This window comes from Mercurialis annua, linkage group LG1-X (genome assembly GCF_937616625.2).
Source record: "Mercurialis annua linkage group LG1-X, ddMerAnnu1.2, whole genome shotgun sequence".
Taxonomy (NCBI): Eukaryota; Viridiplantae; Streptophyta; class Magnoliopsida; order Malpighiales; family Euphorbiaceae; genus Mercurialis; species Mercurialis annua.
The window spans coordinates 46,238,083-46,310,171 of record NC_065570.1 but is presented as its reverse complement, the minus strand read 5'-3'; the positions used below and the strand labels follow the sequence as shown (position 1 = coordinate 46,310,171).

The following is a 72,089-nucleotide window of genomic DNA, read 5'->3' as shown; positions in this document are numbered from 1 at the left end:
TTTGTCAATGTTAAAATTAAAAAAATCAGTTGATATCAACATAATGTCAACATAAAATAAAAAACACTGTAACATTTCAATAATTCAGCAACCAATCATCGTTCTACAGAATAAAAAAAAGGCAGAAACACAAGAAAAATGCAGAAATAACAGAATTTTATTTCATAAAATCACAAAATATTCTACATAACATGAAATGCGTATTAGATTCTTTAAAGATACTCTTTATGCATGTTTAGTGTTTGACTTGGCTGGAGGTAAAGTTGGAACATCAGAGGCCGTTTGGCTATTTGCAACCACTACCTACTCCATAGTGGAAGTGGGAGCGGATTGCCATGGATTTTGTGGTTGGTTTACCACGTACTCGGCAGGGGTATGATTCGATTTTGGTAATTGTTGACCGTTTGACCAAGTCAGCTCACTTCTTACCGATCAAGGTGTTGGTAAAAATATGCAAGCATACGTAGCCATACTTGTAATATAGACATCGAAGTCCAGATATTGTACCCACAGAGAAAGCTTCTAAAGACAACCAGTTAAGAGACTCGATTTGGATAGTCGAAAAGATAATTTTGTTTGTTTGATTAAATTAAAAGACAGAATTAAACTAATGTAAATTAACACTACTAGAAATCTGTCATTTAGCGACATATTTTTCCGTCGCTAAATGGCTTTAGCGATGAATTAGCGACAGATTTAATCCGTCGCTATATTTCTGGTGGCTAAATCATTTAGCTACGGGAAGAAAAAATTAGCGACGGATTTAGCGACGGATTTTAATCCGTCACTAATTTTTTTTTTAAAAAATAAAATTAATTTTTTTAATTAAAGCTAAAAATAAAATATTATTTAATCTACAGCCCACGGTCACCCACCCACCTGCGATAGGTAACCTATCATCATCCTCCGGTAATTTTCGCAAACTTCCCAGTAGGTAACCCATCCTTCAATTGCTCTCAGTCAAACCTCTTTAACCTTCTAGTTCCCCTGCGCGTAACTCCATCTTATCCAACTCAAATTCCTGATACATATCTATGTATCTTGTATTTAAATATAACTAAAAGGAACGAATATTTACTCCCGCAATTAACAACCACATTATAAAATAATTATTTTTTAAATAAATAATTAATAAATTATTTTTCTAATAATTATTTTAAATAAAAATAACAAATTATTACTTTTACACTTTATTATCGCATTCTAATATAATAAATTTTTAATAAATAGTAATTTTTTAATAAATTATTATTTTATATAAATTATTATTTTTTTACAAATATTTATTTTTTTAATAAATAATTATTTTTTATACATAATTGATTTTTTAATAAATAAATATTTTCTAATAAATAAATATTTTATTAATAAACAAATATTTTATTAATAAATATTTTATTAATAAATAAATATTTTTTAACAAATAAATATATTTTAAATAAATAATTGTTTTTTTTAATAGAATTAATACTTTTAGCGACGGATTCTGAAATCCGTCGCTAAAAGTAAGCATTTAGCGGCGGATTCTGGAATCCGTCGCTAAAAGTAAGCATTTAGCGACGGATTCTGAAAACCGTCTCTAAATGTAACACTTTTAGCGACAGATTTTGAAATCTTTCGCTAAAAGCGAAAAAAAATTGGCGGGGTTTGTCCCGCCATTTTAGCGACGGAATTTCCGTCGCTAAAGTTGGCGGGAGGAATCCCGCCAATTTTTTTGAGGATTTGATTTTAGCGACGGATTTCAAATCCGTCGCTAAAATTCGTCACTAATTGACAGTTTTCTAGTAGTGTAAGTAAACTAAGCTGTAATTAAAATGATGTTTAATAATAATGAGAAAAGTAGGGATTAATAATCTTCGTTATGCTGTTTGCTTGATTTGAGTTATGAATTATATTGTTCTGATATGGTTCAGACTAATCGAAGGCACCTAAAATTCTCTCTCGAGCAACTACAAGCAAAAACATAAAACTAACTGATAATAGCTTAATCATTCACTCTCGCTCAATGATTAACCTAAGTATTAATTAATTAAATGATTATGAAGAGAATCCAAAGAACACGCACTCGTTAATTCACTCTCGCACAATTAACTCATGTGTTCTTAATTATATTGTTCTATTTCAATTTTACTCTCTCGAGTTAAAACTAAAACATATGGCATAGGCTAAGTGATCAGTTTAGGCTAAGCATTAAGCACAATAATTAAAATGTATCAAGAAAAAAAATCCATAAATCCAATTCAATTAAACAATCATAATTCCAATTAATAATCCCCAACGAAGAGTTTAGCTAGACATAATAAGTAAAAGACTTAAAGCAATAATTAAAGAATTTATTCTGAGATTAAATTGAATATTGAATATGAAACTGATATAAACTGGGTTCGAAAGTTAACTAATCGTAATCGACGAGACAATACTGAAAATAATCCAAGAACGAATAGATGAAAGCTAAAATCTATCAATCTAGGGTTTATATCTAGAAAACAATAAAATTAATTGAACCTTTTACAAGTTGTGGCGACGGTGGCATTGTTCCCGGCCCAGAGACCCAGCACAGATATGTGGAGACGGTGGCTTAGTTCCCGGTCTAGATGTTGTTATAAGTAAACTCATTAGACTCTGTAGTTGGTTTCTTAGGAATCTTTGGATTAAGGTTTCAATCAGATCGTATGTTTGTGTGTTGTTTGATATTTGATCTATGAATTTATTATTCAAGTATTTTATAGTATGTTAGATGTTTATATGAATTTGATGATAATACCATCTGTAAACGTAAATTCACTCGGTATTTTCCCCAAATACTGACCCCTCACCATTGAAGTTTTTAGGTAATCAGAGTCGGATCAGACAGACCATCCTCTTTGTGTCGGAAGTCTTATGGACTTGCACAAAGTACGAATTTCTATAGAGCAGCAGTAATCAGTAGGTGTCATTATAAGACTTATAATTTGATTTTAAACGGTATTTCATGTTATAAACTCTGATACGACTTATAAATGATATTAAAGATGGTGTTTTATCCGTTTGATTCCTACGCCAATTGCCATAAGTGGGCGTGATTATGACTAGAAACAGGGCAGTGCTAGATATGGGATATCGCTTTGTAAGACCATGGTTTCTACGAATCGTTTTGCATTAGTTTCAGAAAACTAATATGAGATTTTGATATTTATAAACACAACGTTTAAATGAGTTTTCTGGAAACGTTTTAAATATAATAATATATTTTATTTGCGAAAAATTTATAGTGATATTAGGCTTGCTACGGGTTTTGGAGCTACCACTCCCATTCCCGAGCACCGGTCGCGGCTTAATAATTTGGATCGTGACATCGATCTTCATGGCCTCATTACTGAATCTTTCGATGTACGCCCGAAGCGTCTCTCCCTCGCCTTGCATGCAAATGTAGAGTTTTTCTGAGCTTTTCTTGGGTGGAATGTTCGTGAAGAATCTTATCACAAATTCTTGGTTCAGCTGCCTCCAAGTGGCGATTGATCCGGATTTCAACCCATTGTACCATCGTTGCGCTGTGTCGCTCAACGTAGTTGGGAAAGTTTTGCAAAGTATCACGTCCGTGATATCCAAGAGGATCATCTTGTTGTAGAACTTCATGACATAGCTTTTCAGACAGCCAGTTCCGTCAAAGTTGTCGAAATTAGGTATCCTGAGTCTCTCCGACCACTTCTCGGATAACACACTCGCCACCAAAGGTGACTTTCCTTCTGTCATACTGCTAGTCTAGACGTTTTCTCTTGACTTTTCATTCACGGTCTTCTACATTGCTTCCGATATGAGCCTTTGTACCTCCTTCAAGTCTACATTTTCCGTTCCTATTTCCGATCTTCTTGGGGTCGGTGTGCCTGCTTCCTCCTTCTCGTCGTCTCCTACTTCGAGCACTTCCGGTTCCTTTCCTTCCGGGCCATCAATACCGCGAGGTGTCTTCTCTCCTTCGCTCACTCGTCCTCCGTCACCGTCTCGGTTCTTTTCGTTGGGTGTTTGTGATATGATTGATTCGGTTGCCTCCTTGACCATGATGGTCACTTCCTCCCGAAAACGTCTCATTGCCCCGTCCATCGTGCGGTACATAGCTTCCTAAAAGTCTTGGTTCAATCCCACTTCGGTGTGGATGTCGGACTACCAGAGCCTTGGAAGAAGATTTTAGATCTCCCGGTTGCCCCCGGAGCTATGGGGGTTCGGGGACTGTCTCCGGCTAACCTTCCCGGTCCACCTGGCAGAGTGCCTTTCTCTTTTGCCATCTGCCGTGTAGTGTCTTTGCCGACGTCTGCCATCCCTAAATCCGACGTTCCCATATACGACGGCAAATGATATATCCGGATGTCAGATGCGAGCACAGGATCTGGGTGAACCGTAGGATAAGAGTAATTTTTGGGTTTCGGCTCCGGGATCCATTCCGGAGTTCCAGATCCGCAAGTACTTTTTGGTAAGGTGAGCAGTTGTCGTTTCAGATTGCGTATCCCTTGGGTGTATGGGCTTGTGTCCCTCTTATAGTGCTTCGATCGTGTTTGTCTATTCCTTCTTTTCCAGCTGATGTGAGATTTTACGGTTTAAACGCTTTCTCTTTGACTATTTGCTTATTCCATCATGGCCAAAATTGTTGTAATTATATTTCAAAAATAGAGTATCGTATAAACAATTTCTAATTTTTTTAGAAAAATTCAAAATTATAATTATTTAAATTAAGTTTTTTTTTGAATCTGTTATTTAAATTAAATAATAATTTAATTTCACGCATTTGACTAGATGAAAAATAAGCAACCAATCGCATTAGCCAAATGATAAAAGAAGGATTAATTTTATATAAAATCATTATATTTATATGTTCTTTCATTTTAAGCACGTTTTTTAAGAGGTGCCATATAATTGACTATTTTTCATTTTTTGCAAATCTATCACCAATAAGAAAATTCAGTGTCATCTTTCTCTCAAATAAATATTCTAAGGAGGGGACGTCGTTCGTCCCCTCTTCAGGAGGGGACGTGGGACTTCACTGTCCCCTCCTGAGGAGGGGACGGTCAAGTCCGGCGTCCTCTCCTCCGGAGGGGACGCCGGACGTCCCCTTTTCAGGCGGAAAATGGAAAAATAGAAAAAAAAAATTTAAAAATTATTTTTTATCTCGGAAAAGCTGGAACAAATTGTTTCCGAACGTCGATGCTCGTTACCCGACGAATTGTACTCGTTATCCGTCATTTTAATCGACTTTTTACGTACTTGTTCGAATGTATTCGAATAAGTTGAGAGAATTTTTTTTTTTAAAATTTTGCTAGAAGGGCAGAAATGTGTTTTGCAAGGACGGTGTTAAGTAAAACGGGGCGGCGAATAGTAAAACCCTTTTTTTTTTATGGCGATGATATGAAATGTGTGAATTTTTGGGCATATGAAAGCTGTAAATATAAAGGAATTGAGGAGAATTGGTCTTTAAGGGACACCTGATTGTGTCTGGAATTATGGTCATTGAGTGATTTATATTGTTTGAGTTTCTCCATTGTTAATTTTATCATGCAATGATTTCGGTAGCATTCGCTAGGGTATTTATCAGCGGATAGGCGGATTTCGTTGAGTGAAGAATTAAGAACAAGAGGTTTCAGTATAAGCATTTCATAGTTGAACTTTTATTGTTTGAATTAGGGGTTGAGATAGGAAAGGAAGGGAAGGGAATGGTTGTAAAATTTCAACCTCTGTTTGGCAAATTTTTTTTAAAAGTTTTGAGGGGTTGAAAAATATTTTCCAACCCCCCTCAACACTCATATGCCAACCCCCCATATTGGGGTGTTGAATTATTTTTAACTGTTTTTTTTATAAACCCTTCATTTACTTTATTATTTTCCCAAACATGGAAGGGTTATGCACAACCCTTACCTTCCTTTACCGTCCCTTACGGTACTTTACTTTACTTTAAAAACCCGTACTTTACTTTAATGCCTTCTCTCCCAAACAAAGCCTTAATGAAACCTGTTGGTTACATATTAGCAGCTTTTCACTTCATCTAATAACAAAAACAAAATGAAATCTTGGCATGCTCTTGCCAAACCAACCACCCTATTATGCACTGCAAGAAAATATAGTTCCTTGAACAATGCACCTTCACAAAACCAAATAGAATCCTACTTCATATCGCTTGTCCATTCCTCCAAAACCATTCTCCACCTCCACCAAATCCACGCCCAAATCCTCCTCCACAATCTCTCTTCTAGTAGCCGCGTCTCCACCCAATTAATCTCTTCCTCTTCTTTACGCAAATCCATTGCCTACTCCCTCTCACTCTTCAACAATTTCCACCCCAAAAACTTGTATTTATTCAACGTATTGATTCGTGGGCTAACGGCCAATTCCCTGTTTGAATCCGCCATTTCCCATTTTGTTCTCATGCTCAGGTCTGACATTAAACCTGACCGCCTCACGTTTCCATTCGTGTTGAAATCTATTGCGAGTTTGTGCTTAGGAGGGATATGTAGAGCTGTTCATGGGATGATTTTGAAATGTGGGTGCGAGTTAGATATGTTTGTAAGGGTATCTATGGTTGATGTTTATGTGAAAATTGAGGAACTGGGGTTTGCTCATAAGGTGTTTGATGAATGTCCTCAGAGATTTGATAGAGGGAGTACGTTGTTGTGGAATGTGTTGATTAACGGGTGTTGTAAGGTTGGGGATATGAGGAAGGCTTTGGGGTTATTTCAGGCTATGCCGGAGAGGAATACTGCTTCTTGGAATAGTTTGCTTGATGGGTTTATGAGGACTGGGGATTCGAAGCGGGCGAGTGAGGTTTTTGATGGGATGTCTGAGAAGAATGTGGTTTCTTGGACTACCATGATTAAAGGGTTTTCGCATAATGGTGATCATGAGAAGGCGTTGTCTATGTTTTCGAGGATGTTGGATGAGGGTGTGAAGCCAAATGAATTTACTCTTGTTTCTGCTCTCTCCGCCTGTGCGAATCTTGGTGCGCTTGAGGGCGGTTTACGAATATACGAGTATCTCAAAACTAATAATTTCAAGATAAACAGAGAAGTTGGGAATGCTTTGGTTGATATGTTTGCAAAATGTGGGAGTATAGAGTCTGCAAGTCAGATGTTCGAAGAGACAAAAGACAGAGATATTCGTACATGGAGTGTTATGATATGGGGTTGGGCAATTCATGGGCGTTCTGATGAAGCACTTCAGTGCTTCAGAAAAATGATGTATTCAGGTCTGGCTTTTTACTGTCTTACTACTTAAGATAATTCCATTCAACTTAGAAACTGTTCCAATGAGTTAAACAACTCTTTATATGCAGGTATTCGGCCAGATGAGGTTGTCTTTCTTGCTGTACTAATGGCTTGCATACATTCTGGCAAAGTGAATCTTGGGCTTAACTTCTTCAACAGCATGAAGCTTGACTACTCTATTGAGCCCACCATGAAACATTATGCTTTGATTGTGGATCTGTTAGGCAAGGCTGGTCGACTTAACCAAGCTCTAAAGTTCATTGAAGGCATGCCAATAACTCCAGATTTTGTTATATGGGGAGCACTTTTTTGCGCTTGTAGAGCTCATAAAAATATCAAATTGGCAGAGTTAGCCTCTCATAAGCTCTTAGAGCTTGAACCTAAGCATCCTGGAAGCTATGTCTTCTTATCAAATGCTTATGCTGCAGTAGGCCGATGGGAGGATGTCGAGAGAGTAAGAGTTCAGATGCGTAATAGAGGCGTTGAGAAAGATCCTGGGTGGAGCTATATAGAGGTAGAGGGCCAAGTGCATAGTTTTGTAGCTGGTGATCATGCCCATACGAATGCCAAATACATATACATGAAATTAGAAGAATTGGTGGCCGGTGCGAAAGAACAAGGATATATGCCAGGGACTGAGTGGGTTCTTCATAATATCGAGGAAGAAGAGAAGGAAGATGCATTAGGAAGTCATAGTGAGAAATTGGCACTTGCATATGGACTGATTCATATTTCACCTAACATGACTATAAGGATTGTGAAGAATCTTAGAGTTTGCGGGGATTGTCATTCTTTGATGAAATATGCTAGCAAGACGGAGGGAAGGGAGATTGTGCTGAGAGATATAAAGCGATTCCACCATTTCAAGGATGGTGTATGCTCATGCAAAGATTACTGGTAACATGTATGTTACACTGACCTTTAGACAGAAACATTTTCCATTCTCCTTTACTCTCACAATTACATGAAGCATTATTTTCCAGGTTTTTGCTAAAATACCATCTTTGCATATATACCATTTGCTATATTTATCTTCTATAGTTACTGACAGACTATAATTGATAATTTGACTCATTTCTTATATAAATCAAAATTTAAAAAAATGTCCTCTTCGTTACCTCTTAATTTTCTTTCTCAAACTAGCCCATACACATCATTTTACAAACTAAAGAAAGATTGATTTTAGTTTTTTCCTTTATTATTATTGTTAACTTTCCTCTGTTTACAATCATGACAGGGCCCTCTCTATGTATCCCTCTTGACATCCCTCTCTACAACTTTTGACAGCAATGGTACTGTTTTTTTGGTATTATTGGAAGCCAAAGTTTGCAGCCAAAATGGTTTTTCCAAACGACAACAACTTACTGCAGGAGATTGATTTCTTGGTAATTTTAACGTATGAGTAATGAGAGCTGTATTATTGATTTTTGTTTGAGATTTAGCTTTTGCTTTTCATGTGAAATTCTGTAGAGAAAAGTTTCATATCTTAATCACCATTTTTGGCTTGTTATCTGAAAAGAAAATTACAATTATTAATTTTAGCACTCCCTCTAATGAAAGCAGTTAAGGTTTCGACGTGCACATCTCCTCTCGTTGTTGGCTATGAAGAAACCAGAAAAGATTGTCAATTTGTTGTCTGAAAAGCAGCCAACGCACTTGGGAATTGGGGGTGCTCGGCCACCTAAGCACTTTATTAGGTTTCTCAGGTATGGCTTCGTGTTGTTTTTATATTGTCATTACAAGTTTCTTTTACGTGTATTTATTATTTTGGGGTGATCTTGTAGGCAATGATACTTCTTGTTTTGAAGAAGGAAGTTCGATTAAGAAGTGTTATGTTGCTTTTATTGATGATGCCTTTGCTAAGCTTAAACCTTTTTAAATCAAGCATAAAGGTGGGCTGAAGCTCATCAACTGTTTTCAAGTGCGCATTAATGTTTAGCATGTGGTCACTATGTGATTAAATATCACTTTTATTTGGTTGTTTTTTATTGTGTTTAAGGCCAAATTAGCCAAAGAGAATCAGAAGAGCTTGAGGATGCAACAAAGGGGGAAGGGATGTGTTCATTGAGAAGCCTCCAGCAAATGAACGTTTGTCTGCATTAGATATCGAAAAATCAGTTGAAACATGTCTTCCTAACAATATGGTAAGCTTTGTTTCTTACTTTTCTCATGTGATCTGTTTAATAGTGGACTCAAATCAAAATGATTTAAAGGACTATAATATGCTAATTGGATATACATATTTTGCTATTTAATGTCTGTTATATTTTTGTGTCATGTACATATTTGGTCGCACAATATTATCTTTTCATGTATGTATGTGCTTTTAGTTTACAATAGAATGTTTTTTTTTTAAAGAATAATCTATTCCAGGTCCCTAAACTATACCTGTTTTGTTCATACGGTCCTTAAACTATCTTTTGTCCTTATCTGGTTCTTCAACTTAACAAAAAATCATTTTCAAGTCCCTGAACGATTAAAACGACGTTGTTTCGTTATTTTTGAAAATGCAATTTGTTACCCTAAACGACGTCGTTTTTGTCAATCAAGGATTCGAAAATAATTTTTCGCTAAGTTGAAGGACTAGATAAGGATAAAAGATAGTTTAAGGACCGTATGAACAAAACAGATATAGTTTAAGGACCTGAAAATAGTTTATTCCATTTTTTTATTCTTGCTAATTCAGTTCTTCTGCTTGCCAGATTCTGCATACCATGGGTGGCATTCCATTTGCAGGTATTTTATTTGGTTTCACATGAGTTTCATATATGTTAGGTTAGTTTGTTATGCTGTACTGTATGCATATTTTTAGCATTATACTGGTCAGTTTTTTTTTTCTTCCCCCCAAGTACTGGTCAGTTGATTAGCAAACATTATTATTGAGAAGCTTAGGGCCTGTGATTGATACATATTCCAATTAGGCTAATGTGCCAATGTGTTCTGAGTTTGATGTAATTAATTAATTAATGTAATATTATTACTAATATATGATATGATACTAAATACAATTAGGATTACATAATTTTGAAGATGTCACGACATTATAAAAAAGTAAAAAAAAACTAAATATTAAATATCTAAAATATAATACGTGCTGAAAAATATGAGCAAAAATAAAATAAAAATTAATTGAGAAAAATGTTGAAAAATAAACTTAGTATAAAAGAAAAACATTTGGAAAATTTAGCCTAAAAGAAGAAAAAATAGTATAGAAGGTAAAGAATGCTGAAGATGGTAATATTTTTTTAAAAAAAGTATATTATAAACCATATAAAAAGCACATTATTTAAGGCTTAATGGCGTAAATTTTTTTACAAATTTTAGCTTTTTTTCAAATTTAACATAAACTTTTAATTTTGGTAAATTAATACACCAACTTTTGATTTTCTGCAATTTTAGCACCGAACGATTTTTCATTAGAAAAATGTTAATATGAATGCCGGAACAGTAATTATCCCGGTGTACACATCATCATTTTTCTCTATTTTTTTGAAGGAAAATTGATCGGTGTTAAAATTGCAAAAAGTCAGAAGTTGGTGTATTAATTTGTCAAAATTAAAAGTTCGTGTTAAATTTGCAAAACATGCTAAAGTTCGTGTTAAATTTGCAAAACATGTTAAAATTCGTGATTTTTTACGCTATTTTGCCATTTTTTTAATTGATTGTGCTAAAATTTTGAATACATACATGCCATATTTATTTAACGGGTTAATATAAAATGTTTAAGGCGTAATGTATTATTTAATCTCTGTTTTATACCATTTGATTTATTTTATACAACCTCTTAATCTAAATTTATAATTCGTTTAACCCCTTAAAGAGGGACATACGCCGATTTAAGAGACTACGTCATTTCAGATTAACTTCTAAAATGTTCCATACTACGTTCCATACTACGCAGTGCTACCCATGCTACTTCATATTGGGCCATGCTATTTAAAATTGGGCCTTCGAACTAGGTCTTTTTCGGGGTTTTTTTTAGGAGAAAATGACAAAACTATGCATAAAAAGGAAGCAAATAACAACATTATGCAATCAGCAAAATAATTACATCAGCACATACAAAATCTGGCAAATTACATTAAATACATACTCCACAAGAAGCTGACACGTTGCAAGGAAAGAAGGGTAGAAAAAGGTAAAAAAACGCGTCAGAATAGGTCAGTCGCGCGTCAGTTCGTCAAACTATTTAAACATGTATCGTTTATGTATCTGTTATGTATCTGATATGTACCAAGTACATATCTGATTATTATTTTTTCATATTTCTAAAACAAAAATAAATAAATAAATAAATAAGTATATTATTAATATGTATTATTTATGTGTTTTTAAGGTGTATGTATAATATATTTTAAATTAAAAGATATATGTATCACGTGCTTCAATTAAAATTCACACATCAAATAATATTTATAACATTTTGATATGTTACTATTCACTATAAATTGAAGCATAAAAGTAATAAGTTATGAGGTGTGTATATAATACCAAAATGTTATTAATATTATTTATATATTATTGTCTTTGAGATGTATATATAATATATTTTAGATTAAAGATACATGTATCACATACTTTAATTGAAATTCACGCATCAATAACATCTTTATATATTACTCGATATAAATATCTTTAGTATACATGATATATACACAGAAAAAAAGAACTAATAACAATATTATCCACTTCATTAGCATTAAAATATATTTTTCTCTTTATTATTTGCAACAATTTATCATTATGCGTATAAACTATTTCTGATATGTATAAGAGATGTATCGTATATGTATAGTATTTGTATTTGAATTGTATAATTAATACATTGAATATATAATTTACGGGTAGTTGAAATGTATCTATAATATATATTAAAATAAAAATATGCCACATGCTCTGTAAATTGTATACAATATTTATCAATGATACATATTAAAAATATATTTATCATGTTTTAATTGTATATGAAAGATGTATCAATCAAATACATCTAAAAGACATATATTAAGGATGTATATATCATGTATAAATTATATATCAACGATGTATCTGTTTAATACATTTTAAAAATATATCTATCATATATATAAATTATTTATCAGAGATATATCAAATATGTATACAAAATATATATGTAACATATGTAATAAAATTTTCGATAAGTCTTTAAGATGTATAAAAATATTAGTAATAAACTTAAAAAAAGACAATAAGAAAAAGGTTGCGAACAACGAATATATATTAAATATGTATTGCAAATGTATCGGATATGTATTCTAGGTGTATCGTATATATATCGTAGATGTATCAAATATTTTTTTCAAATATCTTTTATATGTATCAAATATTCATCGGTGATCTAATTAAATGGATAAAATTAACAAACAACAAATTAAAAGTTTAATTAATTCAATTAATTAAACTTCAATTTACTACATCTAGTTCACTTTTCGATCCAAGATTAAAAAAACAAAATTAACTCATCTATGCGTCGATTAACTATTTTTCTTAAATAATAAATTTACAATTATAATATATCTGAGATATGTCGAAAATGTATTAGAGATGTATTGGAAATATATCAACGATGTATTCGTTATATAAAATTTATCTTTCAAGTGGCTTTTTGTAGGTTTGATTATTTTTTATTTGTTTACATAAATTAAATTCACCACATTATAATTATTTTAATTTTTTTTAATATATTCAATCTATTTTATTTTAACTAAAATAAATGTATTATACATGTATCATACGTGTATCCACTATTAAATTACAACAATTGTACTAAATTAATTATTACAATTATGTAAATATTATCCTTAATTTGATCAATATAAATGAAAATGAGTTATTTAATTTTGGGTCATAAATTCAGGGACCAGATTGGTCCATTATGCATAGAATATCTCAAAGCAGAAAAACTGATAAGTGAAAAGTTCATCTGTTGAGAGTTTGTACCCTTTAAATTGGTGTCCTGATGAATCATTGTCATCTCTTTTCCAAAAAAAATTTGCAACAGTTAATTGGACACACCCTATTTTTTTTAACAGAAAATTGGTGCATGCCAACCCATTTTTAGTCTCATGTACTTATTTCATATTCCTTTGCTTCACTTATAGTTTATTAATTTGATTTTCATTTGTTTTAAATCTGTTGGGTAATTGTTGAAGCTAATGAGAATGCATTAGAAGTGGATAAAGTCAGTGTTTTGAAGCACAAAATTGAGCATCTTGAAATTAACTACGACTTCTCTTGTGTACCTGGAAAATTCAGTTTCTTTTCTAATAATCCAAAAGTAGAAAAGAAATAAATAAACCTAATAATTAAATTAACCTCAGCAGATCCACCATTACATTACAGTCTCTATTTCTCCTCTTATTAGCCTTCTTGGATCCCTCTCCCTTTTCACAAAACTCTCTCTTTTTTGTTCATGTAACTCGAGAGAAAAGTTTCTAGCTAATTTCTCTGTGTTTCTTTTTAAGCCTTCATGGCTCTTCTAACTTTCTTAGCAGACCACACACACCATGAAAAACAACAATAGGAGCTGACGGCGGTGATGATTTGTTGTCAGCAAAAGAAAAAATGAAGAAGGTATAGGAGTAGAGATGTGATATACAGAGAAAATAAAAAAGACAATATAATTTTAAATGGGTAAGAGGAAGAAGAGAGAAGAAAAGGTTAACCATGGCCATTAATGGAGAAAAAAAGAAAATAGAAAGAAGAAAAAGAAAGAAGAAAAGCAATGTGTTAGATCTATAAAAATTAAAAAAATATGACAAATGGAAGGCTGAGATCATTTATGTATAGCATGTAATAATTTTCCGTTATTAGCTCAAAATTGTAAAGAAAAAATTAACACATGTGTAAGATTTGAGAAACCTTAGTATTTTTGTAAAAAAAAGCCCTTATTTAGCCCATTCCTATAATTTTTTCTTTTTTGAGAGATTTAGAAATTTACCTAAAATAACAAAATAATAGGACTTTATATTTAAAAGCGGAAAAGTCAATGAAAATACATCACGGTTTTAGTTGTTTTGTGTTTGTATTCCCGTGTCTAAAAGAAATTAGACTTATACTCTAACTATAAAATGTTCAATCTGACAAGTGATCTCTCTCTTTTTCTCTCTCTCCACGCATCATGCATGTGGCCACTATAAACTGTTAACAAATTTGAACTTTCTTTTATTTATTCAAATGTTCATTTTTTTATTTCTTTTTATTTTTTTATTTTTTAAATTAACAAATATGCATATTATAAATTACCGATAAATAAAATATTTTCTTTTCATTTATTTTAATATTATCAAATTGTCACGACCCATTTTAATGAATCGTGACTGGCGCTAGGGTATGAGTATGGTTGTACCAACACCCGTAGCTAGCCTTGCGGATAACCAACTTATAACGTTAAAAACAATGTACCTGCATAAAACCACATGCTCGGGGGTAACCGAGACTCCAACCTAGTCTAGCGGTACATTTAAGCAACTTATATTCAAAGTATACTTAATCTCAAATTAAATTCCAACAACATGTCAAATAATATATATTATCAAAATCACTGTAATCATGCCAAAGCTGATAAAAATAATAGTTGGACCATGCCAACAAACAATAGTCAAAAATATAAACGTAAGACTAAGACATGAATAATCTAATACTACTACTGCGGTATAAGAGTTTAAAACAGTTCGACTCTTTTATTCTGAAAATAAAATAAAGAACCTCTGAAAATGAAGAAACGGAGATCGACCAATGCTCAAATCATAAACCTGGAAAATTTGGGAAAACAACGGGGTCAGATTTACTGAGTAGAGTTTATATAACCATTTACATTTATTAAGTTAAAAACCTTTAAAACGTTTAATAAAACATTTTCATTATGGATTATCAATGAAACCCTAAACGACAATTCTAAATCCACTGTCATGTCGGCGAGACGTATCTCAATAACCGATCCCCGACTATCACTTAATAAATAGTGAGCCCAAGAGACGTATCTTCCACCAGTGCCCACACTAAGGTGAGACGTATCTCAAACCTACCTCAATATTATAATCATTACCGGTGCGCACGCAGTCCCGATTAGGGGTGAGCATTAAACGGTCAAAACCGAATAACCGAACCGAACCGAATTAATCAAACCGAAATATAATTTGAAAATATGGTTCGATTACGGTCCGAATTTTTAAAATTTTGACTATTCGGTTTGGTTTACGGTTTTTACAAAAAAATAACCGTAATAACCGAACCGACCGTATTTAAAAATTACGTTGTTTTAAACTTTCATATACTCACATTTATATATTAAACTTGTTTAATTTTATAGTTTTATAATAAAAAACGATAAATATAGATTTAATTTAAAGCACATGTACTCTCTAGGTTAAATTTTTCCATTTTTTTTATTTATTTTTTAAAAAATTGTTTTTTTTTTCTAAAAACCATACAAAAAATATTACGGTTTTCGACCGAACCGAACCGAACCGAACCGTAATATTTCGGTTTGGTTAATACGGTTTTGATATAATTTGGTTAATACGGTTCGGTGACCGAAATTTTTAAAAAACCAAACGGTTTTGAATTTTTGGGCGGTTCGATGACCGAACCGACCGTTGCTCACCCCTAGTCCCGATGATACCCATCGAGTAGCACGTTCCAAATCAAATCCACAATGCCGAAAAACAGTTCAAAAGCTGCTTATACATACATATATACATATATATATACATATATACATACATATATATATATATATATATATATATATATATATATATATACATATATATATACATATATACATACATATATATATATATATATATATATATATATATATACATACATACATACATATATATACATACATACATACATATATATACATATATATATATATATATATTAATAAAGAAGTAAATAGAGATATAAACTCACTGCTTGCTAAATCCACGTGATCCTAAGCACCTAACTCTGGTTTGCCTCTGAAGTACGAACACTCGACGGGTCTAAATAAAATATTAAAATCATAATAAAATCAGACCCTAACTCTAAAGAGTACTATACACCTCATAAGACTAGCACAACACAATACCAAGCCACATTTAATAAACACTTATGTTAAATGCATTCAAAATACAACCCAAGTTATAGAGTACAAATCATATAAACATATATAGAGTGATTCGTAAAAATAATTTAAATTAATCCAAGTTAAAATGCATATCAGTGAGTCAGCCGAGTTATTTAAAACTACCAAGCTTCTTCCCACTTGTTGGGCGACCACAATCTAACCCAAAGTAAAACTTTATTAAATTTATAAATCCGAGTTTATAAATTAAAATAACTTAATAAAATAATTATCCATTTTAAAATAGAATTCAATATCTTGCAATTTAAGTAACCTAAGTTACAACCCAAAACTTAACAATTTTAAGTTTATAAAAGTTCAGCGACTAAACTGTACTTTAGCCAATTTGATTTTTCGAAATCAAAATTAATTATTCATTTAAATTATAGGATAAACAAAATCCAAAAAGTTATCCTATAGGTAAAACTTAACTTGAATAAGCTTTTTAAAAACTTTAGGGGCTAAATTGTAAATCAGCCAAATTGACATTTTAATTAAAATTTAAATATAATTACCCGAGTAATTATATTAATTTAAGTTATAAAATATTTAACGTATCCAAATTGTCTATTTAAAATCAAACGAGTTCAAGTTATTATCGAAACCAAATTCAATAGGTAAAACTAACTTAAAGGATTCAATTGATTTCAATAAAACAACTTGGTGACTACATATGATAATTAACCATCTCTTTTAATTCAAAATAACCAATTTCCTCTAACCCCAACCTGCCAAATGCAGCAACTATCAATATAACCTATTATTCATAAACTAATCACAAGTAACAGGAGCAAATTAATGGCAGCCGAAATTTAACATTTTAAGCAACGAAACAGTGTCGCATCCGTAAAGCAAAACAATAAAACGATTATCTATCAATAGTAAACAATAGAAGCAACTATAGCACAAGAAACGGCAGCTACAGAACATGACACGGCGAAATCGAAACGACGACGAAACGGAACAATCGCAAGCTTAAGCAATGTTAAACCATTAACACTCAATGAATTATGAGTTAAATGATCATATAAGACACATATATCATAGCCAAGAACAACATAGAAATCGGCAGCAATAACAAGTGAAGAAATAGAAACAAAATATCAAGAACACGGCGAATTGTAGCGGCGACGAACGGAGGAATCTTTACGTACCTTAATTGATTCCAATACGTGAGATTCGAAGAGATCGTTGAGTCGATGCGAACCTTCAAAGAACAAACGAATTTAAGCCTAACAATGAGATACAAAATCAAGAACCGTATTTGACGATAATGCGTCGAATGAACGAAACTAATACGGTACTTACCGAGCTTGAATCGAATGGAGTTTGGATAGAGTTTAATGAAGTTCCATATTTGTTTAAGGGAGTGGCGGCTCGCTTCAGAAAAGAATAAACGAGAAATAGGGTTTTTATATTAAAGAGGAAAACGAATGAACTGTTAGTCTGTTACCAAGGTTTGGTTTCTGCTTCTTAATTATAATGAAGCATAAAAAGAACATGATGGGTTTCTAAGGTTATGAAGAAATGGGCTTATTATGCTTATAAGAAAAAGTGGAAATTAGGCCCAGCACGTCAAAAGCCCTAAATAATCTCATCAGCACTACGCGGCCCAGCCTTCATCTTTTTTACAATCTGCTTCCTTTTTATTGCAAACCGGTACTTTTTTGTTCCCTTTTTTACCGTTAAACACATTTTAATTATCTCAGAGCTATTAATCCTTTCTCTTTAATCTAGGTGTTGTGTCTGTCATTGCATGTTTGAATTTCCTTCGTTTTCTCTGTTAACCGTTCCATTTCGTTTTTGAATTTTGTTTACTTAACTGCTTATCCACGATTACTTAGTGTTGTTCGTGTTCAGTTTTTTAATTTCATACTCGTTCTCTCAAAAATGGTTACTACACGCTCAGTTTCTAAAAAAAATCCTAAATCTCCCTCTAAAATTCCTAAACGAAAGAATCCAGCGATGAAACGGAAGATTGATTTTGTGGAGAATGCAACTACTGAAATGAGAGTTTCAGATGATCATGACGATGATGACGACGATTTCCAGGAAGTTCCGATGCAAGTTAAAAAAAAATGAAATCTAACTTCTCTGTTGGTGAGAGTTCTAAAACTATGAGAAATGTTAAGGTATTTTAATTATTTTGTTTGTTATATTTTTTTATTAATTGCATTTCATTTGTTATTTATTAGTTACTAATGTTGATATTTTGTGATTTCGAATTTTTAATCAGTTTTTGAATGCTTATGTGTTTAATTTACTCGTCTCTTTTTTTAGCATTGTTAATTTATGTTATAATTATCTTATTAGTTTCTAATGGTTATCTGTCGTTAATTTTGTTTTCTAATTTTTTAATAATATACATATATTTTGTATATAGGTTTGTTTTTGTTTTACTATGTGTTAGTTAAGAGGTTGTTTTCCATTCATTATTTTTATTACAAATGTTCTTGTCCAAATTTAGTTTTAATCATAGTTTACCTAATGTCTGTTAATGGGAATCTAGTTTTTACTTTATATTTATTGTAATGTTTATATGGTTTTCTATAGATTTTCTAATGATGTTTTTTCTTTTTGCTAAATTATATATTTTACTCTTTATATATTTATCATTTTTAATTGTACTTTTCAGGATTGGGACTATTTCATTAGGCCTGATGAGCATTTTCCCCACAAGATTCTTCATAATGCTGGTCTTTCTGTCATTTCTAATATCAAAAATCTTTTACAACCTGAAACTTTAGAAAGGTTTTCACAATCTGTTTTTGGATACTTTTTACGCATGAAAGAGTACAAACTTCAAGGGCATTTGGTTCACTGTTTACTACTTAGAGAAGTTAAACAGCCTGTTAAATATGAGTTGTGGATCAAGGTGTCAGGAAAGTTACTTAAGTTTTCAATCGACGAATTTGCTTTAATAACCGGTTTGAAAGTCAATGGCAGTGTTGATTTTAAGTCTCAGAATACTGTGTCTTCTGACTTCAGAAAAAACTGTTTTGGAAATGTAAGAAAAGTTTCAAAAAAGTTTTTGGAGGATAGCTTTGTTTCTAAGCGTTGGAATAACGAGGAAGAGGCTTTTCAAATGGCTGTTTTATATTTTATTGAGCTTTTTTTATATAACAACAAAGATGAGTCAAATGTTCGTGATAAGCATTTTGATCTTGTTTGTAGTGGGGAATTTGAAAATTATCCTTGGGGGAAGGATTTGTTTCATTTTACAATCGAGTATTTGAAAAGTAAACTGAATACTTGGAAAAATTGTGATTTTTTAAAGAGAAAAGGTTCAAAAACTGGTCATCCTAGTTCCTCTAGATATGATGGATTCCCTTTGGCTTTCCAAACCTGGTTTTTTGAGTGTTGCCCTACAATTGAAAGCGCAGTTGCTTCTAGTTCAGGAAATGAAATTCCTCGTATACTGCGGTGGGAGGTGTTAGAGGTCCAAGAACGCTCGTATTTCTTCCGAAATCTGTTTGATCAAACTGCTGACCAGGTATTTTAATATATTTTTCTAGCTTTTACTTTAATATATATTTATCCAATATGTTTATGGTACACTGATGGTTTACTTTTAGTAACCATTAAGTTAACTGACTCAGTTTTATTATTTATATTCAGTTGCAATTAAGCAATATACATCCCACTGACGAGGAAAGGTCAGCGCTGGATTTAAAAGGTTTGTTTGTCAAAGGAAAGCGTAAAGTTGAAAATGAGCCAGAAGCGAGTGAAGGGGTTTCAATGAAAACTAAAATTCATAAATTGTTTTGGGATCAATCTAAGTTCTACCATGAGTTTCAGAATTTCAAGATATTTGTAGAGACTCAGTTCTCTGGTATTAATACTCAGTTTGGTGAACTGAAAGATTTGATAAAAAATATTGTTGGTGGACAACCTATTGAGGTAATCGCTTAGTTACTATTTTGTTTACAGTTAGTAAACCATGCTTGTTTGTTTAGTTTAATTATGTATTTACTTGTTTTTTATTGAAATGTTTTGCAGGTTGAAGATGATGAGAATGGTGTCAATGATTTTCATCGTAATGATGAGAATGGTGTCAATGATTTTCATCGTAATGATGACAACGAGAAAGAGGAGGATAATAACAAAGTCAAAGATAATAAGAAAGAAGAAAGTGATGATGATGATGATGATGAAGAGGACGATGGTGTTGGTAATTTTGCTTCTGATTTCGTTGTGAGTGAGAGGTTTAATTATGAATATATGATGGATGATGATGATATTATTGGTAGTGGTGAAAAAAAATGTGATGAGGGTCACAATGTTACAAAAGATAAAATCGAGGTAATCTTTATTTATATTTTTATTTTTCAAGTTAATGGTCTAATATCTATATTTTTACTAATAAAGTTTATATTTTTTTAAGGTATTTTCACTGCATCATGGTTCAACTTCCAATGTTGAAGAAGGCAACACTCAAAGTACTGTAGGTGTAGCAACTTCGTCTACATTAAATTCCATCGATCTTAGTGCCCTTGAGGAAGCTGCTGTTCTTAAAATGGAATTTGAAAAAGATTATGCTGTTCCTCCTGCTGAGGTTTTTATTACCAGTTTACTTTTAGTTTACCAGCTGTCTGCTAACGTTTTACTACTTTTAATTTTATAATTTTATATTTTAGTTTACCAATAGTTTACTTGTAGTTTTCAAATGGTTTACCAATTTTGTATTTTTAATCAGGCTGGTGAGAAATATGCAAATTATGATGGTGTTAACATCAACAATGAAAATGAAGATTCTGAAGATGACAATAAAAATAATGATGGTAATGACGATGATAATGAAAATGATGAAGGTAAGACTAAAGAAGATGGTAAGAAACCGGATGAAGACGAAGATAATGACAAGAACGATGGTTCAGGTCATGGAAATGTCGCAGGTCATGGAAATGTCGCTGATGATGGTGGACATGAGCAGCAGGGCGATGTTGATAGGGGCGAGAAAAAATCTGATGAGGGTCATATAGTTTTTAAAGAGGTTGACGGAGCTGTGAAATATAGCGGAAAGGTACTTTTACTTTCTAATTTTTTAAGTAAATTGTCTGCTGTTTTTTTTATATTGTTATTAATTTTTTTTTTTCAGGGTTTCTGTTTTGATAGCGGTCCAAGTTTTAAGTTTGATGAATTAAGTAGTCAAAGTACCCTAGGGGCAGAAACCTGCTCTACTTTCAATTCTAGCGAACTTAATGCCATTACGAAAGCTGCAGAGCTTGCTGAGAAAGAAGCTGTTGATAAGAAGTTGGGCCGTGAGCTTGCTGAGAAAGAAGCTGCTGATAAGAAGTTGGACCATGGCGTTGACGAGGATTTAGGATATGATGAGTCGTTACTGTCTGATATGGTCGATAAGATTGAAAAGGAAGCTACTCATGCCCTTTTGAAAAAGGAAGCTGCTGGTCTTGTTGAAAAACTAGAATCTGAGGATAATCGTTCCGAGGTATATTTTTTAGGTTGCTGTTTTTTTAATTTTTGTTTTTTTTATTATTCGCATATTAATACTTTATTAATAAATTTTTTTATGCTTTTTATATAGATAAAGAAGGCATCTCTGAAAGAAATTGCTGTATATCGAGGCAGTCCATCTGAGGTAGTACTTTTTTTATATTTTTATGTTTTTGTTTTACTTTTTATTTTCTAAGTGTTTACTAGTGGTTTACTATTCATTATCACAATTTATATTTTTTTAAATGTTTTCTAACTGTTTACTATTCATTACCATAGTTATTTTATTAATACTAACTTTCATTTAATCATTGCATTCTCTTTTTCTTCTTAACTATAGCAAATTGCAAAGATTGCCTCTAAATTGAAAGTTGCGGATGTGGTGCCTCTATCATTTATTAAGGCTAAGCAGGATGTGATTCTTAAGAAGGGATTGGATCCTCTTGATTATGATGTTATCAGAGATACTTGTTATGCGGGACAGATGGAGTTTAATAATTGGGTTGACGCTAAATTTGAGTAAGTCTTTAAGTGTGCTATGTTATTTTTACCAATTTTTGATAGAAGAAGTTGCTGAGTTTTAATAACTTGTTGAAATTTTTTTTCACCTTCTATCTGTTTTTATTTTTGTAGGGGAAGTTCTTATGAAAAAGGTTTCGACACTATCGAACCTCCATTCAATTATGGCGTGGAACATGTGGATAATAAAATTTGGTTTCATTCGCTTAATTACTCGGGTGCTTTCTTACAGAGTGGTGTAAGTATTTCTTTTTTTACCATTGCTGTTATGAACTAATTGTTTACTAATTGTTTACTAATTATTTACTAATTTTTATATTTAATTCTAATTTTACTTTTCTTACAGCATATCAACATCGTTATGTACTACATTCGTAAAAGAGCCAAGTATAGACCTGTTAATGATTTGCGAATTACGACAACTGATTGCCTCTTCGATGATAGAATGACTTCATATTATGTGGCATACTTGAAGAGGAAGAAGTCTGAATCTACTTCAGTTTCTGAACCTAGTCTTATTGCAAAGTATATTTGTGGATACAATATGCTTTGCAATACGCATTGGAAGAATGTAGATGAGGTGTTGTTTCCTATGAACATGAAGAAGCAGAAGCACTGGATTTTGGGGCGTTTGGTCTTCAAAGAAAGATGCATATATGTGTATAATTCTATGAATTCAAATGTGGCGAGGAAGTCTGCAGTTGAAGCAGCCACAAAATATTCTGTTCTAATTCCACTTTTTTTAGCTCAGATGAATTTTTATGATTTGCGCAGTGACATTGATCTGAATTCTCAGCCTTATTAGAATAAGAATTCAAATGAAGCTTTCCATATTGAAGTTGTGGAGGATCTTCCAACTCAAAAGGAAAGGTAGGTTTTCAAATTTATTATTTCTAAATTATGCAGTTTTGATGAATAATTCAATTTTATGTCTTTTATTCAGTGATTGTGGTGCGTTTTTGCTTGCTTTTGCGGAGTGTTTGTGTCTGCGCAAAGAAATACCTTGTGATTTCAATATTGAGAATTATCGTGAGCGTGTTGCATTTCTGCTGTTCCGCTATGGCAATATGAAGATAGAGAGCAATATTGTTAGTGATGAGGAGGTTGAAAAGGAGGTCCCAAATCCAAAGAGAAAGGGGAAGAACAAGATTTGAACTCTTCATTTTATCCTAGTACTTTAAGTTTTTTATTTTGTTATCTGAAAAAGATCTGAACAATATTTGTTTTTTATTTTGTTATGACTTTGTTTTGTATATAGGTTTCTAAACCTATGAATGTTGAATGGTTACTGTTTTAGTGTTAGTAAATGATAATTGACTTATATTTTTAGTCTATACTATTAGTAATGTTTTGGTTACTAGTTAGTAAACTTATAATATCTGTTATAATTTTATAGGTATTAACTAACTAATATAGTTATATACTTTTGATATTGTTTTAGTAAATTAATAGTAAGCTAATGCTTTATAGTTAGTAATCTATTACAGCTATTGAATAAATAATTTTTTAAGATTATATCATTATAAATATTAAATTAAATATAGTAAAAAAGTTGATAGATTTAAATGAGATTAAAAATATTTTAAATTATTTTAAATTATAAAAAATAAATTTGTTAAATTAATAGTAAACTACTGGTTGATAGTTAGTAAACTGTTATAGCCATTGAATAAATAATTTTTTCAGACTAAATCATTACAAATATGAAATTAAAAAAGTTGATAGCAAGAGTGGAAGATATTCATTAATAAAAGGAAAATCGAATGAATTATAAATACATTTTTAATAAAACTTTATAACAAATATTAAGAAACCTATTAGGAAACCACTAGTAATTTATCTTTTTTACATTTATAAAACATGTACGTACACTTTAGTAATCTTGTAGCAATTTGTTTATTTACCACTTCCTGAACATGTAGTAACAATTTGAAAAAATATTTTTTATAATTATTGAACAGAAATGATAATAATTTTTGATAAATATTTGGTAACTGTATGGTAACATAGTGGTAACTAGTTGGTAATCCTTTAATTTGTATGGTAACACAGTGGTTAGAATTATAAGAAAAAATCACAAAAAAGAAGAAGAAATCCTTTAATTGAGCCAAAATTCAATGAATTACAAATCAACTAATCAATGTATATAAGAAATCTATTTGAAAACTAAATTTTATGATTTTGGTATATTTCTACATGTCTTCTTGTTATGTCCTTTTTCTTTACATCTTCCACACTGATTTTTCTTCTTTGTTTCAGTTGGTCCCGGTATTCTTCTTTTCTTTGGTCTTCCCGCTGGAATTTTTCCTATTGGTGGAAGAACTTCCATACTTTCAACATTGGCTGGTAAATCCCAATTATTTTGGCTAGGCATTGGATAGACAATTCCTTCATATGTGGCAAGCATATTTTCTTTACTGAAAAAGTTTGAGCAGTATTGATATGGTTCTTGGTGAAGTTTGTTTAGTATAGCAACAGCATGTGGACATGGCATTTCATCCAATTGAAATCTGCAGCATGTGCATGTTCTTTCATTAAGTTTGACTATAAAGGTTTTATCACCATGTTCCACACTATGCAAACCTCTAACAGATGTTGAAGCCTATTGTGAAAAAACATATTACACAGTTAACTGACCATCAGACAACTGTTAGATAACGTTTAGAAAACATGGTATAGTTGAATATATAATTTACTATAGTTGAAAATTTACCTTCATTCTTAACGATGATGCATAGTGATTTCTGAGTTCATCTTCTGCTTTGTTTGTCAGCTTAGTAAATGTAGAAATTGCAATATTTCTGTTAGAGTAAGTCCATTCTTGCATCAAACGCCTTAAACTTTCAAGAAGTGTTGTTATTGGTAATTCCCTAGCTGCCTTGATTGCTGCATTTAAAGACTCGGCTATATTCGATGTCATTGTTGTGTACCTAATTTTTGCAAATTAATTATTGTAAAATATGATCAAACTTCTTGTAATACACATAAAAAACTCTCAGTAAATATCAAGCAAATTGTCAGTAAACTAGTTATTCCATAGTCATATCAAATTTATAAAGAACTATCAGGTAACTAATATCAGAATTTGTAGTCATACCTATTAGCTTTGCAGTATGCTCTTGCCCACTTGTCGAACCCAATATCTGTTAGGTACTTTTTAATTCCTGCATTAATGGCATCGAGTTCTTTCATGTAGTATTCAAATCCCTTAGTTGTGTATGATCTTGCAGCTCCATAGAAACAGTCTCTCAATGTATCCGGATCGTGTTTGAACTTTGATTTGATGTTACTTAGCAAATGGTACATACATATTGCATGACTTGCTTCAGGAAAAACTTTTTTGACCCCATTGGATATACTCAGATGCCTATCTGAAACAATACACAGCCCACTTCTTCCACCAAATGCTTCTTTCAATTTTACAAAAAAATATTCCCAGGAATCATCGTTTTCAGAATCAACAATAGCAAAAGCAAGGGGGAAAATCTTACCATTCCCGTCTTGTGTACTTGCTGTTATTAATGTTCCACCGTAGTTCGACTTCAAAAATGTACCATCTACTACAACTATTGGTCTACAGTACTTCCAACCTTTAATAGAAGCATCTAGAGCCATAAACATATATTCAAAATTGTTCTCATCAGTTGTATGAAGATCTACAACAGACCCTGGATTAGTTTGTAGAAGCATGTGCAAATATCCAGGCAAAATGGAATACGAGTCGCGCGGAGTACCTCTAATCTGATTTAGTGCCTTTACTTTTGACCTCCATGCCCTATTGTAACTCAAAATAATCCCAAAATCTCTCTGAATATCTGCAATAATATCAGCTGGAGTATAGATGGTTTTTATATCCAAGAACTTCATTTTTATATGTTCCCCTATTATAGAAGCTGTTGCTTGCCGTTTGTCGTCCATTCTTATATTTGGTGGGCATGTGTGGATGTTGATCATTCTTCTAATCACAAACATATTTGTCTTCCCATCTCTTGAAGCTCTCACTGTCCACCTGCAATTTTCATCAATGCAAATGACTATATATTCTCTCTTGCAAGACTTACTGACTTTATACTGGAATTGGTTAGCAATTGTGTAGAAACAAAAACTTGTCTTCATGATTTCTTTGTCTTTGAAGATCTGTCCGACATAGATTTCTGATATTTTTGGATTAGTGACGATGTTGATTTCTTGTGGTTTACTGTCAGCTTCCTCATCTTCTTTTCTTGTTTGTTTGTATAAAATTTCTGCATATTTTACAATATCGAATGTTGTGTTACTAGTAGATGATGTATCCACAAATTGCTCTTCAATCATTCCAATAGAAGGTTCGCTGCTGACATTCAGTATTTGTGTTTGATCTTCGCTGCTGACATTCAGTATTTGTGGTTGATCTTCAAATTTTCTTGTTGTAACACATAATGGAAAACTGGTTACTCGCGGTTCATCTTTTTTCATTTCAATGTAGAATTGAAGGCTGACATTATCTTCAATTTCTAAAGTTTGGTAGTTGCTTTCTAACTGAAATCTGATTTCCATTTTGGTTTCCCAACTGTTTACCTCTAGTATACATGCTATCAATTCCTTAATTTCTTCAAAGGTCGTGTCTTCCCTTATCAGTATTCCTTTCATCTTATAGTTGGAGTAATTGAAATGCTCATTCCATACTCCATTATAGTGCACAAGAGCCTTCAGTGTTCCTTTTGCTGCATTTTAATGATTTAACATTAGTAACACTTATTAAACCATTAGTAAACTATAAACAAAATAATCATTAAAACTAATATAACAGCTTATTAACCATTCAGTAATAATACACTAACTATCACAAAATTGAATGAATATTCATTCAAACTATTAGTAGAGGCTTATTAACCATTTAGTAAACTATAACTCATTATTAAACATTAAAACTACTATAACATCTTTATCAAACTAAAAGTACACTAACTATCACAAAATTGAATGAATATTCATTCAATCTATTAGTAGAGTCTTATTTACTATTTAGTAAACTATAACACATCATTAAACATTAAAACTACAATACAGCTTTATCAAACTAAAAATACACTAACTATCACAAAATTGAATGAATATTCATTCATACTATTAGTATAAGCTTATTTACAATTTAGTAAACTATAACATATTAATAATCATTTAAACTACTATAACAGATTTAGTAAATTCAAAAAAATCAGTAACTATCACAAAATTGAATGAATATTCATTCATACTATTAGTATAAGCTTATTTACCATTTAGTAAACTATAACATATTAATAATCATTAAAATTACTATAACAGATTTAGTAAATTCAAAAATCAGTAACTATCACAAAATTGAATGAATTATCAATTAAGAACTGCAAAAAAATTTTCAATGTATCCAGTTTTTAAATCATTCAATTTAAATTTGAAAACAGAAACCTATTTATGCGATATATCAGAGATAACAGTTGAATTCGAGTCGCGATTGATCAATTTCAAAATTGATAAAAGATTAGTTGAATTCGAGTCGCGATTGATCAATTTCAAAATTGATAAAAGATTAGTTGAATTCGAGTCGCGATTGATCAGAGACTAACCTGAATCACTTAGTAAACTCATATCAGATGTGATTCCTCGATTTTTGTCTTGAATGCGTATTGATTGACCTGTTTTTTGTTCAAATTTGACAGATGAATGTTCTGTTCTTGATCGAATCTTCTTTGAGGGAATGTACTGCGTTTGATTTTGTTGGAATCGTCTCTGAATTACTGATTATGAAAGGAAACTGTAAGTTTGATTTTGAGAGAATCTTGCGACATGGAGATTGATTGAATTTTGGAAGAGAACAGCTCCTATTTAAGAGTCGTAATTTGGCAAATATGGAAGCTTATTTATTAAAAGAAACTTATGACAAACGGTATTATAGTTAGTTGTCACGACCCATTTTCATGAATCGCGACCGGCGCTAGGGTATGGGTAATGTAGTACCGAAACCCGTAGCTAGCCTTTCATTTAACACATAAACACATAAACCTGCAGAAAACCAATGCTCGGGGGCAACCGAGACTTCAGCCTAAATCTAGCAGATATAATATTCAACAGATAATATAACATGCTTATCCAATTCTGAGTCTAAAAATAGGCATAACATAAATAATCCGAAATAACTACATAACATGCCAGAGCAATATAACTAGTCAGATCAATCCGACAAACAACTGTAATAATAATAAAGACGTCTAGTCAACTACTGCGGTCTAAGAATAAAATAGTTTGACAGTTTATCAAAATAAATGGAACCTCCAAGGAAAAGTAAATGCGGAGATCACCAGACTCTCTCAGATCATAACCCTGGGAAAAATTGGGAAAACAACGGGGTCAGATATACTGAGATGAGTTCATACCACTATTTACATTTATTAAGTGGAAAACCTTTAAAACGTTTAAAACATTTAATAACGATATTACAGATAATAGTTGGAACCCTAATCCACAATTCTAAATAATAATAATAATCCAATAGGTCTGGTCCCGAGAGCTGAGCTACACCGAGTTACCACTGACCACACTTATACCAGAGTCCCGAGAGCTGAGCTACACCGAGTTACTCTACCTGGTCCCGAGAGCTATGCTCACACCGAGTTACCACATTTCCATATATACCTTACCCAGATCAATACCGGTGCGCACGCAGTCCTAATGATGCCCATTAGGTAGCATGTTCCAACTAAGAGCCATAATATAAAAACAGTTCAAAATATACGTACAGTATATATATTTAATATTAAAATAACAATTTACTTAATAAAGCGGTAAATAGTAAATATAAACTCACTGCTTGCTAATCCACGTGAAAACCGGCAAGCAACTAATCCTGGTTCGCCTCTGAAGCACGAACAGTAGACGGGTCTAGACAAATAAAATAATTATTAAAAACAGCCCCTAACTCTAGAGAGTACTAGACACCACATAGGACTAGCACAAATAACATGTCGGAAATAAACAATCCAAAGCACACACAAATATGCCCAATAGGTAATAAAGCCCAATTAATACAAGTCTATTGAGTTCTCGCTTAAAAATCCGATTTATAAATATTATTTAATAACTTTAAATAATAAATAATTTCCAAATAGTGGGTTAGCCGAGTTACCAATAACTACCAAGCTAACCTCGCTGGTCGGGTGACCCAAGTCTAACCCGACTCAAAACAATTATCAAATATAAACCCAAGTTTATATTTATAAAATAAATTAGCAAAATAATAATCCATTTTAAAAGCGGAACTCAATAACTTCAATTCTAAGTAACTGTAATATCCCGTATTTTTAAATTATATATTTTTAAAAAAAATTATAATTTTTGCATTTCGTCAAGCTTTAACTAATTTATTATTATTATTGTATATTTTTATTTAATTTTATTTTAGTCGCTCGTTAATTCGATCGTGGTCCGATTCGTGTTTAGTGTGTATTATTAAATTTTAATAGAAAAAAAAAAGAACAGAAAAAAAAAAAAAGAAAAGCATTGTTAAGTATTGCATGAATAGTTCATGCAATGGGCCATTCTTTGTACCACGTTGGTGAGCCATTAGTTCAAATAGCCATTTTATTCATTCCATGAATAGTTCATGCAATGGGCCATTCTTTGTACCACGTTGGCACAACTGCAGGTGCAGCCGGTTTTGATTGATAGGATTAAAGCTTTACAAGCTGAGGATCCACAATTGAAACGGATTATGGATGAGATCCATCTGGATGGGAATTCCGAGTTTGTTTTTGTCGACGGAGTTCTCAGGTTTGGTTCTAGACTGTGCGTTCCGGATTCAGATGGTTTGAGAGACCAGATTCTGGAGGAAGCGCATAGGTCAGCTTACAGTGTTCATCCGGGATCTACCAAGATGTACCATGACCTCAAGGGTACATATTGGTGGAGTGGAATGAAGAAAGATGTTGCAGAGTACGTTTCCAAGTGTCTAACTTGCCAGCAGGTGAAGCTGGAACATCAGAGACCTTTTGGGTTGACTAACGCACCAGTAGCGTTTATGGACATGATGAATCGGGTTTTCAAGCCGTTTTTGGATCAGTTTGTTATCGTCTTCATTGATGACATCCTGATTTATTCTCGGAGTGAGGAGGAGCATGCTTATCACTTGAGGACTATACTACAGACTTTGCGAGAGCATCAGTTGTATGCTAAGTTCTCAAAGTGCGAGTTTTGGCTGGAACAGGTTACTTTCTTAGGACACGTGGTGTCGAAGAATGGGATCAAGGTTGATCCAAAGAAGATTGAGGCGGTTATGGATTGGCAGAGGCCGAGGTCAGTTACCGAGATTAGGAGTTTTCTTGGGTTAGCTGGCTACTACCGTCGGTTCGTGCAAGATTTCTCTCGAATATCTGCACCTTTGACTAAGCTGACACAGAAGGGTGTTAAGTTTGAGTGGACCGACAAGTGTGAGGCAAGTTTCGAGAAGCTGAAGGAGATTCTGACTACAGCTCCTGTTTTGGCGTTGCCTTCTGGCATAGAGGGTTTTACTGTGTACTGCGATGCTTCTCAGATTGGCTTGGGTTGCGTGTTGATGCAACATGGCCAGGTGATCGCCTATGCTTCTCGTCAGCTGAAGAAGCATGAGGTGAATTACCCTACACATGACTTGGAGTTAGCTGCTGTGGTTTTTGCTCTGAAGATCTGGAGGCACTACTTGTACGGTGCAACTTGCGAGATCTTCACTGATCACAAGAGTCTGAAGTACATCTTTGATCAGCAAGAGCTGAATCTGAGACAGAGGAGGTGGCTAGAATTGCTGAAAGACTACGACTGTACTATTCAGTACCATCCTGGTAAGGCTAACGTGGTAGCCGATGCGTTGAGTCGCAAGTCTTCGGGCAGTTTGGCCCATATTTCTGAGGTTGGGCGTAGACCCATGGTTAGAGAGTGGCATGGTTTGATAGCTTCGGGCTACGGTTTTCAGGTTTCTCGGAATGGTGGTCTGTTGGCACAACTGCAGGTGCAGCCAGTTTTGATTGATAGGATTAAAGCTTTACAAGCTGAGGATCCACAATTGAAACGGATTATGGATGAGATCCATCTGGATGGGAATTCCGAGTTTGTTTTTGTCGACGGAGTTCTCAGGTTTGGTTCTAGACTGTGCGTTCCGGATTCAGATGGTTTGAGAGACCAGATTCCGGAGGAAGCGCATAGGTCAGCTTACAGTGTTCATCCGGGATCTACCAAGATGTACCATGACCTCAAGGGTACATATTGGTGGAGTGGAATGAAGAAAGATGTTGCAGAGTACGTTTCCAAGTGTCTAACTTGCCAGCAGGTGAAGCTGGAACATCAGAGACCTTTTGGCTATCTGCAGCCACTACCTATTCCATAGTGGAAGTGGGAGCGGATTGCCATGGACTTTGTTGTTGGTTTACCACGTACTCGACAAGGGTACGATTCCATCTGGGTGATAGTTGACCGTATGACCAAGTCAGCTCATTTCCTTCCGATCAAGGTTTCGTATCCTGCTTCGAAGTTGGCTCAGTTGTACATCGATAGGATTGTCAGCTTGCATGGTGTACCGGTTTCGATTGTTTCTGACAGAGGGTCGGTCTTCACTTCGAGGTTCTGGAAAGCGTTACAAGAGTCCTTGGGTTCTCGATTGGACTTCAGTACAGCTTTTCATCCTCAGACTGACGGTCAGTCTGAGAGGACTATTCAGACGTTGGAAGATATGCTCAGGATGTGCATTCTTGATTTTCAGGGTAGCTGGGATACTCATTTGCCGTTGATTGAGTTTTCGTACAACAACAGTTACCATGCCAGTATTGAGATGGCACCCTATGAGGCTCTGTACGGACGCAAGTGTCGATCTCCTATCTGCTGGGAAGAGGTCGGCGAGCGGAAGTTGTCTGGTGCTGAGATTATTCAGATTACCTCAGAGAAGGTACCGTTGATAAAACGGAGGTTGGAGACAGCTTTTAGTCGGCATAAGAGTTATGCAGATCCGAAGAGGAAAGACATCGAGTTTCAGGTGGGAAACTTTGTGTTTCTTCGGGTTTCGCCTATGAAAGGCGTGGTTCGTTTTGGTGTCAAGGGAAAGTTGGCACCGAGGTACATTGGTCCCTATGAGATTTCAGAGAGGATTGGAGCTGTGGCTTATCGTCTGGTTCTGCCGCCAGACATGTCGTTAGTACATCCTGTTTTTCATGTTTCTATGCTGAGGAAGTGCATCTCAGATCCTTCACATGTGATTGTGCCTCAGAGCGTTGAGATTGACCAGGAGCTGTCCTATGAGGAACAACCAATTGAGGTTGTTGATACGCAAGTGCGTAAGTTACGGAACAAGGAGATTCCGATGGTCAAAGTTCTGTGGCGAAATCATTCTGTTGAGGAGTGCACTTGGGAGACGGAGTCCGATATGCGGAAACGTTACCCTTTCCTCTTTCCTTGAGGTACGTGTATCGTTGTTTATGTGTTTTAGTTGATTATTTCTGTACTTCGTTTGTTGTTATGTTATTTGTTTATGTGTTTAAATTCGAGGGCGAATTTTTAATAAGTTGGGGAGAATGTAATATCCCGTATTTTTAAATTATATATTTTAAAAAAAAAATTATAATTTTTGCATTTCGTCAAGCTTTAACTAATTTATTATTATTATTGTATATTTTTATTTAATTTTATTTTAGTCGCTCGTTAATTCGATCGTGGTCCGATTCGTGTTTAGTGTGTATTAGTTTAGTGTGTATTATTAAATTTTAATAGAAAAAAAAAAGAACAGAAAAAAAAAAAGAAAAGCATTGTTAAGTATTGCATGAATAGTTCATGCAATGGGCCATTCTTTGTACCACGTTGGTGAGCCATTAGTTCAAATAGCCATTTTATTCATTCCATGTGAAAGCCCATTGGCTTGTGCCATTACATTATCCCATCACGCCAAATTGTATTCTTCTTTTCTTTTGGTTACAGTATCACTGCTGCTTCACGTCTTCTTTTTCCTAACCTAAAAATTTCTTCATCACTTTAAATCAAACTCAGCCGCCACCCTTCTCCTCTCAATCCCAAAAATTATAACGTTCGTTTTTCTCGTTTCATTCACGTCAATCCGGTAAGTAATTCTCATTGTTCTTATGCTTTTGTTTCGACATCGCATCACCGATTTTAACCATTATCTCTATCGTTTAGGTATAATTCTGAGTTGTGTTTGATTCGTTCATATATTCCGGTTGTTCTCTATCATCGCTACGTTTCAGAATCAATAACGGTACGTGAAACTATCTCGTTTAAAAGCCGCTACGGTTCGTCGCTTTTTCTTGTTCTCACTAATAACTGCCGTTCTTTTGATTATAATTCGGCTGTCTGGATCGTTTCCTTATGATCTGTATTGGTTGTTAAGTTGTGATTGCTCGTCTTTGTCGCCGTCTCGATTCGCCGTGTCCGTGCGTGATAGATTGCCATTCTTCTTGTTATTGCTGTGAATCTTCATGCTTGTTGGTGGTGTTTTCTTTCATGAATGTTAGGGTGTAAACTTGTGATTGAAGTTGGCTTATGGGTTTTGGTAAAGGTTTATATATTTCTACTGTTAATAATTGTGTTTCATTGAAAATGTAATGGCGGCAGGAACATGAGCTGAGTTGTGCTTTTGAATTAAAAGGATGGTTAAATGTCATGTGTAATCACCAAGTTATTTTATTGCAATCAATTGAATCCCTTAAGTTAGTTTTACCTATCGAATTCGGTTTGATAATAACTTAAACTCGTTTAATTTTAAATAGAAAATTTGAATACGTTAAATATTTTTATAACTTAAATTAATATAATTACCGGATAATTATATTTTATTTTAATTGAAATGTCAATTTGGCTAAATTACAATTTAGCCCCTAAAAGTTTCTAAAAACTTATTTAAGTTAAGTTTTATCTTTTGGACTTCTAATTGATTGATAATTTAGTAAATTGAGATTGGGTAATTAATTTTGACTCCGAATATCATATTTGGCTAAATTACAGTTTAGTCCCTGAACTTTTATAAACTTAAAATGGTTAAGTTTTGGGTTGTAACTTAGGTTACTTAATTTGCAAGATATTGAATTCTACTTTAAAATGGATAATTATTTTATTAATTTTTTTTTAATTTATAAACTCGGGTTTATAAAATTTATAAGTTTTGTTTGGGTTAGACTGTGGTCGCCCAATAAGTGGGAAGAAGCTTGGTAGTTTTTAATAACTCGGCTGACTCACTAATATGGATTTTAACTCGGATTTATTTAAATTATTTTATTTACCATTTTAAATGTGATTATATGATTTGTACCTTATAACTTGGGTTATATCTGGAATGCATTTAATATAAGTGTTTATTAAATGTGACTTGGTTTTGTGTTGTGCTGGTCCTATGTGGTGTCTAGTACTCTTTAGAGTTAGGGTCTGATTTTAATTATGATCTTAATATTTTATTTAGACCCGTCGACTGTTCGTACTTCAGAGGCGAACCAGAGTTAGATTGCTTGTCAGGATCACGTGGATTTAGCAAGCAGTGAGTTTATATCTCTATTTACCTCTTTATTAAGCAAATGTATTATTTTGTATATATATATATATATGTATAAGCAGCTTTTGAACTGTTTTCGGCATTGTGGATTTGATTTGGAACGTGCTACTCGATGGGCATCATCGGGACTGCGTGCGCACCGGTAAAGATTATGGTATTGAGGTAGGTTTGAGATACGTCTCACCTTAGTGAGGGCACCGGTGGAAGATACGTCTCCTGGGCTCACTATTTATTAAGTGATAGTCGGGGATCGGTTATTGAGATACGTCTCACCGACACGACAATGGATTTAGAATTATGGTTTAGGGTTTCATTGATAATCCATAATGAAAATGTTTTATTAAACGTTTTAAAGGTTTTTAACTTAATAAATGTAAATGGTTATATAAACTCTACTCAGTAAATCTGACCCCGTTGTTTTCCAAAATTTTCCAGGTTTATGATTTGAGCATTGGTCGATCTCCGTTTCTTCATTCTCGGAGGTTCCTTATTTTATTTTTCAGAATAAAAGAGTCGAACTGTTTTAAACTCTTAGACCGCAGTAGTAGTATTAGATTATTTATGATTAGTCTTTTATTATATTTTAGACTGCTGATTGTTGGTGATTACTTTATCGCTTTTGGCATGATTACAGTAATTATGGTATTTATATTATATTGCCATACTGTTGGAGTTATAATTTCAGATAAGTATACTTTGAATATATGTTGCTTATTGTACTGCTAGACTAGGCTGAAGTCTCGGTTGCCCCCGAGCATGTGGTTTTATGCAGGTACATTGTTTTAAATGTAATTAAGTTGTTATCCGCAAGGCTTGCTACGGGTTTTGGTACAACCATACCCATACCCTAGCGCCGATCACGATTCATGAAAATGGGTCGTGACAAACTTGGTATCAGAGCTTTGGTTTCAAACCAAGGCCTTTTAAATGTTAAGTGTTTATTGTTTGGCATGTTAAGTGGTTAAATTGTCCTAGGAACTACTGCGGAATTAGGATTCGAGTCTTGTCTTGGAAACGTCATCTTTTGTTTTCAAAACTTTCTGCCTACTCCTATAGGAATGTCGTGAGTCAGTCGTGTGAATTTATTTGCTTTATTGTTTACTATATTGTTATTTTCACTTGGGTGAATAAATTTTTATCATTATTGATTTCTCGGGAAATCTTAATTGGTGCTTGTTCTATTTCATGCATGGGTATGAAATTTGCTGTGTTATTTAAAATTGTTCTTGTTTCATTCTTAGGAATGAATACTCGTACTCGTGCTGCGGCTCAGCAAAATGCTGAGGCTGATGACGCGATCTCTATGGAGGTGGATCAGAATGAACCAGAGGTTCATGCTGGTAGAGGACTAGCAGGCAGAGGCCCAGCTGGTCGGGGTCGAACTGGTCGAGGTCGTGGTGGCCGAGGCCAAGCTGGCAGAGGTAGAGGCAGAGGCGTAGGACGCGGTGCTGCAGGGGGTGCTCGAGCACCAGGTGCGGCACAACCTGAGTTGGAGGACTTTGACTTCAACACATTTTTGGCTGGAGTTGCTGCTCTACAACTCAACCAAGTTCAGCTGCAGGCGGGACAAGTCGCTATGCAGGATCAATATGCAGTGTTGGGTCAGATTGTTCAGCAGCAGCAACCACAGGCTGGTGGTGCAGCAGTTGGTGGTGTCGGAACCACTGACAGAGATTTGGTTTTGGCTTACATGAGGCTGAAGCCAACTGAGTTTGACGGTTCTGGAGAAGCGCTGGATTTTCTCGAGGAGGTTGAGCAGAATGCTCGGCGACTTCAGGCTACTGAGCGTCAGACCGTCGTTCTAGTCGAGATATCCATGAAGGGTTCAGCTGGTGACTGGTTTCGTGGCTATGTTCATGCTGACATGGCTACCATCTCTTGGGCTCAGTTTGTGGCGAGATTCAGAGCTTTCTTCTTGCCGTTTTCAGTGACAGAGGGTCACAGAGACAGGTTGCTCTCACTTACTAGGGATGATAGGTCAGTATCCGAGTATACGACAGAGTTTGTGAGGTTGGGTCGGTTCGCGCCGGACTTGCAGACAGATCAGGAAAGGGTGAACAACAGATACGTAAAAGGCTTAGGGCGCGATTTTGTGAGTTTGCTGACCGAGACACGCAGAGATTTTACAGACGTAGTAGACAGTGCTCGGCGTATGGAGAGCTCGTTACTGCAGTTTGGGGATATTTCTGGTCCTTCTCAGACCAAGAAGTCTTCTGGCCCTGGACAGCAGAGTGGTGGTGGTAGCTACCAATCGGCACCTTCTCAGTACAAGAACAAGAAGAGGGGTGTCAAGAAGAGTTATCAGCCGTACACCTACAGTTCAGGCAACAGCGGTAGCAGCCGCAGTTTTGGGCGCGGTAACAGCGGAGGTGCTAGTTTTCCTTTCTGCCAGAACTGCAGACGTCGACATCCAGGCGAGTGTCGTTTAGCACCAGGGGGTTGTTTTACTTGTGGCCAGCCGGGTCACTTCGCAAGAGAGTGTCAGGCATCTGGGCAGCAGATGTCTGCAGCTAGCGTTGCTCAGCCATCCTATCAGAGTCAGAGACCAGCGTTCTCTACACCAGCAGGGTTTTCTCAACCTGCTGCTTCTTTTGGTGGCCAGCGGGGCCGAGGTTCTGGAGGGCGTGGTTTTGGAGGCCGTGGCAACGGCGGTAGAGGTTCTAGCAGCTATGGTACCGGGCAGAGCTCTCAGCAGCAGAGTCAGGGTCAGGCCAGAGTTTTTGCCTTGACTCCTCAGGATGCTCATGCATCTAACGCAGTGGTGCAAGGTACTCTTCAGATCTCTTTCGTAGATGCACTTGTTTTATTTGATGCGGGTGCAACCCATTCTTTTGTGTCTACGTGTTTTGCTGCTAAGTTGGGTGTAACACCAACAAGTCTGAGTGAACCTTTATCTGTTTCTACTCCCTTGTCTGACTGTGTGGTGGTGGATGTTGTGTATCCATCGTGTTCCGTGGTTATCCATGGAAGAGACTTGCGTGCTGACTTAGTTGTTTTGGATGTTCTTTCATTTGACGTGATTTTGGGGATGGATTGGCTGGCACGCCATTATGCTTCGATCGACTGTCGAGGGAAGTCGGTTGAGTTTCGGATTCCAGGTGATCTACCCTTTTCTTTTCAAGAGGAAAAGGCGGAGACACCGAAGAATCTGATTTCTGCGATCAAGGCAAAGCGGATGATGAGTAAGGGTTGTCAAGCTTTCTTAGCTGTGGTTAGAGACATGGACGCTGAGGTGGGCGGTATGAACACTGTCCCTATAGTGAATGAGTTCACTGATGTTTTTCCAGAGGAGTTGCCTGGATTACCACCTGATCGGGATATCGAGTTCTGCATTGACGTTGTTCCTGGAACTGGTCCTATTTCGATACCGCCGTATCGGATGGCTCCTGCTGAGCTGAAGGAGTTAAAGGAGCAGTTACAAGAACTGTTGGACAGTGGATTCATCAGACCGAGTACTTCTCCGTGGGGTGGTCCAGTTCTGTTCGTTAAGAAGAAGGATGGTTCCTTTCGACTTTGTATCGACTACAGACAGTTGAATAAGGCTACCATCAAGAACAAATATCCTCTTCCTCGCATCGACGACTTGTTTGATCAGTTGCAGGGTGCGAAGTGCTTTTCCAAGATTGACTTGAGATCCGGGTATCATCAACTTCGGATTCGGGACGTCGATGTGCCTAAGACTGCTTTCAGAACGCGTTATGGGCATTTCGAGTTTCTAGTCATGTCGTTTGGGTTGACTAACGCACCAGTAGCGTTTATGGACATGATGAATCGGGTTTTCAAGCCGTTTTTGGATCAGTTTGTTATCGTCTTCATTGATGACATCCTGATTTATTCTCGGAGTGAGGAGGAGCATGCTTATCACTTGAGGACTATACTACAGACTTTGCGAGAGCATCAGTTGTATGCTAAGTTCTCAAAGTGCGAGTTTTGGCTGGAACAGGTTACTTTCTTAGGACACGTGGTGTCGAAGAATGGGATCAAGGTTGATCCAAAGAAGATTGAGGCGGTTATGGATTGGCAGAGGCCGAGGTCAGTTACCGAGATTAGGAGTTTTCTTGGGTTAGCTGGCTACTACCGTCGGTTCGTGCAAGATTTCTCTCGAATATCTGCACCTTTGACTAAGCTGACACAGAAGGGTGTTAAGTTTGAGTGGACCGACAAGTGTGAGGCAAGTTTCGAGAAGCTGAAGGAGATTCTGACTACAGCTCCTGTTTTGGCGTTGCCTTCTGGCATAGAGGGTTTTACTGTGTACTGCGATGCTTCTCAGATTGGCTTGGGTTGCGTGTTGATGCAACATGGCCAGGTGATCGCCTATGCTTCTCGTCAGCTGAAGAAGCATGAGGTGAATTACCCTACACATGACTTGGAGTTAGCTGCTGTGGTTTTTGCTCTGAAGATCTGGAGGCACTACTTGTACGGTGCAACTTGCGAGATCTTCACTGATCACAAGAGTCTGAAGTACATCTTTGATCAGCAAGAGCTGAATCTGAGACAGAGGAGGTGGCTAGAATTGCTGAAAGACTACGACTGTACTATTCAGTACCATCCTGGTAAGGCTAACGTGGTAGCCGATGCGTTGAGTCGCAAGTCTTCGGGCAGTTTGGCCCATATTTCTGAGGTTGGGCGTAGACCCATGGTTAGAGAGTGGCATGGTTTGATAGCTTCGGGCTACGGTTTTCAGGTTTCTCGGAATGGTGGTCTGTTGGCACAACTGCAGGTGCAGCCAGTTTTGATTGATAGGATTAAAGCTTTACAAGCTGAGGATCCACAATTGAAACGGATTATGGATGAGATCCATCTGGATGGGAATTCCGAGTTTGTTTTTGTCGACGGAGTTCTCAGGTTTGGTTCTAGACTGTGCGTTCCGGATTCAGATGGTTTGAGAGACCAGATTCTGGAGGAAGCGCATAGGTCAGCTTACAGTGTTCATCCGGGATCTACCAAGATGTACCATGACCTCAAGGGTACATATTGGTGGAGTGGAATGAAGAAAGATGTTGCAGAGTACGTTTCCAAGTGTCTAACTTGCCAGCAGGTGAAGCTGGAACATCAGAGACCTTTTGGCTATCTGCAGCCACTACCTATTCCATAGTGGAAGTGGGAGCGGATTGCCATGGACTTTGTTGTTGGTTTACCACGTACTCGACAAGGGTACGATTCCATCTGGGTGATAGTTGACCGTATGACCAAGTCAGCTCATTTCCTTCCGATCAAGGTTTCGTATCCTGCTTCGAAGTTGGCTCAGTTGTACATCGATAGGATTGTCAGCTTGCATGGTGTACCGGTTTCGATTGTTTCTGACAGAGGGTCGGTCTTCACTTCGAGGTTCTGGAAAGCGTTACAAGAGTCCTTGGGTTCTCGATTGGACTTCAGTACAGCTTTTCATCCTCAGACTGACGGTCAGTCTGAGAGGACTATTCAGACGTTGGAAGATATGCTCAGGATGTGCATTCTTGATTTTCAGGGTAGCTGGGATACTCATTTGCCGTTGATTGAGTTTTCGTACAACAACAGTTACCATGCCAGTATTGAGATGGCACCCTATGAGGCTCTGTACGGACGCAAGTGTCGATCTCCTATCTGCTGGGAAGAGGTCGGCGAGCGGAAGTTGTCTGGTGCTGAGATTATTCAGATTACCTCAGAGAAGGTACCGTTGATAAAACGGAGGTTGGAGACAGCTTTTAGTCGGCATAAGAGTTATGCAGATCCGAAGAGGAAAGACATCGAGTTTCAGGTGGGAAACTTTGTGTTTCTTCGGGTTTCGCCTATGAAAGGCGTGGTTCGTTTTGGTGTCAAGGGAAAGTTGGCACCGAGGTACATTGGTCCCTATGAGATTTCAGAGAGGATTGGAGCTGTGGCTTATCGTCTGGTTCTGCCGCCAGACATGTCGTTAGTACATCCTGTTTTTCATGTTTCTATGCTGAGGAAGTGCATCTCAGATCCTTCACATGTGATTGTGCCTCAGAGCGTTGAGATTGACCAGGAGCTGTCCTATGAGGAACAACCAATTGAGGTTGTTGATACGCAAGTGCGTAAGTTACGGAACAAGGAGATTCCGATGGTCAAAGTTCTGTGGCGAAATCATTCTGTTGAGGAGTGCACTTGGGAGACGGAGTCCGATATGCGGAAACGTTACCCTTTCCTCTTTCCTTGAGGTACGTGTATCGTTGTTTATGTGTTTTAGTTGATTATTTCTGTACTTCGTTTGTTGTTATGTTATTTGTTTATGTGTTTAAATTCGAGGGCGAATTTTTAATAAGTTGGGGAGAATGTAATATCCCGTATTTTTAAATTATATATTTTAAAAAAAAAATTATAATTTTTGCATTTCGTCAAGCTTTAACTAATTTATTATTATTATTGTATATTTTTATTTAATTTTATTTTAGTCGCTCGTTAATTCGATCGTGGTCCGATTCGTGTTTAGTGTGTATTAGTTTAGTGTGTATTATTAAATTTTAATAGAAAAAAAAAGAACAGAAAAAAAAAGAAAAGCATTGTTAAGTATTGCATGAATAGTTCATGCAATGGGCCATTCTTTGTACCACGTTGGTGAGCCATTAGTTCAAATAGCCATTTTATTCATTCCATGTGAAAGCCCATTGGCTTGTGCCATTACATTATCCCATCACGCCAAATTGTATTCTTCTTTTCTTTTGGTTACAGTATCACTACTGCTTCACTTCTTCTTTTTCCTAACCTAAAAATTTCTTCATCACTTTAAATCAAACTCAGCCGCCACCCTTCTCCTCTCAATCCCAAAAATTATAACGTTCGTTTTTCTCGTTTCATTCACGTCAATCCGGTAAGTAATTCTCATTGTTCTTATGCTTTTGTTTCGACATCGCATCACCGATTTTAACCATTATCTCTATCGTTTAGGTATAATTCTGAGTTGTGTTTGATTCGTTCATATATTCCGGTTGTTCTCTATCATCGCTACGTTTCAGAATCAATAACGGTACGTGAAACTATCTCGTTTAAAAGCCGCTACGGTTCGTCGCTTTTTCTTGTTCTCACTAATAACTGCCGTTCTTTTGATTATAATTCGGCTGTCTGGATCGTTTCCTTATGATCTGTATTGGTTGTTAAGTTGTGATTGCTCGTCTTTGTCGCCGTCTCGATTCGCCGTGTCCGTGCGTGATAGATTGCCATTCTTCTTGTTATTGCTGTGAATCTTCATGCTTGTTGGTGGTGTTTTCTTTCATGAATGTTAGGGTGTAAACTTGTGATTGAAGTTGGCTTATGGGTTTTGGTAAAGGTTTATATATTTCTACTGTTAATAATTGTGTTTCATTGAAAATGTAATGGCGGCAGGAACATGAGCTGAGTTGTGCTTTTGAATTAAAAGGATGGTTAAATGTCATGTGTAATCACCAAGTTATTTTATTGCAATCAATTGAATCCCTTAAGTTAGTTTTACCTATCGAATTCGGTTTGATAATAACTTAAACTCGTTTAATTTTAAATAGAAAATTTGAATACGTTAAATATTTTTATAACTTAAATTAATATAATTACCGGATAATTATATTTTATTTTAATTGAAATGTCAATTTGGCTAAATTACAATTTAGCCCCTAAAAGTTTCTAAAAACTTATTTAAGTTAAGTTTTATCTTTTGGACTTCTAATTGATTGATAATTTAGTAAATTGAGATTGGGTAATTAATTTTGACTCCGAATATCATATTTGGCTAAATTACAGTTTAGTCCCTGAACTTTTATAAACTTAAAATGGTTAAGTTTTGGGTTGTAACTTAGGTTACTTAATTTGCAAGATATTGAATTCTACTTTAAAATGGATAATTATTTTATTAATTTTTTTTTAATTTATAAACTCGGGTTTATAAAATTTATAAGTTTTGTTTGGGTTAGACTGTGGTCGCCCAATAAGTGGGAAGAAGCTTGGTAGTTTTTAATAACTCGGCTGACTCACTAATATGGATTTTAACTCGGATTTATTTAAATTATTTTATTTACCATTTTAAATGTGATTATATGATTTGTACCTTATAACTTGGGTTATATCTGGAATGCATTTAATATAAGTGTTTATTAAATGTGACTTGGTTTTGTGTTGTGCTGGTCCTATGTGGTGTCTAGTACTCTTTAGAGTTAGGGTCTGATTTTAATTATGATCTTAATATTTTATTTAGACCCGTCGACTGTTCGTACTTCAGAGGCGAACCAGAGTTAGATTGCTTGTCAGGATCACGTGGATTTAGCAAGCAGTGAGTTTATATCTCTATTTACCTCTTTATTAAGCAAATGTATTATTTTGTATATATATATATATGTATAAGCAGCTTTTGAACTGTTTTCGGCATTGTGGATTTGATTTGGAACGTGCTACTCGATGGGCATCATCGGGACTGCGTGCGCACCGGTAAAGATTATGGTATTGAGGTAGGTTTGAGATACGTCTCACCTTAGTGAGGGCACCGGTGGAAGATACGTCTCCTGGGCTCACTATTTATTAAGTGATAGTCGGGGATCGGTTATTGAGATACGTCTCACCGACACGACAATGGATTTAGAATTATGGTTTAGGGTTTCATTGATAATCCATAATGAAAATGTTTTATTAAACGTTTTAAAGGTTTTTAACTTAATAAATGTAAATGGTTATATAAACTCTACTCAGTAAATCTGACCCCGTTGTTTTCCAAAATTTTCCAGGTTTATGATTTGAGCATTGGTCGATCTCCGTTTCTTCATTCTCGGAGGTTCCTTATTTTATTTTTCAGAATAAAAGAGTCGAACTGTTTTAAACTCTTAGACCGCAGTAGTAGTATTAGATTATTTATGATTAGTCTTTTATTATATTTTAGACTGCTGATTGTTGGTGATTACTTTATCGCTTTTGGCATGATTACAGTAATTATGGTATTTATATTATATTGCCATACTGTTGGAGTTATAATTTCAGATAAGTATACTTTGAATATATGTTGCTTATTGTACTGCTAGACTAGGCTGAAGTCTCGGTTGCCCCCGAGCATGTGGTTTTATGCAGGTACATTGTTTTAAATGTAATTAAGTTGTTATCCGCAAGGCTTGCTACGGGTTTTGGTACAACCATACCCATACCCTAGCGCCGGTCACGATTCATGAAAATGGGCCGTGACAGTAACCCAAGTTACAAATCAAAAACTTAATCATTTTAAGTTAATAAAAGTTTAGGGACTAAATTGTACTTTTGCCAATTAGGGACTAAATTGTACTTTAGTCAATTTGATATTCGAAATCAAATTAATTGCTTTTCTTTATAATTAAAACCAACTATAAAGTTATTAACCAAAAATCCACTTAATTAAGTTATAAAATAAGTTTAGGGGCTAAATTATAATTTAGCCAACTTTTGACAAAACGACATTTGAAGGCAAATATAATTACCCGTGTAATTATATTAACTTAATTTATGGTTATCTATCGTTTTCACTATTTAATTTATATTCAAAAATAAAACCCAAGTTATTAGTTTCAAGTTTAACCTTAAGGATTAATTTGTTTTAAGTAAAAGACTTTGGTGATCATAAAGGTTATTTGACCATCCTTTCCATTCAAACTACACCTCAATCCCCGCCAACATGAAAGCCTTCCAAACACCATTTTTGCTACTGTGATATCCTTAAACAAGAATTCAACCTCAAACTTAATCAATCTATATCCTTAAACATAACCTAACCCATAACTCAAAATCATAAGAACAACACTTATGTTTAAGTTTTATCAATACCCATTAATTAACATCACACGGAAACGAACTAAACGAAACCGAGACGAAGCACAACTGAGATTCAACGATTTGCCTACCCAAAATATAGAGACTAAACAACATGAATCAACTAAAATCATGGCCTAAGTAAAAGAAACCATCGGCAGTAACAAAGAAATAAGAAACAGATTACACAAAGCTTTAAAACGGAAACCGTACGACGATTGAAACGAGATCGATTACGTACCGTTTAACAAAACCAAGATAGGGAATCGAAGGTACGGGAGTCTAGAACGTCTGGGATCAAACGGAAACAGTTTCGATCTAGAAACGAGAGAGAACGATCAAAAACACTGAGGTGTCGATTAAGGCAAAATCTGGAAATTTGATGAACAAAGGAGCTTACCCGAGCAGCAACTTTGGAGGATGATTACAGCTACGTTTCTCAGCGAAAGAACAAAAGAAAAGTGGCTTGGGCTACCTTGCATCGTGATCTAGGTTTTATATGAAGAAACCGACTTAAAATAACGTAGGGAAGTGAGCCGTAAACGAGATCGAAGTGGGCTGGGCGAAGGGGTCCAAGTGACAAAGGTTTTCTCGAACGGGAATGGCCTTGCAGGCCTGATTCCCGTTCGAGAATGGCCTGGTCTCGAACGAGACCAGGCCTGGAATTGGATTCTCGTTCGAGAATCCATATTCTCGAACGAGAATTCAACAAAAACCCTTTTTTTTATTTTTTTTTATTTAAAATTTAATTGGTTAAACCAATAAAATCACCCTCAAACCAAACAACTCGAACCAAGCCACTAAATCGAAATTACTTCAAAACGACCAGAAAAATGTCGGAATTTAAATGTAATAAAATGTAAAATTTTACGGGATATTACATTAGTATTAAATTGTTGTGGTAGCCGTGAGATTATTTAGCCGTTTTAGGTGTATTTGTCTAAAAATCTCTAAGAAAAATGGCCAACGTGGATAATATGTGCATGGCTCATTTTATATAAATTTTCTTTTCTTTTCTTTTTTCTTTTAAGATTTAAAAATAAACAACAAATATGAATTGAAACACGACCGAATCAACGAACGACTTGAATAAAATTGAATAAAAATATATAATAATAATAGTGATTAATTACTTAAAACTTGACGGAATGCAAAAATTAAAATTATAAATTTAAAAAAATAATTTAAAAATACGGGATATTACACAAATATTTTATAATTTAAAAATATATGCTATTATTAAGATATTTTATTATATTAATAACATATTCAAAAATTCTATGAGCTAAATAAAAAATCACAGTATCACATTATCATATGGTTATCACTGTATCACCTTATCATATGATTATCACTGTATCACCTTATCATATGATTATCACAGTTTCACCTTAACATGTAATTATCAGTGTATCATATTATATTGACATTTTATTGTCATGTCATTATCAGTATCGTATGTAGCAGATTATTATATGATAATGTGATGATACTGTTGGATAATATAAGACAAAATCACCTTATCACCTTATCATATGATTATCATTGTATCACCTTATCATATGATTATCACAGTTTCACCTTAGCATGTGATTATCACTGTATCATATTCCATTGGCATCTTATTATCATGTCATTATCAGTATCGTATGTAGTAGATTATTATATGATTATGTGATGATACTGCTGAATAATATTAGACAAAATACAGTATCATATTATCATATGATTATCACAGTATTACATTATCATATGATTATCACAGTATTATCATATGATTGTCACAGTATTATATTACCATATGATTATCACAGTTTCATCTTGTCATATAATTATCAATGTATCATATTGCATTGTCATCTTATTATCATGCCATTATCAGTATCGTATGTAGCAGATTATTATCATCTCATTATCATATTTTTTTTCATGCAAGTATCATATTATCATACTATTATCATTTTATTATCAATAAGAACCTTATCATACTATTATCTTGGCCTAATTACTTAAAAAAAAACCCACTTTGTAATATTTATTCGTTTATACCCTGACCTAGGAAAAATTTTATTTGTACCTTTTTTTTGATTTTTCATTTTCGTCTCTACCCTAAAGAGCTAATTTGACCTCTTTTCATTTACCAAAATATTCAAAATGATCCTTTATATTTAGCTTATATTCTAGTTAAACATTAACATTATTAATCATTTATAATGTTTTCATCCTTTAATTAATTTAATTGTCAAAAAATTAAATTTTAGGGTAGAGATAAAAAGGAAAAATAAAAAAAAGGGTACAAATGAACTTTTTCCTACGTGAGGGTATAAACGAAAAAATATTACAAGGTGGTTATTTTTTAAGTAATTAGGCCTATTATCTTCACACTATCATCTTGTTATCATAATTTTTATGTAATGTTTTTCCCATATAGGTATCATATTATCATACTATTATCATAATTTTATTATTTAATTATCATCTGGTTATCACTGATATCATGAATTTTTTTATAATTATATTTTCACGTACGTTATCATCTAATTATCATAACCTTATCATACTTCATTATCATCTATTTATCATGATTTTTATGTAATTTTTTTTCCATAGGTATCATATTATCATACTATTATCATAATTTTATTATTTAAATGTCATCATATCATGAATTGTTTTGTAATTATATTTTCACGTACGTTATCATCCAATTATTATAATCTTATCATACTTCATTATCATCTAGTTATCATAGTGTTATAATGCAGTTATACTCATATGATAATCAAACGTTTTTTTTGTAAAAAAATATTTTTTGCAATGATAATTATATGATAATCAGATGCTGTTTGTTTTTTGCAGAAAATCGTTTTTTTGTGCAGAAAATTATTTTTTCATCATAACATTGTTTTTTATGCAGATTTTTAGATCTAAAGTTGAAAAAAATCAAGAGTAAATTATTTAGATCTGAAAGTTAAAATAAATTGTATTTATCACCACGAATCAAGAAAAAAATCACTAAAATCAAATATGAAAGAACGGCGGAGCGACAATGAATCGATGAAGGAACGACGCCGAAGAAAAGAACAAAAATGGAGAAGAAAAGAAGAATAAAGAAGAAGAAGAAGAAGAAAAATGGCGAAAAAAAAACAGAGAAGAGAAAGACGAAGAAAGAGAAATAAAAGTACAGGTGTATGATTAGAGTAAAAAAAATGATTAGAATAAAATAATAATAAAAAGTAGGTATAATTATAATATAAACATGTGTTAGAGTTAAAAAATAACTTTATTAAAAGGGTGAAGTATTTTCTCTATCTTTTCCTTATTGAGGTAGGAAATTATATTATTTTGAAAATGAGAGTATTTTTCCTAATTTTCTCTTTTTTTTTACACAAATAACCGAGACTGAGTAAGAATTTACTTTTATACGGTTTTATGTTTGACATAACATTGTTATGATGAAAAAATATAAATTCTCTCCTTTCTTTTTCAACTAACCTTTCGCATAATTCTCAGATCTGTTCTTCGTACGTTTCGCCTCCGCCGTTTCGTCTTCGTCTCGCCGTCATTTTTCTTTTATCGTTTTGATTTTAGATCTGAAATTTATTATTCTTCTTCTTTTTTCATTTTCAGATCTGTAATTTTTTTAGTTTTACTGTTTTTTCACCATTAAACATGTGTAAAGATTATCTTTGAAGAATCTAATACTCATTTCATGTTATGTATAATAATTTTGTGATTTTATGGAATAAAATTCTGTTATTTCTGCATTTTTCTTGTTTTTGTTGTTTTTCTGTGTTTTTTTTATTTTGCAGCACGATTTGTTGATGATGGTTGATTGCTGAATTATTGTAATGTTACAGTGTTTTTGATTTTATGTTGATTATGTTGATATCAATTGCATTTTTTTTTAATTTTAACATTGACAAATAAGATAATATTTTCTGTGAAATAAACTAAAAAAATTAAATTAAATTAAACTGAGACTAGATAATGATATGTTAGCATCAGAGAAGAAGACAAATAATGATGTTGAATTATTGGAATGTTAAGTGTTGATATTATGTTGATTTTCGGTTGATATTTTGTTGATTTTATCATTGGTGAAGAAGGTAATAATGATGTTAAATTATTATAATGTTACAATGTTGATATTGTGTTGATATTATGTTCATAGTTAGTTGGTTTTAACATTAACGAAAAGACCACATTAAATGTGAAATAAAATAAAAAAATCGAAATTAAATTGTAACAATGTTGGAAAAATAAAAATTAGTGTAAATAAAGATTGAAAAATTTCAATTAGTTAGTTTAATGTATATTGTTGATTTTGTGTTGATATTAAAATTGACAAAAAACATTAACACTAAAAAAAATCAAAAAAATCAAAAAAAATTAAAATTTAATATGTGATAAATATTAAGTGCAGGAATATAATGGTGAAAAAAAATTAAAAATGATGAAAAAAAATGTTGGAAAATGAGATTTAATATAAAAAGTAAAGTTTTGTTCAAAAAGTAATATAAAAAAAAAGTTGGTATGTGATCTAAAAATTTACTCCCTCCGTCCCACAAAGATAGGCCGTTTGGACAAACACGAGAATTAAGAAAAAAATAGATAGATTAGTTAAAATTAGTTTATTTATGTAATTTTTTGTTTTTAGTCTTTAATAATTTTTTAAATAAATAAATAATATATTGATGACTAATTTTTGTATTGGTGTATTTTGCATTAGAATTAAAAAAATGACATTTATTCCATATTGGAACATGGAGCAATTAATTAAGTTGAAGATAACAATGCACATTTATTAGGGGTAAGTAAGACTTTTAGGTTTGAAATTATTAACCAAAAATAGAAGGTGGCCTATAATTTGGGATGCCCAAAATAGAAAGGTGGCCTATGTTGGACCCTTGTCGTTTCAAACTCTTTTTTTTGACTTTGACAATCAACTATGAGTGATCTAATCTTATTTATTAGTGTATAGGAACTCATAGGAACAATCGGAAGTCAATTCGGAGTTCTCTAGCAAAAATCGAGTTTTTGAGTAGAAGTTGTCCAGTAGCATATCTCGCCCGTGATGGATTTCCATCTCTGGGGAGATATATATCTCGGGGGTGATACAAATATCACGGGGGAGATATTTGAGCTGACAAAACCCTAGTCGACCGTTGGAACGAATCACGGGCGCGACGAATGCATCTCGGGCGCGATAAATTAGACCGTTGAAGATCCAACAAATATATTTTTGAAGACCCAATAAAGCATTGACACGTGGCACTAGCCGTTGAAGTTTTTTGGCATATTCAAATATCTCGCCCATGATCCATCCATCTCGGGGGCGATATTTTTGCTGAAAGCAAAATTTGTTTTGTTTGTTAGTGCTTTGTTTGGGGATTGCTTTGGGTATAAATATAAACCCATTTGCAATGTTTCAAGGTTAATGATTTACACACCTTCAAAAAACAAACACACATTTTCAAATCACTTAGTTTTGTTGTAGTTTTGGAGTAATCTTGGAAACTCCTAATCATTGTGAGTTAGAGTTTAGCTTTGGAAAAACTCAATCCTTGAAGGTTCTTGATTATCCTTGAAAAATCAATTGTGAGTTTGCGATTATCTCTAAGAAATGTCTTTGTAAAGTTGGTGCTTATCTATAAAGCACAATCTCATTTAGTGGATTCTAAAATCTCAATCTTAGATTGAGTAGTGGAGTAGGATCGATTTGTGATCCGAACCACTCTAAATCTCTTGTGTCTTTTAAATTCTCTTTTCCGCTTTAAAGAATTTAAATTTCCGATTCACAACTCAAAAACCGGTCGACTAGGGTAAGAAGCTTGAGTTGCTTCTTGGAGAGTATGAAGGCTTCAAAGGCTTGCCTAATGAAGATGTTTCTTCTATGACCTCAAGGTTTCTAAAGATTCTTCATAGTCTTGAGCAACTTGGGAAATTTTACAAGCTTAGTGAAATCAATGGTAAAATATTTAGATCCCTTCCTATTCTTCTATGGCAACCTAAGACCACCGCCATCATTGAAACTCATGATTTGTCCACCTTGAGGACGGATGAGTTGATTGGGAAGCTTCTTCTCCATGAGATGTCTTACATCAAGCTTATTGAAGCCGAAAAGGCAAGGGAGAAGAATGTTGCTCTCAAGGCCTCAACAAGTCCTCTTTTAGAAGAGAATAAGAAGGGAAGCAATGAGGAAGAACTCTTGAGACTCAGAAAGAAAGTGAAGGAGCTCAAGATAAAGGGAAATGGCAAGCATGGGAGATCCTCCTCTTCAAGGAAGAGTTCAAAAGGAGGGTCCAAGACTTCTTGGGATGATGATTCTCAATCGGAATATGAAAGCCACCATGATGCCAACTTGTGCCTCATGTCTTTTGAGGAGGAACCAACACTATAGGTAAACCCCCAATCTTTTATATCTTTGAATGTTATTGGTGTTGAATCAGATGATGCATGCTTTAATGTTAAAAATGATATTGTTGATATTGTTGATGATGATGCTCATGATGATGATGATGATATTGATAGCATGCTTGATGAACTAGTAATTAAATGTGGTGATTATAAAGCGAAGATGTTATTTTTCTAAAATGAAGCTTCAAAAGCTAAAGATGAAATGCTTGTTTTAACAAAAGAATTTCATGAGCTTAAATTGTCTAATGAAGCTCTCAAGTCATCTTTAGAATCTATCCCTAAGCAAGGTTTAAATGTTGATAACTTGCTTAAGGAAAATGATCAACTAAAGAATGAAATTCTTGAATTAAAAGATGCATTTTCAAGATTTCAAAAAGGGAAGGAAACTTTGGATACAATTCTTGTATCTCAAAGATGTCCAACCATAAAATTTGGACTTGGCTATAATCAAAATGCTTCTAGTTCCAATGGGACTAAATTTGTGAAGTCCACTTTGCCTCAAACTTCTTCTATAGAAGTACCTCCTAAATTAGTCAAACCAATTGAGGCAAAGAAGGTGCATGCTCAAGCTCCTAGGCCCACGCCATTCTTGGCTCAAAAGGCTAAGAGCAACAAGCGTACAAAACCCTTGAGATATGGCTATGCTTCTCAATATAGCCAAAATTGGAACAAGAAGACTAAAAAGAACTCACATGTTCATGCATTCTCAAATGTCAATTCTTGTTCACATGCTTGTGCTTGTTCATATGAGACCTCTAGAGCCAAGCCACCTCAAATGGAATCAAATGTGAACCATAGAACTCAATGTTTTTATTGCATGAAATATGGTCACACTAATGTTCATTGCTATGTGAGAAAAGTTCAATTAAGGCTAATCCCTTTGAACTATTCAAGCATTAACTTTCAAGGATCCAAAGTTGCTTGGGTACCTAAGTGATTTGCTTTGTAGGTATAATTGATGTCCACTAAACCAATCTCAAATCATAAGGTGGATGATCAATGAAAGCTTTTGGAAAATGGCAATATAGGTAACAATTATATCAATATCTATGCCATAATTTCCAAAATTGTTGTTTTGAGGGGGAGAATCAATTTTTCAAATCTTATTCTCCTAAAAAGTTTTTGATATGCTTTAAAAACCGTTTTAATGATTGGACTTTGCCTTGGTGTAATTCAATTGATGAATTATTACCTATTTTTGATCATTTAAATCAAATTAGTTCAATCAATTGAGTTTTTAGGCTTAATGCATATCAAATTTGTGCCTTGCGCCTCAATTGATTGGGAAACTAATTTTTTTTCTTCAAAATCTCTTTCAATTAGCTCCTTTGTCCATATTTTTAAAACATGTTTTTATTCTTTTTGTGCTTGACAAAGGGGGAGAAGTTTCTATGCTCAAATTGCTAAATATTTTCAAATGTTTCTTGCTTATGCTTTACATATTGATTTTATCTTATGTGCATAAAGTGAGGGGGAGCCAGAATTAATTCGTCTCTTACTTAACTTAGCCATTTTAGCATGTTGATTGTCAAACTCAAAAATGGGGAGATTGTTGGACCCTTGTCCTTTCAATCTCCTTTATTTTGACTTTGACAATCAACTATGAGTGATCTAATCTTGTTTATTAGTGTATAGGAACTCATAGGAACAATCGGAAGTCAATTCGGAGCTCTCTAGCAAAAATCGAGTTTTTGAGTAGAAAGCTGTCCAGTAACATATCTCGCCCGTGATGGATTTCCATCTCGGGGGAGATATATATCTCGGGGGTGATACAAATATCACGGGGGAGATATTTGAGCTGACAAAACCCTAGTCGACCGTTGGAACAAATCACGGGCGCGACGAATGCATCTCGGGCGCGATAAATCAGACCGTTGAAGATCCAACGGATATATTTTTGAAGATCCAATGAAGCATTGACACGTGGCACTAGCTGTTGAAGGTTTTTGGCATATTCAAATATCTCGCCCGTGATCCATCCATCTCGGGGGAGATATTTTTGCTGAAAGCAAAATTTGTTTTGTTTGTTAGTGCTTTGTTTGGAGATTGCTTTGGGTATAAATATAAACCCATTTGCAATGTTTCAAGGTTAATGATTTACACACCTTGAAACAACAAACACACATTTTCAAATCACTTAGTTTTGTTATAGTTTTGGTAATCTTGGAAACTCCTAATCATTGTGAGTTAGAGTTTAGCTTTGGAAAAACTCAATCCTTGTAGGTTCTTGATTATCCTTGAAAAATCAATTGTGAGTTTGAGATTATCTCTAAAGCATCTCTTTGTAAAGTTGGTGCTTATCTATAAAGTACAATCCCATTTAGTGGATTCTAAAATCTCAATCTTAAATTGAGTAGTGGAGTAGGATCGATTTGTGATCCGAACCACTCTAAATCTCTTGTGTCTTTTAAATTCTCTTTTCCGCTTTAAAGAATTTAAATTTCCGATTCACAACTCAAAAACCGGTTTGCCTTATAACCCATAAAGTATTTCAGCCTATCTTTGTGAGACGGAGGAAGTAAAAAAGATAGTAAAAAAGTACATGTTGGAGAAAAAAATCTTTTTTTCCGGCCGGTGCAAACTAATATATGAGAAATTAAGGAAAATATTCATTTTAAGAATGATTGTAATTTTTGTCTCAATAAGAAAAAAATAGAAAAAATGTACCTCATTTTTTTAGCAATTTTACTTTTTTTACTTTAAGATATGTTTTTATTATACTAATATCAAAAAATTTAATAAAACATACTCTGTATAATTTGTTTATTTATATTTTTTCTCTAAAAATACTCTGTAGAAAAAATATATTTTTTCTCCGAATTACCGCCGCTATCCCGCTGCTTCACCATTCTTTAGTGTTAAATTTTAGTATTTTTTCTTAACTCGTTGTAATTATTAATTTTCAGATTTTAAAAAATTACTCTAGGATCTTTTTATATATATTTTTTCTCTTTTTATTTTGTAAAAATATTTCTTCCTACGTCATGATTTTGAAGAAAGATCAATGAAATTAATTTCTAATTATTTCAGTTTCAGATATAAAAATCTACTGAAACACGGTTTTATAGAGAGAAACGATTTTCTGCAGAAAACAACGCGTTATTATCATAACTGTATCATAACGTTATCACAACATTATGATAAAGTATATAAAAATAATTCTACATTATACGATTATGATATTATTATGATATAATTATGATAATATTTATGATAAGGTTGCGATAAAAGGTTATGATAAGGTTATGATAAAATACATAAAATATTTTTGCATCATACAGTTAAGATAATATTATAATACAATTATGATAATATTTATGATAAGGTTATGATAAAGTACGTAAAATATTTCTTCATTATACGGTTATGCTAATATTATGATACGGTTATGATAAAGATTATGATAAAATACGTAAAATAATTTTGCATGATACAATTATGATAATATTATAATACATTTATAATAAGATTATGATAAAAGGTTATGATAAAGTTATGATAAAGTATATTATGATAATATTTATGATAATGCTATGAAAATAAATTATGATAAAATTATGATAAAAGTTATGATAATTTTACGATAAGAATAATAATATTATGATAACGTTATGATAAAGTACGTAGAATAATTTTACATCATAAAATTATAATAAATTTATGATAATGTTATGATAAACGAGTAAAATCATTAATTTTTAAATACCGAAAGTAAAAACATAAAATTGAAAAAACATGAGGAATTATTTTTAATTTTTTCGTGTTGAAATAAAAACTGCAAATACTCTTTTTTTTAAGTAAATACGTAAACTTCTCAAAACATACAGGATAAAATTTAGAAACTAAATTAAAATAGTGTTAATTTCAATTAATTTAATTATATTTTTTAAATTTATGTGTTGTATTTAAAAAATCAAAATCATTTTAGAATGGATGGAGTATATAAATTTCGTTAGAAATTCATTTATTTTTAGAGAATTGGCATTAGGGCTCCATAGAAAAAGTTCAAAACAAACAAGAAAAATCAATTCAATCAAATCAAAACAAACCAAATATTACGGTTTATAAGATTGTTAGTTTGATTTTAGTTTATAAAATAGAAAAAAAATTAATAATTGATCTGAATTACGGTTTTAAAAATTATAAAACAACATAAACTAAACCAAACTAATATATATTCATACATACGTATTTTTATTAAAATTATAAATATTAAAATTTAAAAATAAAATTTTTATTCTTATTTTTTAAAACTGTACTGGATAAAATAATATATTTAAATATCATCTGATGATATAATTTTTTTTTTATTTTTATTTTTGTATATTAATTATCGATCAATAAATATTATATTTCTATAATATTAAGATATCATATTAATAAAATATAAAAAAATTTAATTTTTTTCATTTGTTAATTATTATTATTTAAATTTGTTATATAAATATTACTTTTATGATGAATAAATAATTTTAAATTATTAATTTTTTTATGTTTAGAAGATAAATAAATGATTGTTTGATAATGAGTTGAATTGATTTTTAAGAAAAAATTATCAAGTCAAACAAAACAATTTTACTTGTTTATAATTTGTCTGATTTGAATTTAATTTAGAAATTTACCAAATCATTATAATTGGGTTGGACTATAATATCAATTATAAATCATTTAAATCAAACCATGTAAACCCGTAATTTGCATGAAAGAGAAATATTTGTGTGAACCTAATTCGCCATGCACGTAAGATTATGAACCATCCATTAAATACATGACACTTGACGTAATTAAATGTCATAACCAATTAATAAATAGCATTTTATTCTAATTAAAAGATCATTAATTTATGATATATTTATTGATTGGTTATGGTATTTAATTACGGCACGTGTTATGCATTTAATGTATAATTTATAATATTACGTGACGAATTTCAAGAATTTCTCGGCATGAAATGGAGATAAACTAATAATCTTTTAAAAGAGATACATTTCTAAAAATAAAATGAATTAATTTCTTACTAAAAATATTTTAAAAGAGATAACTTTATAATAGTAGTTAAATATAAAGTTTATATTAATCAATATATAATGATAATTAATATTAAATATATTATGATAATTAAGAGTAAAACAATTGCTCAGCATTGGCTAAACGTGGCTTGCCATTTTATAGCTCACCTAGATAGATATGAAGGCACACATATTGAGGAATGGGCACGAGAAATATCGCCTCCATAGCACTTTATTTTCATGTACATGGTACCAACCATTAACCGCAACAAAAAGACTAATTAGCTTTCACAAAAGGTGCTTTCCAAATTTGCAATCATACAAAAAATGCATCATGTACACCAAAAAACATGAATTTCAAGAAATGAATAAGCACAATTTTTCACTTATATAAGCAATTATATGAAAATTCATAGTTATTGTTGAAAAATAATGAAACACAAAAGAGTGATTAAAATTGCATTATGTCCCTCTCTTTTCTTTTCTCTCATTCTCATTTTCTATATCTTTTTTAATCTCAAATCAAAACCCTACCACCTTCTATCTTCATCAAACAACTACATTACACTAAACAAAACACCTCAAACACAAACCAAATTCAGCGTCTTAATCGGAATCTTAACCCGTCCGGACAACTACAACCGCCGCCATTTCCTCCGCCTTGTTTACGGAATCCAAAAATCATCTGTACCTCACATAGACATAAAATTCATTTTTTGTAACCTCACAAAACCCGAACAAAAAATGCTAATATCGCTAGAAATTCTTCGTTTCGACGACATAATCATTCTTAATTGCAAAGAAAACATGAACAATGGAAAAACCTACACATACTTCTCTTCAGTTCCAAAAATCCTTCCGAAACATTACACTTACGTTATGAAAGCCGACGATGATTCTTACATTCGGTTAGAACAATTGTTTTCGTCGCTAATGCTACTTCCGAGACACGATTTGTACTACGGTTTTGTTATTCCATGCGATAGTAAGAATCCGTACGTAGATTACATGTCAGGAATGGGGTTCTTGTTGTCTTGGGATATTGTTGAATGGATTGCAGAGTCTGAAATTCCGGCAAATAGTACGGAAGGACCGGAAGATAAGTTGGTCGGAAAATGGTTGAAGATTGGAAAAAAGGGTATGAATAGATTTTCAGATAAGCCTGGAATGTATGATTATCCAGGAACTAATGGAAAATGTTCTCATCAACTTATTCCTGAAACTGTTGTTGTTCATCGACTTAAGAGATGGGATCAATGGTATCATGTTCTTCAATTCTTTAATGTTACTCAACAACTTAAGCAATCTAATTTGTATCATTTTTGATTTTGTATTAGAGAAAGAAAAAAATCATTATTCACTATTTTGTTTTAATTTATCTGGGAAAGAAATGTAATTCATTCTTAATTATGGAGGGCTAAATAATTATTAAGGTATTAGATAGCCGAGAAACACGGAAAGTTCGAACAAAAGATCAATTCACCCCTCAAATTGGCACAAAATATCAAATAAGTCATTTTCGAGGGTTCTGGATCAAACAGACCCACAACTTAGCACTTTAGCATCAAAAAGGCCCTTCCCCACATGAAGCTAGGGGCTTTGTGATCTTAGGGAAAAAATTTCCCTCTCACTTCCTTGAGTGACATACGCTCTCCAATTTAAATGCACAAAAGTTTGAAATGATCCTTAATTAAATTAACATTTAATAGCTTTTAATTTTCACTTATAATCCTTATATTTGTAAACTTCAAAAGTTAAATTAAATTTCAAATAAAAATTGAAGAACCTTTCTACACTTCATTCATTTTTAAACTTAAACCTAATATTCTACTTCTTCTTCACATTTCTGCCGCCTTCAACTTTCTACCGCCTTCGATCCAACTGACGTCCTTTTATTCTTAATGAATCAACAGCTGGATTAATTGGACTTCCTCTTTTCTTCTTCGTTCATTAGCTGATGCTGCCGGAGGAGAAAATTCTTAATGCTTTCGTTCATCCACCGATGCCGTTTCTGTTCCTCCACTGATAAGGGTAAAATACTCCTATGTATTATAGTTGTTTCCGTATACGTATTTCACCATGCTTTTCGGTTACTTTGTGTACCTTATTGCATGTGTGTGTGTTGTAGGGAAAACGGAGCAAAGCAGAGTCTTTTTGGCCTAAAAGAAGGAAGAATCGATAACCGGAAAAAGGAGCGAAGTCTTGAAGCATTTAGACAAAGTTTTCCACCCGTCAGATAGAGGGCTCAATCGAGCTCCTCTGCTTTAATGAAGAGCTCGATCGAGCCCTAGCATAAAAGGGGAGTTCATATTTTCAAATTCTCAAGAAACAAGATGGAGGCCCGCTTCCGAATTTAGCCAAACACAACTATTGTACTAGGAGATTATTTACCTCTTTTGTCTAGACTATATAAGACATTTATCTCCATTTTAGGGTTATATTGTATTCACTTTCACATCATCACTTTGAGTAGAGATTATTCCCTTTGTAAAGAGCAATTTAGGGCTTTGTGTCATCTTCTTCAAGTGACATTTACTCCATTGTTGAATGCTTTAAGTTATTTATTGAAGATTAATTCTCCATTATAATTGAAGTTTTCTCTTTATTGAATGTTTATTATTGGGATTTCTTCAAAGGTAATTAGTTCTCTTACTTTTATACTTTATTGTTCTTCATTTGTTATTGTTGTTGACTTAACCATGATTGGCTAAGCCCCCTTATTTGGGGGTTGGTATGAAGTTTATGATTGGAAGATTGGGTTAGGGTTTATAGGCATGTTTGTTGTTCTAATTACTTCTCCTGATGCTTGTTTTAGTCTAACTACCTAAAACATGATTTTAGATTAATGAAAGCTTTGAGAGAAGGTTAATTAATTGGATTAGGTTGATTATACTTATTTAAATACGATTACCCGAGTAATTATACTAACTAAATTTATAATTATCTATCGTTTTCACTATTTAATTTATAATCAAAATAAAACCCAAGTTATTAGTTAAAGTTTTACCTTAAGGATTAATTTGGTTTAAGTAAAAGACTTTGGTGATCATAATGGTTATTTGACCATCATCTTCCTTTTAAATCAAACCTCATTCCCCGCCTAACATGAACAATCCAGTAGTCAAAATCTCAAACCCGATCTTAATGTTTCATTACCAAAATCAACCAACCTATTCCTAAAGACAATAAATCACCAATGTAATCAACAAGTAAAGCTATCAACATTAGAAACCTAGGAATAAAACAACACAGTAATTGATTATCAATGAAACCGAGAATCGTTAAAAATGATGGGTACAAAACGATGGATTCAATCCACAAACGAAAGCTTAAATACAAATAACTGACATCGCATGATTCATAATCATGATTATAGCAAAATAAAGCCAAAGGAAAGATGGAAATATTCGGCAGAATCATTCATCTTGGCATGAAACAGTTTATACAAACATTAAAGCGATAACCGTACGGCGATTGAAACGAAATCGATAGCGTACCGTTCAACGAAATCAAGGTTGGGAATCGTAGGTATGTGAGTCTAAAATGTCTGAGATCAAACGGTTTTGATTTCGATCTAGAAACGAATGAGAACGATCAAAATTACGTAATGTCGTTCAAAACCGAAAACTGAAATCAATGGAGTTATGAACACTTACCGGGACAACCACTTTGAATGATGATTTCAGCAGCGTTTCTTAGCGAAAATGAATGTTAAAGGTGGCTAGGGTTTGCTTGTAGTGTGGAGAATAGATTAGGTTTAAAAGTTACGTATTTAAGTAGGTCGATTAGGTTAGAAATAATTGACGAAACTGCCCCCTCGCAAGGATAGGAAAAAATTCGAACGGGAATAGCCTTTCAGGCCTGATTCCCGTTCGAAACTGGCCTGGTCTCGAACGAGACCAGGCCCCAAACACGATTCTCGTTCGAGAATCATAAAATTCTTGAACGAGAATTGGTCTTCTATTTTTTTTTTTAAAATAAAAATTAAAATGGTTGAACCTAGATCAACCCCAATCCCGAACCAACTCGAATCAAACCGCTATCATCGAAGTTACTTCAAAACGACCGGAAAATCGTCAGAAATTATCGAAAAATAAATGTAAAATTTTACGGGATATTACATTCTTCCCAACTAATTAGAAAATTCGTCCTCGAATTTTAACACGACAAACAATTTATACCAGAATAACATGTATACAGATAACAACCATTTAATCACATAAAAATAAAGCATCGTACCTCACGGAAAAAGAAAAGGATAGCGATTCCGCATATCCGACTCGGTCTCCCAAGTACACTCCTCTACAGAATGATTGCGCCAGAGAACTTTGACCATCGTAATCTCCTTGTTCCGTAATTTACGCACTTGCGTATCAACAATCTCAACTGGCTGTTCCTCATAGGACAACTCTTGGTCAATCTCAACACTCTGAGGCACAATCACGTGCGAAGGATCAGAAATGCACTTTCTCAACATAGAAACATGAAACACAGGATGTATTAACGACATGTCTGGCGGCAGAACCAGACGACAAACCACAGCTCTAATCCTCTCTGAAATCTCATATGGACCAATATACCTCGGTGCCAACTTCCCCTAAACACCAAAACGAACCACGCCTTTCATAGGTGAAACCCGAAGAAACCCGAAATCACCAACATGAAACTCAATGTCTTTCCTCTTCGGATCAGCATAACTCTTATGCCGACTAAAAGCAGTTTCTAACCTCCGTTTGATCAACGGTACCTTCTCTGAGGTAATCTGAATAATCTCAGCTCCCGAGAGTTTACGCTCTCCGACCTCCTCCCAACAGATAGGAGATCTACACTTGCGCCCGTACAAAGCCTCATATGGCGCCATCTTGATACTCGCGTGGTAACTGTTGTTATAAGAAAACTCAATCAATGGCAAATGAGTATCCCAGCTACCCTGAAAATCGAGAACACACATCCTGAGCATATCCTCCAACGTCTGAATAGTTCTCTCAAACTGACCGTCAGTCTGCGGATGAAAAGTTGTACTGAAATTCAACCGAGAACCCAAGGATTCCTGTAACGCTTTCCAGAACCTCGAAGTGAACACAGAATCTCTGTCTGAAACAATAGAAACCGGTATACCATGCAAACTGACAATCCTGTCGATGTACAACTGAGCCAACCTCGAAGCAGTATACGAAACCTTGATCGGAAGGAAATGAGCTGACTTGGTCATACGGTCAACTATAACTCAGATGGAATCGTACCCCTGTCGAGTACGTGGTAAACCAACCACAAAATCCATAGCAATCCGCTCCCACTTCCACTCTGGAATAGGTAGTGGCTGCAGATATCCAAAAGGTCTCTGATGCTCCAGCTTCACCTACTGGCACGTCAGACACTTAGAAACATACTCAGCAACATCCTTCTTCATCCCGCTCCACCAATAGGTACCCTTAAGATCATGGTACATCTTAGTAGAACCCGGATGAACATTATAAGCAGACTTGTGCGCTTCTTCCAGAATCTGGTCCCTCAAACCATCTGAATCCGGAACACACAATCTCGAACCATGTCTCAGAACACCATCCACAAAAGTAAACTCAGAATTTCCATCCTGCTGAACCTCCTCAATAATCCGTTTCAACTGTGGATCCTCAGCTTGTAAAGCTTTGATCCGATCAATCAAAACAGGTTGCACTTGCAACTGTGCCAGCAAACAACCAGCCTGAGAAACCTGAAAAGCATAGCCTGAAACTATCAAACCGTGCCACTCTCTAACCATGGGTCTACGCTCAATCTCAGAAATATGAGCCAAACTGCCCGAGGACTTGCGACTCAACGCATCGGCTACCATATTAGCCTTACCAGGATGGTACTGAATAGTACAGTCGTAGTCTTTCAGAAACTCTAACCACCTCCTCTGTCTCAAGTTCAACTCTTTCTGATCAAAGATATATTTCAGACTCTTATGATCAGTGAAAATCTCACAAGTAGCACCATACAAATAATGTCTACAGATTTTCAGCGCAAAAACCACAGCTGCCAACTCTAAATCATGAGTAAGGTAATTCACCTCATGCTTCTTCAACTGTTTGGAAGCATAGGCAATCACCTGTCCATGTTGCATCAGAACGCAACCCAAACCAATCCGAGACGCATCACAATACACTGTGAAATTGTCAATGCCAGAAGGCAATGCCAGAAGGCAATGCCAAAACCGGAGTTGTAGTCAAAATCTCCTTGACCTTCTCAAATCTCGCCTCGCACTTGTCAGTCCACTCAAACTTAACACCCTTCTGTGTCAGTTTAGTCAACGGTGCAGATATTCTGGAGAAATCTTGCACGAACCGACGATAATAGCCAGCTAAACCAAGAAAACTCCTGATCTCGGTAACTGACCTCGGCCTCTGCCAATCCATAACCGCCTCAATCTTCTTCGGATCAACCTTGATCCCATCTTTCGACACCACGTGTCCTAGAAAGGTAACCTGATCCAACCATAACTCACATTTTGAGAACTTAGCATACAACTGATGCTCATGCAACGTCTGTAGTTTAGTCCTCAAATGGTAAGCATGTTCCTCCTCACTCCGAGAATAGATCAAAATTTCATCAATAAAGACGATAACAAATTGATCCAAAAACGGCTTGAACACTCTGTTCATCATATCCATAAACGCTGCTGGTGCGTTAGTCAGACCAAAGGACATAACCAGAAATTCAAAATGTCCATACCGCGTCCGAAAAGCAGTCTTAGGCACATCTACATCACGAATTTAAAGTTGATGATACCCAGACCTCAAGTCAATCTTGGAAAAACACTTCGCACCCTGCAACTGGTCAAACAAATCATCGATGCGAGGAAGAGGATATCTGTTCTTGACAGTAGCCTTGTTCAAATGTCTGTAGTCGATACACAGTCGAAAGAAACCGTCTTTCTTTTTCACAAACAGAACTGGAGCACCCCATGGAGAAGTACTGGGTCTGATGAACCCGCTATCCAACAACTCTTGTAACTGGTCCTTCAACTCCTTCAGCTCTGCAGGAGCCATCCGATACGGCGGTATCGAAATCGGAGCTGTACCAGAAACCACATCAATGCAAAACTCAATCTCACGGTCAGGTGGTAATCCAGGCAATTCCTCTGGAAACACATCAGTGAACTCATTCACTATCGGAACACTATGCATATTACCACTATCAGTCTCCAAATCACGAACCACAGCAAGGAAACCCTGGCAACCCTTGCATAACATCCGCTTCGCCTTGATGGCGGAAATCAGATTCTTAGGTGTCTCCGCCTTTTCTCCCTGAAAGGAAAAAGGTAGATCACCTGGAATCCTGAACTCGACTGACTTCCCTCGACATTCAATAGAAGCATAATGGCGCGACAGCTAATCCATCCCCAAAATCACGTCAAAAGAAAGCACGTCAAGCAAAATCAAATCAGCACATAATTCTCTACCCTGAATAACCACTGGACAAGAAGGATAAACGACGTCCACTACTACACCTTGAGACATAGGTGTCGACACAGCTAGAGGTTCACTCAAAACAGATGGTGCGATACCCAATTTTCCAGCAAAGCAAGTAGACACAAAAGAATGGGTTGCACCCGCGTCAAATAACACCAAAGCACTAGTAAAAGAAATCGGAATGGTACCTTGCACCACAGCATTTGATGCACGCGCATCCTGAGGAGTAAGTGCGAACACTCTGGCCTGACCCTGCGGCTGCTGCTGAGAACTCTGCCCATCACCACTACTATTGGAACCTCTACCACCGTTATCATGGCCACCAAAACCTCTGCCACCAGAACCATGGCCCCGCTGGCCACCAAAAGATGCTGCAGGTTGAGAGTACCCTACAGACTGTGTAAACGCAGGTCTCTGCTGCTGATAAGATGACTGCGCCATACTGGAGTTAGACATCTGCTGCCCAGATGTCGGACACTCCCTGGAGAAATGACCCGGCTGGCCACAAGAGAAACAACCTCCAGGAGCTAACTAACACTGACCATAGTGCCTGCGTCTGCAATTCTGGCAGAACGGAATGTTCGATCCACCACTGTACCCGCGTCCTGAACCACGGTTACTCCCACTGCTACTAGAATTGTACTGAGCACTCCTAGTACTATGCCTCCCCTTGTTGTGAGTACGGCGACTCCCCTTATTGGCCTGAGAAGAGCCACTGTAGTAGTTTCCACTACCATGCTGCGCTGGGGCCTGTTGCCCCCCACTAGGAAGATCACTCTTTCCCTTCTGATTCTGGAAAGGGTCAGAGATCGCCCCAAACTGAATCAACGAATTCTCCATCCGTCGAGCACTATCCACTACCCGAGCAAACTCTATGTCTGCCCCTATCAGCAAAGGGATGCGAAATTGATATACTTATTTAAATACGATTACCCGAGTAATTATATTAACTAAATTTATAATTATCTATCGTTTTCACTATTTAATTTATAATCAAAATAAATGTCACGACCCAAATTATTGAGCCGCGACCGGCGCTAGGGAACGGGAGTGGTAGCTCTGGAACCCGTAGCAAGCCTAAAACCACTATGAATTTTTCGCGAATAAAACATATTATAATATATAATACGTTTTCAAAAATCTTTCTTAAGTAATATAATTCAAATATCAAAATATCGCATTCCTTTCCTGAAAATATTCGCAGCACAATTCTTAGAAACCAGGGTCTTACCGAGCGATATCTCATATCCAGCACCGCCCTGTTTCTAGTCATATTCATATATCATATCACAAAGCAAACAGCGTAAACGACTTGGATCAGACAGACTCAACTCTATAGCTGCAGTAGTTCCTAGGTCAATTTAACCGACAAAACACATATTAGCAGAGGTAACTGGACCAACTGCTCTGATACCAGGGCCAAAACATAAATTAGCCAAGTAAGTCTCGAGAATAGCAATTCTAAGATTATTGACGGAAAATTATAATTTTGGGTTAGTATTATTTATTTAAATATAAATAATACATAAGTAATTAAGTTAAAAGGATAATTTAACCGTTAGGTTAAATTAGAAAGTTTAAAAGAGATTTGGTTTGAGTTAAAGAAATGAAGGATCAAAGTGGCTAATTAGCCATGATATATTAAGGAAACCAAATGAATTAAGAAAGGAAGAAGAAGGAGCAGAAGGTTACAGAAGAAGGAAAATGGCGATCGATACGTTCCGCCGCCGTTTCGCCGTTTCTCGCTCAAATCGCGAGTTCTTTATATCGATTCGTTCAGAATTCGATTCTCTATCATCGCTAAGCTTCAAATCGAGGTAAGCTTGACGTTTTTATTATGAGAATTGATAAATAAGGGTTATTTCGTTTTAACAAATTAAACGAATCGTAATCGCGTTTCTATTGGCGTTTTTGATGAAATTTGAAGTGGTTATTAATGGAAATCATGTTAGAATCGACTTTGGACGTTTAAGCACGTCGGAAATGGCCCGGGGAATGAACCCCGGGGCTGCACATCGGCAGCCGTTTGCTGCACGAATGTGCAGTACACGTTCGTGTAGCATACTGCACGAACGTGCAGTACACGTTCGTGTAGCAGACTGCACGAACGTGTAGCACACTGCACGAACGTGCAGCACACGATCGTGCAGCGTACTGCACGTTCGTGCAGTACACTGCTGCACGAACGTGCAGTCCTTCGCCGAGTGAGGATTCCTGATTTTGGCTTTCTGGGCCCTGACGCGACGCAGAAACTCGATTTCAAACAATTTCAAGTCGTGTAATCAATCGTGATTCGATTGAATATCAAAACGTAAACTAGGAAGTTTAAAGGAGAAGTGTAATTAAGAGAATATCAAAGTTAAGAATCGTATTTGAAATACGATTATGTTAACCTAAGTTTATAACTTAGGGTTTTGATACTAAGTCAACGTTTATGAATTAAACGTACAGATTATTCGGATAAGTAACTGACTTGTTGACGAGCTACTAGACGGACGAGCTACAATAAATAATGGATCAAACGATGCATGGGGCTCGTGTTCATGGGATCTTTATAATGTTATTATTTGGATAGCGGTCACGGTGAGTGGCAAATTTACTTTCGCGTATTATTAGTACAAAAGTTACTTTCATATATATATATATATATATATATATATATATATATATATATATATGTATGTATATTGTTTATACGCATCGCATTACATATGATTGATTGAGATGTTATATGTTTTATCAAGATTTATATACGAGAACTAGTATGCGATCCGAAGAAACTAGCTACCTATTGGGTGTCAATAGGCTGTGTGATCACCAGTATTGAGTCAGTCTAGTATGTTTGCATTTGAAAAATGACATGATACAGCTGGGAGCTGATGATGATTATGAAATTTACGATTGGATTTTTGATACGAGTGAGTACTCGGCTACGGTGTAGTCCGGAGTCCCCGTATCTAGTGGCTGGGCCACCAGCGAGTTGGACTCGCGATTGATATTTACGATTGGGTTGATTGATATATGATTATCCGAGAGATGTGTCGTCTGCTAGGATATTAGTTTCGTACGGATCAGATACCTGTTTATATGCTTTATATTATTATTTTCTTGAGATGCGATGTTTTATTTTAATATTAATACTGTTAGTAACTTGCAAGCTCACTCAGTATTTCCCAAAATACTGACCCCCTCACAGTGTTTCCTTTCAGGTGACCGAAGTCGGATCAGACAGACCATCTCCTTTGTGTCGGCAGCCTTTTGGCTTACACAAAGTGCGAGTTTTTATAGAGCTGCAGTAGTCAGTAGGTGTCAATATAGGATTTATGATTTAATTTTAAACGGTATTTGAAAAGTAAACTCTGATATAATTTTATAAATAAGTTGTTTATAAAGATGACGTTTTATCCGTTTGAATTTTGTACCAATTGCCTTGAGAGGAATTAGTTATGATTATGACTAGAAACAGGGCGGTGCTGGATATGAGATATCGCTCGGTAAGACCCTGGTTTCTAAGAATTGTGCTGCGAATATTTTCAGGAAAGGAATGTGATATTTTGATATTTGAATTATATTACTTAAGAAAGATTTCTGAAAACGTATTATATATTATAATATATTTTATTCGCGAAAAATTCATAGTGGTTTTAGGCTTGCTACGGGTTCCGGAGCTACCACTCCCGTTCCCTAGCGCCGGCCGCGGCTCAATAATTTGGGTCGTGACAATAAAACCCAAGTTATTAGTTAAAGTTTAACCTTAAGGATTAATTTGGTTTAAGTAAAAGACTTTGGTGATCATAATGGTTATTTGACCATCATCTTCCTTTTAAATCAAACCTCATTCCCCGCCTAACATGAACAATCCAGTAGTCAAAATCTCAAACCTGATCTTAATGTTTCATTACCAAAATCAACCAACCTATTCCTAAAGACAATAAATCACCAATGTAATCAACAAGTAAAGCCATGAACATTAGAAACCTAGGAATAAAACAACACAGTAATTGATTATCAATGAAATCGAGAATCGTTAAAAATGATGGGTACGAAACGATGGATTCAATCCACAACCGAAAGCTTAAATACAAATAAGTGACATCCCATGATTCATAATCATGATTATAGCAAAATAAAGCCAAAGGAAAGATGGAAATATTCGGCAGAATCATTCATCTTAGCATGAAACAGTTTATACAAACATTAAAGCGATAACCGTACGGCGATTGAAACGAAATCGATAGCGTACCGTTCAACGAAATCAAGGTTGGGAATCGTAGGTATGTGAGTCTAAAATGTCTGAGATCAAACGGTTTTGATTTCGATCTAGAAACGAATGAGAACGATCAAAATTACGTAATGTCGTTCAAAACCGAAAACTGAAATCAATGGAGTTATGAACACTTACCGGGACAACCACTTTGAATGATGATTTCAGCAGCGTTTCTTAGCGAAAATGAATGTTAAAGGTGGCTAGGGTTTGCTTGTAGTGTGGAGAATAGATTAGGTTTAAAAGTTACGTATTTAAGTAGGTCGATTAGGTTAGAAATAATTGACGAAACTGCCCCCTCGCAAGGATAGGAAAAAATTCGAACGGGAATAGCCTTTCAGGCCTGATTCCCGTTCGAAACTGGCCTGGTCTCGAACGAGACCAGGACCCAAACACGATTCTCGTTCGAGTTTCATAAAATTCTCGAACGAGAATTGGTCTTCTATTTTATTTTTTATTTTTAAAATAAAAATTAAAATAGTTGAACCTAGATCAACCCCAATCCCGAACCAACTCGAATCAAACCGCTATCATCGAAGTTACTTCAAAACGACCGGAAAATCGTCGGAAATTATCGAAAAATAAATGTAAAATTTTACGGGATATTACAATTTTACATTACTTTCGATAACTGACAGACAATTGTGTTTCGGTCTGCATAACCTAAAACTGCTGTAGAATTGACCGGTTATCAATCGTCATAAAAATATATATATCAATATAACATAATAAACTGTCACTCAATAATTCATTCTCCAATTTATTATACATATCGGTCTTGATTATATTTATTGATGAAAATGTTTAAATAATAAATTTATCTCTTAGTGATGCGTTTTGTTTTGAGTTGAGAGATAAAAAAGGGACAACATGAAGTTCAAGGACCAGTTAATTAAAATAAATATAGTTTAAAAAATTAATAATAAGTTTAGCCTTTATTTTAAATGTTGTCGAAATAACTATTTTATTTAGTAAATGCAATGATAGATCGATGAAAACGTCCAAATAAGTTATTTTAAAATATTTAAAAAAAAGTTATTATAAATATTTAAATCAAAGAATTTGAAATTAAGTTAGAGAATTTAGTTAGAGAATTTAAAGTATTAATAAAAAGATTGGTAGAAAATTAATAAAAATTTAACAGAAAATTGATGATAAAATATTCAAATTTGAACATTATTGGTTTGATACTTGAGTAAGGGTTTGATATTATCAATTCTCAAACCTAAAAGCAGCTGCCAATGGGCATAAGTAGGACAAGTAAAGAAGGGCCCAAGTTTTAGCCCGAAATTGTAGGAAAATGGGACATAACGACTTCGTACAATTATTTATAACAAAAAAAAGAAATTTTCTTTTTTGTTCCTTCATCTTCCTCATACAGCCATAATAATTTTTCCCGGCAGCCATGGCTGAAACACAAAAGCTTCATTCCGGTCCTCGTCGCTCACATCTCAGACCCTTTCCTTTCCGACGACAGCCCGGGCTCTAGCCTACCCGAGCCTGAACGTGGATCCGCCCCTGCTACTAATAATGAGCATGTCATCAACATAAAGATATAAGATAACATAAATTTTTATATCTTCAAAATGTACACATTTATCACATTAATTTATCTTGAATCCATTGAGAAACATGACATTATCAAACTTTTCATATCATTATGTGCGGTGCTTCTTTTAGACCGTACAATAATATCAATTTATATACTTTCTTCATGTCATGAACCGATTTCTCGCGTCGCAACCGACGCTAGGGAATGGGAGTGATAGCTCCGAATCCCGTAGCAAGCTGTCAAGATCCAATTTCTCGAGCCGAGACCGGCGCTAGGGAATGGGAATTGTAGTTCCCAAACCCGTAGCAAGCCTGTAATTCACTAAAACGTTTTCGTAAATAATAGTCATACACGAACCTTTCAAACGGAAGCATTTAAACAAACATATATTCATATACACTAGTAAAATCATAACAACTTGCTCGGACTTATCATTTCCGTACTACGTACGTACTAGCCCGGCATAAATTACTAGTGTCAAAGTCACATCACAGGAATCTACCTCCGCAGTACAAAATACGACAATTGTAGCCAACAAAACATATACACAACAGACAACAATTATAAACAATATAAAATTTTACTGTTGTACTAGGCCACGACACTAGTCAGACATCATACTACTGCAGCAACTATGGAAGTCGGGACTGTAGATAGGCAAAGGAACTTCCGGTTAAAGACGAACTTCTAGCCAAGTCAATAATCAAGGTACTTGAAATGTTTAAATCAATGGGGTCAGCTTAAGCTGAGTGAGATATAATTTACTTACCATATTATCAAAATAAGCATCGCATTTTAAAATATATTTAAAATATGTATACAATCACATTTTCAAACAATTCCAATATATACAATCACAACGATTGCAAACAATTCATTTAATACAAGTATTCGATCCGATTGAAACCTTAATCTTAAACTCCTAACTTTCCTATCTGTATCGTATTCGTATCAAATCATTTTAATCCAAGTGGTACAGTCCCGAGTTAGTTTGACCGAGTTAACCGCTACCACATGGTATAGTCTCGAGATAGTTCAACCGAGTTAACTCATGCCACTTCTTAATCCCAAGGTGTGAATCCCGAGATAGTTCAACCGAGTTAATACACTAGATAGAGGTCTCGAGATAGTTCCATCGAATTAACCTCGTATCTATCAAACATAATTCTCCTTTCCATTCCCAAACATAATCAACATTTAATGAGCTCGTATCAAACATTTCTATGTACAAATATCTAGACTCTTATAAACATCGGTTATCACATGGCCTATTGACGCCCAATAGGTAGCTTGCTTCTTCGGATCGCAAATAAATTCACATTTGCAAATAATTGTCAAGTAACAAGCAAAATAGTACAATCTAATGTTACACAAGCAATTCAATCCAAACAATTCAATCATATAAAACAAGCCAATCCAATATAATACAATTCAATCCAACAAAATCAATCCATATAATTTATGCGATGCATTTAATAATGATAATATATAATATATATATATAAAATATTTTTTAATACGATAGTAAGAGTAAATAAAATATGCTCACCGCTTGCTATCCATAAACTTCGATAATAGCTAAGTGATGTCGCGTTCTATGATTTCCAGGTTCCGTTGGTAGTTTCCTCGTTGAGTCTACGCAAATTTGACAATAGCTCGAATCAATAACAATCTAACCATAATTAATTAATCCAAAACTAGGGTTCTAGCCAACTTCGGCTATCGAAACCGTTTATTTAAAACAATCCGAATCCTAAAAAAATTGACATTCTTAAATTTCAGAATGTTGCCTGCAACTTTTTTGCAGGTCTCAGACTGAGATTAGCCCCCGAAGGTGTCGGAAAATAGCACGGAAGTTGATACCTTGGGCTGTTAAAACTGTAGGGCAGTTTTGCACAATTAAATGTTCTTGTTTATATGTACAACTTAGAGTCCGAATTAGCAGAAACTTCAACTTAAATATTTATAGAAAACATCCTTAAGTTTTCGTACCAACAAATGGAACTTAATTTGGAGCTATACAACTCAAGATATTGCCCTCGCAATATGGTTGTTTTACAGAAAAAATTTATGCAAAAATGTCATACTAGTTTGTGTCAACTTTAATCGTGCTTTACTTATTAAATACAAAATGCTTAAACCTTAATTTATAATCCTTAGCATTTTAATGTTTAAAACAGCCCATACATCTTAAGTTCCTTCAATTGATATAGCATTGTTTTTCTTTAACCAAACGAAATTTGAATTCGGTACTCATTCAAACTAGTTTCAAACAACGGGGGACTACATCGTAAAGAATGTTTCAATTTCATTAAGCATGGGAAGGGGTGGCCTAGCCCCTTCTCTCCTTTTCCATGCCCCTCCCCTTGCTGAACAGGAGAGGATCTGCCATAGGGCCTGTTCAAGCCCCGCACGTCGTGCTGTTGCCCAGCACAGAGCAGGTATGGAGGTTCCTCCGCCTCTGGTCAGCCCTGCAAATCCACTCTAATCACAGGCCAACCATCATAACTCACCAACACACACAATTTTAGTTTTGAACCTCACTTTGTATGATGATAACATATGATTTTCACCTCAAAAACTCAACATAACATCATCATCATCATAAAAATTGCCCATAGCCTTTAAAACCCTAACTTAAATTCAAGTTCTCACCTTGATTGACAGCCTTTAGGTTACAGTGATTAATTTCCTTGATCCAATGCAACAAGAATCACTCAAAACCGTCATCTACACATAAAACCATCATGATTTAAGCATCAATCTATAACCATCAACACAACAGCCCCAAAACCGT

The 72,089-nt window shown here is 34.4% G+C and overlaps 5 protein-coding genes across 6 annotated transcripts; 3 read left to right on the top strand and 2 right to left on the bottom strand.

Annotated features, from left to right (window-relative positions):
- The first annotated feature begins 5,810 nt into the window (after positions 1-5,810).
- Positions 5,811-10,195, top strand: LOC126665844 (pentatricopeptide repeat-containing protein At1g04840). Of its 2 annotated transcripts, none has more exons than XM_050358777.2 (7): positions 5,811-7,204; positions 7,292-8,127; positions 8,461-8,619; positions 8,787-8,929; positions 9,008-9,115; positions 9,223-9,367; positions 9,926-10,195. In XM_050358777.2, exons 1-2 carry the CDS (start codon positions 6,025-6,027, stop codon positions 8,122-8,124), a joined length of 2,013 nt encoding a protein of 670 aa, XP_050214734.1. In that variant the 5' UTR covers positions 5,811-6,024; the 3' UTR covers positions 8,125-8,127; positions 8,461-8,619; positions 8,787-8,929; positions 9,008-9,115; positions 9,223-9,367; positions 9,926-10,195. The 2 variants fall into 2 exon arrangements, with proteins under 2 accessions (XP_050214734.1, XP_050214733.1); XM_050358776.2 differs by having other exon boundaries at positions 8,461-8,608; positions 9,926-10,194.
- A 14,310-nt stretch (positions 10,196-24,505) lies between these two features.
- Positions 24,506-25,004, bottom strand: LOC126671517 (uncharacterized). Its single transcript, XM_050365289.2, has 2 exons — positions 24,978-25,004; positions 24,506-24,934 (listed from the first exon to the last, which is right to left on the bottom strand). The coding sequence occupies exons 1-2, from the start codon at positions 25,002-25,004 to the stop codon at positions 24,506-24,508; spliced, it is 456 nt and encodes a 151-aa protein (XP_050221246.2).
- LOC126671507 (uncharacterized) lies at positions 24,924-29,914 on the bottom strand. Its single transcript, XM_050365281.2, has 4 exons — positions 29,899-29,914; positions 27,921-28,091; positions 25,430-27,035; positions 24,924-25,262 (listed from the first exon to the last, which is right to left on the bottom strand). The coding sequence occupies exons 1-4, from the start codon at positions 29,912-29,914 to the stop codon at positions 25,028-25,030; spliced, it is 2,028 nt and encodes a 675-aa protein (XP_050221238.2). The 3' UTR covers positions 24,924-25,027.
- Positions 29,915-33,143: 3,229 nt separating this feature from the next.
- LOC126681472 (uncharacterized) lies at positions 33,144-43,701 on the top strand. The gene is made up of 4 exons (XM_050377011.2): positions 33,144-33,281; positions 33,934-34,051; positions 36,337-37,632; positions 43,026-43,701. Exons 1-4 carry the CDS (start codon positions 33,144-33,146, stop codon positions 43,064-43,066), a joined length of 1,593 nt encoding a protein of 530 aa, XP_050232968.2. The 3' UTR covers positions 43,067-43,701.
- Positions 43,702-56,454: 12,753 nt separating this feature from the next.
- On the top strand, positions 56,455-57,348 carry LOC126671499 (hydroxyproline O-galactosyltransferase GALT3-like). The gene has a single exon (XM_050365268.1). It carries the CDS (start codon positions 56,455-56,457, stop codon positions 57,346-57,348), a length of 894 nt encoding a protein of 297 aa, XP_050221225.1.
- The last annotated feature ends 14,741 nt before the right edge of the window (positions 57,349-72,089 follow it).

What these genes read in the sequence shown, in the direction of transcription:
- LOC126665844 (XM_050358777.2), top strand. Translation starts at nt 6,025, where the DNA reads ATGAAATCTTGGCATGCTCTTGCCAAACCAACCACCCTATTATGCACT. An exon ending in CAGAAAAATGATGTATTCAG is followed by an intron (nt 7,205 to 7,291) that starts GTCTGGCTTTTT and finishes CTTTATATGCAG; the next exon opens with GTATTCGGCCAGATGAGGTT.
- LOC126671517 (XM_050365289.2), bottom strand. Translation starts at nt 25,004, where the DNA reads ATGTTTTCTAAACGTTATCTAACAGTT. An exon ending in CTAAACGTTATCTAACAGTT is followed by an intron (nt 24,935 to 24,977) that starts GTCTGATGGTCA and finishes TTTTCACAATAG; the next exon opens with GCTTCAACATCTGTTAGAGG.
- LOC126671507 (XM_050365281.2), bottom strand. An exon ending in GAGTTTACTAAGTGATTCAG is followed by an intron (nt 27,036 to 27,920) that starts GTTAGTCTCTGA and finishes ATTAAAATGCAG; the next exon opens with CAAAAGGAACACTGAAGGCT. An exon ending in GCATACTGCAAAGCTAATAG is followed by an intron (nt 25,263 to 25,429) that starts GTATGACTACAA and finishes TGCAAAAATTAG; the next exon opens with GTACACAACAATGACATCGA.
- LOC126681472 (XM_050377011.2), top strand. Translation starts at nt 33,144, where the DNA reads ATGGGCCATTCTTTGTACCACGTTGGTGAGCCATTAGTTCAAATAGCC. An exon ending in AGTTTTACCTATCGAATTCG is followed by an intron (nt 34,052 to 36,336) that starts GTTTGATAATAA and finishes CTCGAGCACCAG; the next exon opens with GTGCGGCACAACCTGAGTTG. An exon ending in ATCTAACGCAGTGGTGCAAG is followed by an intron (nt 37,633 to 43,025) that starts GTACTCTTCAGA and finishes TATTTTATTTAG; the next exon opens with ACCCGTCGACTGTTCGTACT.
- LOC126671499 (XM_050365268.1), top strand. Translation starts at nt 56,455, where the DNA reads ATGAAACACAAAAGAGTGATTAAAATTGCATTATGTCCCTCTCTTTTC.